Source organism: Suncus etruscus, chromosome 13, assembly GCF_024139225.1.
Source record: "Suncus etruscus isolate mSunEtr1 chromosome 13, mSunEtr1.pri.cur, whole genome shotgun sequence".
Taxonomy (NCBI): Eukaryota; Metazoa; Chordata; class Mammalia; order Eulipotyphla; family Soricidae; genus Suncus; species Suncus etruscus.
In genome coordinates, this window is record NC_064860.1 from 97,274,159 (window position 1) to 97,345,669 (window position 71,511).

At 49.5% G+C, this 71,511-nt stretch overlaps 1 protein-coding gene across 1 annotated transcript; it reads right to left on the reverse strand.

Moving 5' to 3' along the window:
- Positions 1 to 2,368: 2,368 nt before the first annotated feature.
- On the reverse strand, positions 2,369 to 39,275 carry TMPRSS2 (transmembrane serine protease 2; the record flags this gene model as incomplete). The annotated part of the gene is made up of 12 exons (XM_049785622.1): positions 39,225 to 39,275; positions 29,688 to 29,758; positions 26,300 to 26,525; positions 22,073 to 22,175; positions 21,672 to 21,784; positions 20,386 to 20,512; positions 19,300 to 19,410; positions 6,473 to 6,516; positions 4,611 to 4,782; positions 3,886 to 4,061; positions 2,657 to 2,752; positions 2,369 to 2,553 (listed from the first exon to the last, which is right to left on the reverse strand). Coding segments are annotated over exons 2-12 (1,368 nt in total), but the record flags the coding sequence as incomplete, so codon positions are not given.
- Between the last annotated feature and the right edge of the window lie 32,236 nt (positions 39,276 to 71,511).

Here is a 71,511-nt window from a genome sequence, read left to right on the forward strand (position 1 = left end):
CAGATCCCTTGGTCCTCCGTGTCTTCACTCTGATCTCCTTGGATATGCATATGATGGTATGTCCTGTCGAACAGTTCATTGGTTCCCAGCTTTGCCCAGAAGAGAGTCAGGGCTGAGGCTCAGGGGCACAGCCAGCGCGGCAGACCACGGGTCGACCCTCCGCTTCCTTCCATGTGCATTATTCCTTGGCTGGACACCCCAGTTGAACTCTGGAGGAGTACTGTGGGAAGAGAAGCTGCAGCAGCCAGAGCATGGCCTGGATCCAGGGCTGTTAACATGCCTCTGCTGGCAGCTGTGGCCAACTGGCACATTTTGGAGATCTGACTGTTAAGTAGGTGCACACTTGGGGTGGGGGACAGCAGAGCGGTAACACAATGGCGAGGGCATTTACCTCTCATGCAGCCAGCCTGGGTTCGATCCCCAGCATCCCATAGGGTCCCCTGAGCCTGCCAGGATTGATTTCCGAGTGCAGAGCCAGGAGTGAGCCCTGAGCATTGTGGGGTGTATCCCAAAAAATCAAACCAAGTAGATTCCCCCACACTCGCTGCAATGTGCCTTTCTCTCTCTTGAGCATTACCAGCATGAACAGAGCCAAGTCCTCCCTCCCTGGCCTCTGCAGTCCCTGGGGGTGGGGGACTCTGCTCTGTGTGTAGATAGTACCTCCGCCCCCACCTTTCAGGGGATGGGGTGCACATTCCAGGGGATGCCCCTGACAATGAGGGGGCTCAGGAGGGCAGTGTCGGGGAGGTGGAGTGGCAGGAAGGCCTAGCAGGAGGCTGTGTCTCAGGGCAAGAGAATGGGGAGTCCAGAGGGGCACCAGGCACCCACCCCACTCTAAACCCCAAACCTGTCACCCGTTTTGGGCTGTGTGCCTGGAAGTCAAGTTCACCTGGAGTACAAAGAGAATTCATAATTTATTTGTACAATTTTCACAATGACATTTATAAAGAGACAACATGAGGGAGTGTCGGGCAATGATGTGGACACAGCGAAGGGATGTCCAGGGATGTGTCTTTTCTTGGCCTTCTGTGTTAACTGTGGTGCCACTCGTTTCTAGAACATTCCGCCAGGAGCCAGTCTGTGCACGAGGCTGGCTCCGAGACCAAGCAGGCTGAGGTAGGAAGGTGTGGACACAGTGCGAGAACCCCAATTCGAATCCCTGATTTCCTCTGATTAGCAGGCCTGGCCAGGGTGTGGACAGCTCCTGATTTGGGGGGGGAAACCCACTCGGTAGGGCCAGCACTGGGGGTGAGGGGTGCAGCCTCTGCACAAAGAAGGGGTCAACCCCCTTTTCCAGAGGCACCAATATTTGGCCTCCCCCAAGGGCTAGCCCATCTGTTCCAGCCTCAAGCCAGCCCTGAACCCCAGCTCCGCTGTCCAGCAGCTGAGAAATCACTGGGGAGGGGCTGGGGGCAAGTCCCCTGAGTGGTGCTTGTCTGTACTGGGCCAGGCACAGCTTGGCAAGGAGGAACGAGGGGCTGCTGTGCCTGGCCAGGGTCCGAGACTCTCACACTGAGCCACCAGGCAGGACCAGACTGTTTTCGGAAGGCACAGCTGAGTATCCCAGTGTTGGAGTGCCTGAGTGTCCAGAGTGGCCAGGCCGGGCTCAGCCACAGCCCCAGATGCTCCTGAGCAGTCTTAGCCATTGGCCTGTAGAGATGGGACAAGGAAGATCATGTTTGCTCATGGCCTCACTCACCTCTGGCATGGAGGGCACAGGTAAACCCATTCATCAGTGAGTAAAGCCCAAATCCCGTCCAGGGGCGTTGTACAACCTCGAGGGACAGCCCAGGGTGGACACCCCCAGATCCATCTCTGTTCCATCCACTCTGGACACAGGGCTTGGGCAATACAGCCATCAAGGGTCCGGGCACCCCATGCTCCAAATTCCCACCACCTCTTAGCACCTCATCCTGCCTCTTCCCTCGGGTAGTTTCCTTGGCTTCGCCCCACATGTGGCCCAGAGACTGAAGCCCAAAACCCTCCAGGACCATGCTCTGTGAAGTCACTAAGTGGGCAACCTTGAAGGTCTTGGGGGGCTCTATGTCCCTCCCCAGATTCCCCAGAGCTGTGACAAGCAAGGATCCAAGGATTTAGAGGTCAGGGAAACACCCATGTCCTTGCTTGACCCCCAGGGCTGTGACACAGAGCTGAGGATTCAGGGGGGCCGTACCCGCATCTGCCGGTAGATCCAGTCGGTGAACATGGTGACGTTTCCATACACTCCCGGGCGGTTCACGTTGGCGCAACCTGAACCCCAGCTGGTGTCACCGATCAGCCACCATACGCTGCCCTTGAACGTGACCAGAGGCCCCCCCGCTGTCCCCCTGTGGTCAGAGCAAAAGGGGTCAGGGCAGGGAAAGACGGTGGGGTCCAAGCCCGCCACCCCATGGGACCCCGCTCCACTCACCTGGCAGGAATCCACCTGGCCCTGCAGGAAGCCAGCACAGATCATGGCTGGTGTGAGCAAACCATTATAGACCAGACGGCTGTTGCAAATCCTTGGCTCAATGAGACGCACCTGGGCAGCGTGGAGCAGGTCTGACGTCTTCCCTGTGGACGCAGTGCTCAGGACCCCGAAACACCCACACCGGGAGATACCGAGGCACCCCCCAGCCTCTGAGGCTGGTGGAGAGGAGTGGGGGTGAGGGCTCACCTTTCTCCGATGTGGCACCCCAGCCCGAGATCCAGCAGGGCTGTGTGGGGTCCAGCTGCAGGCCCGGGTTGGGTAGGCACACGGGTCTCACTTGGTCTGTTCCCAGAGACACCAGTGATGTGACATAAAATCGCCACGTTATGAGATCACCCCATGCACCATATTTCTACCCCCAGGTGGAGGACGGGTCTGAAGAAGCAGGGTATCCATGAAGGATTAATAAACCAGGCCAGTCAGGAGAGAGTTAAGGAGTCAGTGACTTCTGGTTTCTCTCTCGTGGAGTCTGCAACTCTTTCCTTATTAACTCAAAGTCCCTTCAGCCAAGAGGGGCAGGGTAAAATAAGATCCAGGTGGGCTTTGACATATCAAAGGAGAGATTTAAAGAAAAGAGGAAGATGGGGGAACACCTCTGTTTTGGGTTAATAGCTGGGTATCATCTTACGTCGTGAGACATCCCAGCCACTCAGAAGTTCCTGGCCAGCCCTCCCCAACCCTGTTCCCAGCCCTGCAGCCAGCCTGGGTCCCAGTACCAGCCTGATTTCGTGCCAGCACAGCACCCCCAGAAGCTGGCTCGGGGACCCAAGATGCTACAGGGATGAGAGTGGGGTCTGCTTGCAGGAGACCCAGGTTCGGTTCCTGCACCCCATGGGGTAAATCCAGAAGGGATAATAATTCATCACTGTGTGTGTGGCCCCAAACGAAATAGTGGAAGGATTTGCTGAGCCTGCTCTGGTAAGGCACCTTGACTTTTCTCTCTGATTTCAGTCCCCCCAGGTGAGCTCTGGAAATCCTCAGTGACTATTCACATTCAGCCCAGCAGTCGGCCCTCCATCAGCCATCCTGCTGGCAGGATGAGTGCTCCGTGAACACAAGCATGAGTGTTGTCGTGCTGTGCCCAGGAGCAGAAGGACGAGCCCAGCGGGGAGGGGGGGAGGGGTGTCCCTCCCCCAAAGCTCCTGCCTTTTCCTCCCATATCTAATCCACTGACTGGATCAAGGGTCTGAGCCATACCCAGGAGAGTTCTGGAAAAGGGTGGGGAAGGAGCTGTGTGCTTCCCCCCACAGACCAAGCTAGAAATTACAACTGGAGTACAGAATGGGGGGATTCTGGGGGACCCCACAATTCCCTCCTGTAGCTGTAGGTAAGTGACTGCAACCCCAGAAGTGACTCCCTGTCAAACACTGGGACCCCAGGCAAGCCCCCCCCCCCCTGTGGGAACAGGACAGTACCGCTGAGAGGCAGGGGCGTCTGTAGCTTCATGAGCGCAATGTCATTGTTCTTGGTGTTGGAGTCGTAGTCAGGATGCGGAATGGCCTTGGCCACCCGGTATCCGCTTCCGTACAGCATGAAGGACTGGCTCTGGGTCCCCACAAAGGCCCTCCAGTAGCGGGGATTGTTCAGAGGCCTGGAGGATCGAGGGAGAACTACATATACCAGCTCCTCCCAATGACAGAGGGGAGCAGTATGCATATCTGGCTCCTCTCTTGGGATCAACAGACGTTCTTGGGGGTGGTGACTCTGAGGAGTTTTTCAAGAACGGGTATCCTGCTGATGACAAACTTCCCTTCCCTCACCCAGGGGAGGTCCAGACATGTGCCTGGCAGTCACCTACTGCCAACTCAAGGTTGGATCTGGAGTCACTCACTGCCCAGAGAGGCAGCAGCCTTTCTCCGTACCTGGAGGAGCTGAATCTCCCCAAAATGGACATATAAGCCCCAAACGCTGCTCAGACAAAGGCAGAATGTGTAGGCCAGGTGGCCCAAGGTGGCCCCAGCCCCTGCTGTGCCCAACACCCCACATCAGCTGAGGGCCCTGAGGGGCACCCACTGTCCAAGAGGGACACTTAGCCTGGCTCCTCAGGCTCACCTGCCCATCTGCTCTTCCAGACAGTGTGTCTGTGGGAGGCCAGGCCAGGCCACAGAGTCCCCGCTTCCCCAGGAGCCCCTGAACGTACTTCTCCAAGCAATGGGCAGCCGTGACGATCCACTCAGGGGTGATGATGGAGCCGCCGCACACATGCGTGTCCTGCACCTTCAGGCTCACTTGCCACGGCCAGTCCTCCAGGCGGGCCACGTTGCCACCCACGATGCGGGCCTGGCGGCCTGAAGACTCGGTGACACCACATTCTAGGGGATACAGACAGGCCTGAGCCCTGACACCATCTGCAGAGGCCCCCACACCCATTCAAAATGCTCCCCACACTTTCATGGTGCCCCCAACACACCCACCCCTGGGACTCCCAACACCTTGGTACCCTTGACACCCATTCCTAGTGCTCCCGATGAGCACTCATAGCCCTCTGATATGCACCCACAGTACCCCCAACACCCACTCATTGTGCACCCAACAATGACCCATGATGCCTCCAACGCCTGCCCACGGTGCTCCTGACACCCACTGATGGTACTCCCAATACCCACCATGGTGCTCCCAAACCCCATCCATGGTGCTCCCAACACACATAGCGCTCTGACACTAGCCCAGAGTCCCCTGACACCTACTCATGGTCTCTTGACATCCACCCATAGCACTGCCCACAGTGCTCCCAACACCAGTCTATGGTGCTCCCCAAACCCACCCATAGTGCTCCCAATTCCCATCCATGATGCTCCTGACACCCACTCATGATGCCTCCAACACCTGCCCATGGGACTCCAGATGTGGTATTCTCAGCTCCTCACACCCGCCATGGTGCCCCCATCCTGAGGGTCCTGGTGGGCAGTGGATAGTCACTGCCATCTCTTCTTCTACCTATTCCTCTGGGCTGACTTTGTGACTGTGTCCAGGTTCTTTGAGTCAGGGAGGGTCAGGTGTCCATCTAGTCCTGGTGCCCCAGATGCAAACCTCCTTCTAGTACTTAGGTCCATCTCCAGACTCCTGAATCTTTCTGAGAGCTCAGAAGTCCCTGTGTGTGGCTGAACTACAAACTTCAGCAAAATGGAGGGACCTTCCTTCGGGGAAACCTGTCCATCAGCAGGCATAGAGTCTGCCCATCGGCAGAGACTCAGGGTGAGTCAGTGAGGCGGGAAGATTTAGGAGAAGAGGCTCAAGGTCAAAACCAAGTGAGACCATGGACTAATGTCCAGGAACAGAGTGAAGAATTGCTGGCCTTCAAGCTCTCCTCTGTCACCTCAGCAGGTGTGTTTCCATGAACATTGTTCACCTGAGTCTGCAGAGCATCCTTCCTACTGTCCTTGTGTTCTGTCCCTTCCTCTACAGGGTGACAATGGGGACCAGAGGGCAGAAGAGCTCCAGGAACCCACGGCGGGGCCAGAATCCCAGGACCAGGTCACCTACCCTGACAGAGACCAGCTTACAAATCTGAGCTTCAGAATGAGATGAAGAAACCAGGGCTGAGCTATTCAGGTTGATGTTGGTTGACAGTTTATTGGGGGGCCGGGGGGACCATGTATACCTGGGTGAGCTCAAGGGTTACTCTTGGCTCTGAACTCAGAAATTACTACTGGCAGGCTCAGGAGTTACTGGGGATCAATCCTGGGTCAGCCATGTGCAAAGCAAACACCCTATCTGAAGTCCTATCACTCCAACCCCTGGTTTTATAGTTTTGGGAACCCATTACTCAGTTCTGCTTGGCTCCAGGGACCACAAACCCCTATCTCCCAGCACTGCCGCTTCTTGAACTTGATGCTGAAGGAGTTTAAAGTTTCATTCAAGTTCACACCATGAACTCACAGCAGAGCCAGGAATGAGACCAGGGACATCCTGCCTCCTTCTTACCCCAAATACAGGAATGCATTCCTTGAGGGACTGTATGTCCCCTGCTGAGAAGAAAATGGAAATGCAGGCATCACTCACCTATGCAGCGCAAGGAGACCACCTTCTTCATCTCGCAGGCATCACTATGGAAGGAGAGCATCCATCAGACACAGAAATGAGTCCCTCCTCCTACCTAAGTTCTCACTAGCACTCTCCAAACAGACTCCTCCCCACATAGAGGACTATCTCAGGATCCCAAGGACCGAAAAGAGGGGACAGAGCAGATCTGACTCGGAGTCCCAAGTGCATATTCCCCACTGTGCAATCTTGGGGAAAATAGCCCAGCCTCTCTGGGCCAGGGATTCTTTCCCTCTGGAGGCTCACAGTGGGCAGTGGGGTCAGAATCCAAGCACAAAGCTCATGTTTTCTTTCAGGGCACTTGAAATCACTCGTGGATCTCCCAGGTGGTAAGACGGTGGGTGTGTCTGGGACCTCAACAAGAGTTCCGGGCCGGAGAGATAGCATGGAGGTAAGACATTTGCCTTTCATGCAGAAGGTCATCGGTTCGAATCCCGGCGTCCCATATGGTCCCCCGTGCCTGCCAGGAGCAATTTCTGAGCATGGAGCCAGGAGTAACCCCTGAGCACTGCCGGGTGTGACCCAAAAACCACAAAAAAAAAAAAAAAGAGTTCCTTGCTTTTTCACTGCCAGTGGGAATGTCGTCTAGTACAACTTTTATGGAAAGTGATATGGAGATTCCTCTACAAACTGGAAATTGAGCTCCCATACGATCCAGCTATCTCACTCCTAGGAATATACCAGAGGAACACAAAAATACAATACAAAAACCCCTTCCTTACACCTATATTCATTGCAGCATTATTTACAATAGCCAGGCTCTGGAAACAACCAAGATGGCCTTCAACAGATGAGTGGCTAAAGAAACTGTGGTACATATACACAGTGGAATACTATGCAGCCGTCAGGAGAGATGAAGTCATGAAATTTTCCTATACATGGATGTACATGGAATCTATTATGTTGAGTGAAGTAAGTCAGAGGGAGAGAGAAAGACGCAGAATGGTTTCACTCATCTATGGGCTTTAAGAAAAATGAAGGACATTTTTAACAGTATCTCAGAGACAAGAGAGATGAGGGCTGGTAGGTGCAGCTCAGGACATGAAGCTCATCACATAGAGTGATGAGTGCAGTTGGAGAGATGACTACACTGAAAACTATCCTAACAATGTGAATGAATGAGGGAAGTAGAAAGCCTGTGTTGAGTACAGGCGTGGGGGGGGGGGTGGGGAGGAGGGAGATCTGGGAAATTGGTGGGAATGTTGCACCGGTGAAGGGGGGGTGTTCTTTACATGACTGTAATCATACAACTATAATCATATTTGTAATCATGGTGTTTAAATAAAGATAATTATAAAAAAAGAGTTCCTTGCTGAGAAGAGACACGATGGTGCTCTGGAGAAAGTGACAGGCACCCACAGCTGTGGCATGACTCATCCCCATCATGTGAACTCCTGCACCCAGACCCAAGTGTGCGCCCCAGAACCTTCTTAGCATGTGCAGAGAATGACGATTCCAGAACACACGTTTCAGACATCAGTCTGACTCCATTGATTGAGGCTGAATGTCAGAACCAGCCTTGACAGCTGCAAGCACACAGCATGGACCACACAACTGCCCCTGGCCTTCCAGCGGCCCCCTCTGCTGGCCAACACAGAGACTGCGCCTCCCAGCACTGCCACCTGCGGGTCAACAAAGGGACTGCACGTTCAACAGCGCCGCCTGCTGGCCAACACTGGTAATGCACCTCTCGGTACTGTCACCTGCTGGTCAACACAGGGACTGCGCCTCCCAGCACTGCCAACTGCGGGTCAACAAAGGGACTGCACGCTCAACAGCGCCGCCTGATGGCCAACACTGGAACCGCACCTTTGTGTACTGCCTCCTTCTGGCCAACACAGGGACTGCGCCTCCCAGCACTGCCACCTGCGGGTCAACAAAGGGACTGCACGCTTAACAGCGCCGCCTGATGGCCAACACTGGAACCGCACCTTTGTGTACTGCCTCCTTCTGGCCAACACAGGGACTGCGCCTCCCAGCACTGCCACCTGCGGGTCAACAAAGGGACTGCACGCTTAACAGTGCTGCCTGCTGGCCAACATTGGAACTGAACCATTTGGTACTTCCACCTGCTGGCCAACACAGGGACTGCGCCTCCAAACACTGCCACCTGCGGGTCAACAATGGGACTGCACGCTCAACACCACCACCTGCTGGCCTACACTGGAACTGGACCTTTCAGTACTGTCACCTGTTGGCCTATACTAGAACTGCACTCCCTGCCATCCCCTCACCCCACCTCTGCCCAAAACTGAGACTCTAAGAAAGAAAGGCTGCCACCATCAGCACCTCCACCATCCAGGCAATGGGGACTCTGACTTTGAGTGAGTCCCAGCTTAGTTGTTTTTATGGGGCACACCTGGCCATCAGCCCACTCCACCTCACTTGCTTCGCAACATTCCCAAGAACAGCCAGGAAGTCAGTTCTGGGCACTTTCACTATTTGCTACCAGTAATATCATCTGCTTCCTGCCTTCCCCTCACAGAATAGGTGGGCAACGCCTGGCTCCTGGAGGCAGAGTGAGAGTTGGAAATAATCTAAGTGGGAAAGATGGGGAGCAGAGAGCCATGGAGACACCCAGATAAGGGACACTGCGTCTTCTGAACTGCTGTGTGCTCAGCTAGCAAGGACACCACAAACCTCCTGGATCTGTGAGTTGAACCTGGAATTTCAACTCAGCCATGAGGCACATGGGTTTGTTCCTGGATCCAGTGTCATTCCTCAGGTTCGCAGTGAAGTGTCCTATCTGCTGGCTGTCAGTGAGGGGATTGGAGCATATGGGATAAGCTTAGCTCACCACTCTTTCCGGACCCAGAATGCCAACCACCATTGTGGCATGCCTTATCTGTTCAAAGACTCAGGGCTGAGGACTGGCTGTCCCTCTGCTGGGAACAAAAGGTGCCCTGAGCACAGCCAAGAATGATCCCTCAACACAAATCCAGGAGTAAGCCTTGAGTACACCCAAGTGTGACCATCTCAGACAATGTTTCCTGGAGGGCAGGATATTGGATCCTGGAGATGGCCAAACCCAGAAACCTGCATGAGCTGGTCATCTGGAGACATCTCTGTTGGTCCCTGGTGGCCCTGTGGCTCAGAGAAGGCACAGCTCTCTCTGGGAAGTCAAGACCTCTACAGCTGAATTTAATGTTATCCCAGACCTTGATAGAAGAAATCTCACACAAAATAGCATTTATAAAGTATAGTGAGGAGAAGGAAAGAAACTGAGTAGGAGAGGAGAAACACAAATATGAAAGGATGGGGACCAGGGATCAAGTGGTCTCGGGTGCAACGGTGCACAGAATTAAGTATTCAAGCCAAGGCAACAACAAGGGAATCAAGAGACCCAGACTTTAACAATGTAAACTTAAAATGGGCCTGTTAAACTGGCAGGCTAGGAGGCAAAGGGGTGGCATGGGATACAGTTGGGGGACATTGGTGGAGGAAGGTCGACATTGGTGGTGGGATTAGCCCTGGTTCATTGTAAGTCTGAAACACAACTATGAAGGACTTTGTAAATCACAATGATTCCAATAAAATTAAAATAAATAAACAGTATTTCAGAAAGAGGCTGGAGGGCAGATCCATAGCCCAGTTGGGAGGGCTTTTTGCTTTACATGTGGCCAACCCAAGTTGGTGCTCAGATCCCTGAGCACTGTCAGGAAAGAACCCTAAGAATAGAGTCAGGATTAGCTCCTGAGCACTGCAGGGTGTGACCCAAACACAAAGCTTAATAATAAATAACTAAATAAATAAAGGCAGTTGCTTTGAAGATCCTCTAACATCAAGTTGCCAAGAAAGTTCTTTGTCCACCCAATGCCATGTCCCTTGGTGGAACCGCTGCAGCACTGCACCTTCATGGCTGTGCTTTGAAAAGCCAGCCAGAAAGCAATTCTGCTACAGGGAATGGGGTCAGGCTGGCGAATTCTAAGTAAGCTCCTTAGGTCTCTTCACTCTGGGGACTGTCCCTTCTCTTTCCCATCCTGGAGCAGCCACCTCTCACCTCACTTCTGTGAAGGGGAGGGAACATTGCTTTGGGGTACAGACCCAAGAACTCTCCTTTCCAGACCAGTCTATACATGGAAGTTTACCACAAAGAACAGGAAGTGCAGTTAGGATAGAGGGATTATTACAACAATGAGAGATGGGAATGATCGCTCTGGATAGGAACTGGGTGCTGAAAGGAGGGAAAGTGATAGGCATGGTACCCCTTCAGGAACAATAGTGCAAACCACAGTGTCTACAGGGGAGAAGGAGAGAGAGAGAGAGAGAGAGAGAGAGAGAGAGAGAGAGAGAGAGAGAGAGAGAGAGAGAGAGAGATGACTGTTCCAGAAGCAGGCAGGTGAGAGAGTAGTGGTAGCGCAGGAGGGAAAGTAGGGACATTGGTGTGGGGAAATGTGCACTGGTGAAGGGTGTGACTGAAACTCAATCATGAACAGCTTTGTAGCTGTCAAAAATAAACTGTATTATGAACAACCTTGTAAATTGCAGTATTTAAATAAAGTAATTTTTAAACATCTAAAAGGGAAAAAAAAAAGGAATCCCCCTTCCTTTCCATCTCTGTCTGGGCTCCGTTATCATGTGGACTTGGGGTGATTCTATGAACACTCAGAATGAGGAATAATGGGGAATAAATGGGACCGGAGAGATAGCATGGAGGTAGGGCATTTGCTTTGCATGCAGAAGTTTGGTGGTTCGATTCCCGGCATCCCATAGGGTCCCCCGTGCCTGCCAGGGGCGATTTCTGAGCACAGAGCCAGGAGTAACCCCTGAGCGCTGCCGGGTGTGACCCAAAAACCAAAAAAAAAAAAAAAAGAATGGGGAATAATGTGGGTCTTGAGCCAACTCTATGAGTCCACTCGAGTGCCACATGGCGATACATGTTAGTTCTTTTCCCAAGATGAGAAAGGGACATTCTGACCTAGAAGTTCCCTGCCACCCCTGAGGACTCTGCAGGTCAGAGTCCATCTAACATGGACATCACCGTGTTCTGCTGTTTTCAGCTAGTTAAAAAACAGCTCGGGCTGGATCCTGGCTGGAGAGACAGGCAATGTGGAGACCTGCTCGAAGTGCCCAGGGCCTCAGAGACACCTCTCTGAGCTGGCTGGGAGTTCTGCTGATGGCCCCGCAACCCTCACACTCCCAAAGAAGCTACATTAGGACTGTATTTCCCATACATTTTCACACACTCTTTGTTCCTTCATGTGTTCTGTGTACATGTGACTCTGGGTTCCAAGGAGGTTTTGTGTTTTGCCTCCCAGCCTTCATTATTTTAAACAAGTCTTTTGTTTTGGTTTGGTTTGGTTTGGTTATTTGTTTGTTTTTGTTTTGGGCCACACCCAGCTGCCTTCAGGGGTTACTCCTGGCTTTAGGCTCAGATATCGCTCCTGGCAGGCTTGAGGGATCATATGGGATGCTGGGATTCGAACCACCGTTCATCCTTGTTCAGCTGCATGCAAGGCAAATGCCCTACTGCTGTGCTATCACTCTGGCCCCTATTAAAGCAAGTCTCGAAAGGCCAAAACTTGGGCAGTCAGTGGCCACTAAGGCATGAAATTTCACCCCGGATACAATGACAACCACAGGCTTAAGGGATAGAGCAAAGGCTTTGTTTACACACAGGAGGTCAAGGTTGGAGCCCAGTGCTTCATGGTGTTTGGACAGTGCCAGGAGAGAGCCAGAGCACAGAGTTGGAGTGTGGCCCAGTTTCAACTTCGGCCACCCAAACCAAACCCTCAAAACATACAGATTGAAAGAAGGAATGGAATTGGGCTGCTTAGGGAATAGGAACTCCAAACTCCAGTAAGAAAACTCATTCAGCCTAGAAGTTTTTGGTCTCTATCTTTTGGGACCTTCAGAAAGGGAAAATTATGAGATGGGATTTAAGTTTGTATTTGTTTTCTCTCTTGCTGACTAGAGGTGGACTTGGGAGCTTGGTCTCAATAACAACTGAACAGCAACAGATCTCTCAGGCAGGATACAACTAACTTTGCCTAGCAAACAAGGCTTTGATTTCAAAAATAAAAATGAGAAACTTCTCAAACCCAAAGTAGAGAACTAGTTTGCAATGAACTCCAAGTGTTTGTGTTTTTATAAACATGGACAATATGAGTGTTTGCTTGTTTTGTTTTGTTCTGTTTTGTTTGGAGGGCACACCCTGCAGGTCTCAAGGGTTTTTCTTAGTTCTGCACCGAGAAATTACTCCTGGCAGACTTAGGGGCTATATGAGATGCTGGGGATCGAACCTAGATTGGCTGTGTGCAAGGCAAATGCCCTATTGCTGTGCTATTACTCCAGCCCACCTGAACAATTTCTAAGATAGAATACAAAAGCACTGCTGACTAGACATAATGTTAAGTTTCTCTACTTGCATTTCTGTGCTTGAAAGCAGTATTCCAAATTAAATTAATAAACACTGGGGGCGGAGAGATAGCATGGAGGTAAGGCATTTGCCTTTCATGCAGAAGGTCATTGGTTCGAATCCCAGCACCCCATATGGTCTCCCGAGCCTGCCAGGAGTGATTTCTGAGTTCAGAGCCAGGAGTAACCCCTGAGCAAAGCTGGGTGTGACACAAAACCAAAAAAAAAAAAATTAATAAACATTATTTAAAGATATAAAAGTGGTAGGTGTGACAATAAAAATGCTGCATCATTAGTTTTGCTCATCCAATACAACAGACAGACATGTCTTACAATGGACAGGCATGTCCTATAATAGACATGCCTCAACTAGCTGCTCCCCCAGTCCCCAACATTATCTGGGAAAGAGAAGTAATATTCTTATCCTTCCTTAAAAAAAAATAAAGCTAGTTTGGTTCAGAATAAAAACTCAAGGAGTAGTTAAGGTGACCCTAGGAACAACAGGAACAGAGACACAGAGCAGCATGTATCCAGGTCTTTTCTTTCCACCTCTTAGACTCAAGAGCCTTACAGGGGGCCCACATAGATTTCATCTATGCAAATTTAGACCATCAATATTTACCATATTGAAATTTGAAACTGGAAAAATGTTCAAGACTAACTCATTAATTCATTGGAAGACAGAATGATGGCCTTGTGGGAACCGGAGCGATAGTATAGCTGGCATTTGCCTTGCATGCAGTCAACCAGGATCGATCCTGGCATCTGATATGGTCCCCTGAACCTCACTAGAAGTATGCCCTGAGCAGAGCCAGAAATAAGCCCTGAGAACCACTGAGAGACCCAAAAATCACAGAGAAAAAAACTGTCTTATCGTATGTTCGCTCCGGGTCCCCCAATTCTACCAGGATGTACTAAGGTCTTTGGAATCTACCTGACTCTATGTGACTCTCAAAATCTGCCAGGATATTCTTCCTTCCTTCCTTCCTTCCTTCCTTCCTTCCTTTCCTTCCTTCCTTTCCTTCCTTCCTTTCCTTCCTTCCTTTCCTTCCTTCCTTTCCTTCCTTCCTTCCTTCTTCCTACCTTCCTTCCTTCCTTTTCTTCCTTCCTTCCTTCCTTCCTTCCTTCTTCCTTCCTTCCTTCCTTTCCTTCCTTCCTTCCTTCTTTCCTTTCCTTCCTTCCTTCCTTCCTTCCTTCCTTTCCTTCCTTTCCTTCCTTCCTTCCTTCCTTCCCTTCCTTCCTTCCTTCCTTCCTTCTTTCATTCTTTCTTTCTTTCCTTCCTTCTTTTTTTTTTTTTGGTTTTTGGGTCACACCCGGCAGCGCTCAGGGGTTCCTCCTGCTCTTCGCTCAGAAATCGCCCTTGGCACGCACTGGGGACCATATGGGGTGCTGGGGTTTGAACCACTGTCCTTCTGCATGAAAGGCAAACGCCTTATCTCCATGCTATCTTGCTGGCTATTTTTTCTTTCTTGTTGTTATTGTTTTGTTGTTAGTTTTTGTTACTATTGTGTTTTTTCGTCATTTTCCCCCTTTCTTTTTTTAAGTTGATATTGGTAGCTTCTAAATGGACTCCTCCCAACTTGCTTTTTTTCCCAACAGAACCACAGAACTTGAATTCTCTTGTTCTGACTCATAAATTGAGGGTGGGCGTGGGGTGAAGTGGGTGGTACCAGGAGCAAAGAGTCGCATGAACATTGAGTGAAAATAAAAAATGAACAGAACTAAACACCAAACCCAAAGTCAGTGACAACAGAATCAAGATACCCAATCACAACAAGCTATACACAAAGGGGACCTGTTACACTAGCAGTCCAGGGGGTAAATGGGGGGGAAGTTTGGGATGCATGCTGGGAACAGGGGTGGAGGGAGGACAACACTGGTGGTGGGAATGGCCCTAATTCGCTGTCACTACATGTACCTTAAATATAATTGTGAAAGACTTGTAATTCACATTGGTCATAATAAAAATTATTTTTAAAAGATCTACCAGGATCTACCTACTCATTCATAAATCTACTGATTCACCCAGGATTCACTTATTTGAGGAACCCAGGGTCCTGGCGGGACAGTATTGGCCAGAGAAGATGGATTTGGAGAAATAAACAAGTATCAGGACACCGACTCCCTAAAAACAATTAAAAATCTCATTCTAAAATTCCTTCATGAAAAATTTCCAGGAAAGCAAGTCAAAAGAGCCTCTGTGGCTGCATCTGTCTTGGCTACGCTGGTGCAAACTAACTGGCCACCTTGATTAAGACACTGAATCTGTGACTGTTATTATCTGGTGGCATAGCGGTAAGGCCTAGGGTGGAGAGAAAAGTGGTCCAGTACCAAGTCCTTTCGTGGAGATCAGATTCTAGTCCCCTTAATCCTTTTCAGAGTTTTTTTTTTAACTTTGGGGTAATTAGGTCTGACCCTCAGACATAACTGGAAGAAGCTCCCGAGGACAATTAGGCAAGCTTCTCTCAAACTCCCAAACAGCGCTAATCCTAACCCTAACCTAACCCTAACCCAAACAAGCAAGCACAAGTAAATCTTCACTTTTTCCTTGCCCACTGGAATGGCCCAGTTGACATTCTCTGTGCTGCTGCCTTTCCCAACTCGCCTTTCCGGCTTTTCTCGTTGACTCCACTAAGGAACAACTCAGGGCTCCTCTCGGTGACTCTGGAAACAGAGAGCTGACAACTGGATCTAAATCCTGCTGTTCTCAGAACTTTGAACTGGATGTTCAGTTTCAACTGAAAGAATGAAGACCTTTTAGTTGCCCCTATTTTCATCTCTAACTCTGCATCAACAAGTTAGGGTGTGTGCATGTGGGGTGTGTGTATGTGGTGTGTGTGTGTGTGTGTGTGTGTGTGTGTGTGTGTGTGTGTGTGAATGGGGGTTCACCTAGCTCCTAGCTGTTCTTCGGACTTACTCCTGGCTTTGCACTCAGGAATCACTCCTGGTGATGCTTGAGCGACCATATGGGATACTGGGGATCAAATCTGAGTCGGCCACGTGCAAGGCAAACATCCTCCCCTCTGTACTATCACTCTGGACCTTAACCTGTATCTCTTTTTTGTTTGTATTTTTTTCTTTTGAGTCACACCTACAGGTACTCAGGTTCCTCCAGGCTCTGTGCTCAGGAATCACTCCTGGCAGGTGTGAAACCTGGAGCAAGAGACTACCGTATTTTCCGGCATATAAGACGACTTTTGAAACAAAAAAATAGTCAACCGAAAATCGGGGGTGGTCTTATACACCGAGTATATCCCGAAAAATGTTTCAATATGCCGCTAAACGAAAATTGTCTGAATATTGCCACAAAACGAATTTTCCAACTCCATCCTGCACCAATCACTGCCAGGTTGCCCGGACCACCTCTCTGACTCAGTCAATCCAAGCAGGCTTTTGATGCATGCGAATTAGACAATGTTCTGAACCCGAACCTACACTGTCAAAAGCCTGCCCAGATTGGCCAGAGTCAGAGAGGAAGTCTATGACAGTAGAACTTCTGGACCTTTGCTTGTTGTGATTGGCTCACTGTGGTACATACAGTTGCAGCACAGGAACGTTCTGTCTGATACAGTGAATATAGGCCTAAACCTATGGGGTTTTTTTTGTTTGTTTTGTTTTTGTTTTTTTGTTTTTTGGGCCACACCTGGCGATGCTCAGGGGCTACTCCTGGCTGTCTGCTCAGAAATAGCTCCTGGCAGGCACAGGGGACCATATGGGACACCGGGATTCGAACCAACCACCTTTGGTCCTGGATCCGCTGCTTGCAAGGCGAACACCGCTGTGCTATCTCTCCGGGCCCTAAACCTATGTTTTTAACTGTAAAATTAGAGGTCGTCTTATATGCCCGGTCGTCTTATACGCTGGCAAATATGATACATTTTGTCAACCCAAAGTTAAGTTTCCACTTAAGGCTAACAAGGCTGTTTCCATTTAAGGGTAAGTTTCTACCCCAACAACAGTGACGCAGACTCCAAGGTCCTAAAAACCATAATATACCACCCTAGACATCTAGCCATCAAAGGACATGATGAAACACCCTAGAAATACCTAGACAACAGCCAATTTTTTTTTTTTTTTTTTTTTTTTTTTTTTTTTTTTTTGGTTTTTGGGCCACACCTGGTGGTGCTCAGGGGTTATTCCTGGCTCTGTGCTCAGAAATCGCTCCTGGCAGGCACAGGGGACCATATGGGATGCCGAGAATTGAACCACCATTGGTTCTAGGTCAGCTACTTGCAAGGCAAATGTTCTACCACTGTGTTATCGCTCTGGCCACAACAGCCAATCTTTTTTTGTTTGTTTGTTTTTGTTTTGTTTTTGGGTCACACCCGGCAGCACTCAGGGGTTCCTCCTGGCTCCACGCTCAGAAATCGCTCCTGGCAGGCTCGGGGACCATATGGGATTCGAACCACCGTCCTTCTGCATACAAGGCAAACGCCCTACCTCCATGCTATCTCTCTGGCCCCAACAACAGTCAATCTTAAAGTAAAGGTCAAGACTTCTTCCTTTTAGTCCTATATAACCAGGCTTGTGACCCTCAAGGGGTCGTCCCCTGATGGAGGTGGCCCTGATAGGTCAGTCATTTTATACTTGTTGATAGATGGAATAAAGCTTGCTTTGCTTTATTTCAATAGAGAGATCTCATACTTCAACTCTGAACCCTAACACTTTACCTGTTGTATTATCTTTCCAGCCTCTGCATCAGGAATTCAGAGGCAACTCTATAAGTGAACTGAAATAGACTTTGAAGAAATGAGATGAAACCTTTTCTGAGGTACAGAGCTTCTCAAGAAATGCCAACGGTGGGACTGTAAAGAAGCCAAACTCTGGGGCTACTCCTAGCTCTGCACTCAGAATCACTCCTGACAGGCTCCCAACCTTATGGGATGCTGGGGATCATACCCGGGTCAGCCACATGCAAGGCAAACTCCCTTACCACTGTGCTACTGTTGCAGTCCCCACCCCCAAAAATGGATCTTGAGAGAAAAGTGACTCTAAAGGGAGGGCCACGATGGGAGAGTGACAGGAAGTTACAAAAATATTTATTTCCTTTACTGGGTACGCTTGTTCTAGGCCACTTGCCCTACCCGACCCTGGACTCTACATAATAAACTGATTCAGCAAGAAGCAGCCAGATTTAGTTGGCGACTAGATATTTCTCACTTAAGAAAAATATCTTCCCATTATACTAGAATCTCCATGAAAAGGGAGAAAGGGCTGATATCTCTTGCCACATTAAACCGATTTCTCCCATCCAGATCCCCACACCACCTCTAGGAAAACCTCCCGATTAGATGCAACTTCCATGGAAAAGAAAGAAAAACTGATGATGGGGGTGGAAACTGGTCCCAAAGAATTACCCCCAAAGTATTTTGGGGGCTGAATTAACAGTAGCTCTGCTGTGAAGAGACAATTGTTCTTATCTTGTCTTTTCTAAGGCTCTAAGATAAGGACAATTGAACCTTCACTTATTAACCTATGGTTTACAGATTGGGGGGGGGGGCATCCCAGGGAAGAATTTATTGATCAATCCCACTGCTAATCAGTCTATCACCTGCCCTTCCTAAAAACTAAAAATATATATATATATATATATATATATATATATATATATATATGTCTTCTGGTTCTCTTTTGAAGTAAGGAAGGGGTGAAGGATGGAGCGAGGATGGAGGGAGACCCAGAGAAAATGGCGCGGGGAAGAGAAACCAGGGTGGAGGAAGGCTGTATGTCTGTAGGTAACCTAGTCATTCACAGTATTACTGACAGTCCTGGTGCTTTCAATAGAAAAAGGAGTAGAAAGAATGAATCACACAAGTCCAGGGAGGGTGGCGGTTCAGCATAGCAGTTGATGAAGCAATCTAAAAGCCCAGCAGGAAGGAATTGCTTAAATGAAAGTTTACCTCTATGACTCAGAGCCCTATAAAAATTTATGGTGTAGGTTAAGTGTGGGCATTCAGAAACATTTCTGAGGGACTTTGCCAAACGCGAGTGAGTGATTGGCCGACGTGTGTGGCATCATATGTACAAATAGGACAAGCCCGGAGGAGGAACATGTAGCCACAGGCAACGCAAGGTAACATGATGCTTAGAGGGGAAAAAAATAACATATCTACAGACCAAACAGACCAGATGGATCCTTGGAGTACAGGAGTTGGAGCTCTTAGCTCGCTGATTTATTTCCAGTAAAACTTTTTCTCAACCACACTTTTTTTTTTTTTAATTATTGTTTATACCTAGTGGCCTCATTAGGTCACATTCTAAGGAAGAATAAGTCAGAGCTTCTCAGTAGGAGTCTCCGGTTAGTTTATTGTCCTCCTGATGCGACAGGAAAAATTCAGCCTGGCCCAGAACACGCTGCTCAGGGGAGCAGCCCCCACCCCTCAAATGAGCTCTACAGGTTGATTTTAGTGAAGAGAAAAGCGCCCACAGACCTGTGGTAGAGCTTCTTGTATAGGTCCACATTGCCAGCGCTCCGGTTCAATTTCAAGAAGCTCGTGGCTCCGCTGTCATCCTTGACGCCTTGGCTGGAATAGAAGCTGTTCCTGGGAACACAGAGGGTTGCATCTTGTAAGAGAATGGTTGGGGGGAGGGGGTGTGCCCTGAAAAAATCAGCATCCCACCTGCACACCCATCGATTTCCCTCCTAGACGTCTTGGGGGGAATGCTATATCCATTCAAGTGCTCTTGGCAGAACCAAACCAAACCAAACCAAACCTGTCTATCCAGGGCCAAGTCTGCCCTCAAGCAGGTGCCACACTGAGCTGGGTCGGAACAAGGACTGTGGAAATCCCAACAGGTCCTGCCAAGTCTGACTGTATCCAGCTCACAGTTCAGGGCGACCTGGGGAAATGTCTGCTGGTGCCAAGGCTGACTTCTGGCTCAGGTGGGAAATGGGCATAGGAGAGCAGCCAGTAGGCACGTGAAGAAATACACCCCCAGGAAGAGGTGGTGTGCACTCTTGGGGTCACTGGAAGCCTTAGAAAGGAACACCCTCATTCCTCCCCACTTGAATTCTTTTTGTTGTCGTTGGGCCACATAGGAAGTGCTCAGGGGTTACTCCTGGCTCTGTGCTCGGGATCACACCTGGCAGGCTCAGGGGACCCCGAGATGCTAGGGATCAAACCTGATTCAGCCACATGCAAGGCAGATGCCTCCCCACCGTGCCATAGCACCACCACACCTTTAATTTTCTAAATACACACCAGTGAGGTGGGGGCACCTATGTCCCTGCTAAATGAATGCCCCAGCCCTCCCTACTCACCCCAAGGCCCCTGGCAATGAGCACTGAGCACTGGGAGTTTGGGAACATGGGGAGGAAGTAAGAGCCTTTGGCTGTAAGCTGAAAGCACTGAGCCAGACAGAGCCAAGCAGGGGTGCAACGTCTCAGGCCCACAGGGTCCTGGGCCAGCACTAGAAGGGGTCAGTTGCCCTGGGTGTCCTATGCACGCATTGCTGGGGGAAGCAGAGGGACCCGCCTGGCCCTGCCCCTGCGCCCTAAGACCACTGGGCTCACTCACCAGTAGCCCATGTCCTGGCACGCAGCCTGCCCATAGCTCTCCTTCCAGTCCTCCTGGCACACGGGAGACCAAGACTTCCTCTGGGCCGAGTACACTTGCAAGATGAAGTTGGGTCCATACAGTCGGACTGCAGCAAGGGAGAGTCACTGGGGTCACTGGGAGTTCACTCTCAGGTCCGAGGTGCTCCAGGCCACAGGGGACAGGGCTTGAGGTGCCCCTACCTGCCCATGAACACCAATGCCAGAGCAACCCCCATGCAAATGGGCTTGAGGCATGATAAATGCCCAAATGCTGGAGAAGGCCTGAAGAAGGTGTAGGCCTCACCCACCCGACAGGCTCTACCGATCTCTGCCCAAGTCCTACCCAGGATGATCCCAGGGACCCCACTTCTGACCTGGCCACACCCAACCCTGTCCGATCCCACCCATCCATGTTCAATCCCGCCCACCTTTCCTGGTCCCACCCATCCCTGCTCAGTTCCATTACTTCATACCCAGACCCTGCCCACGACTGCCCTGGTCCCACCCATCCATGCCCATGTCCCACCCACATTGCTCTGGCCACATCCATTCCTATTCAGACCCCGCCCATCCATGCCAGACCTTCACCAGGTCCCACCTACTACAGCCATGGCCACACCCATTCCTGCCCAGGTCCTGCCTATCTTGCCCTGGCCTCACACACATTCACAGCCCTACCCTCCTCTGCTTGACCCCACCCACTATAACCTGGGCCCAACTAACCCTGCCCAGGCTCCGCCCATCCATGCCAGGGACACACCCACATTCCTCTGACCACACCCACTCCTGTTCAAACCCCGCCCATCCAGGCCCAGACCTCCACCAGGTCCCACCTACCCGAGCCATGGCCACACCCATTCCTGCCCAGGCCCCGCCTATCCTGTCCTGGCCACACACACATTACCCAGCCCATCCCACCATCCAGTGGGCCACATATTGTATTTGTATCTGTTTTGTTTCTTCATTGCAAAATAAGATCTATGCAGTGTGCATAAGAATTCGTTCCTAAGCTTTGTTTTTACTAGAGTCAGACCCTCCAATGGTCTGAGGGACAGTGAACTGGCCCCTGTTTAGAAAGTTTGAGGACCCTGCTGGACCCACCTAGCCCTGCCCAGGCTCCACCCATCTATGCCATGGCCACACCCATTCCTGTCCAGACCCACCTATCCCGTCCTGGGCTTGCCCACATTACTCTGGCTCCGCCCATCCCAGTACAGGCCCCACCCGTCCCTGGCTTGGCCCAGCCCACCAGGCCACCCTACTCACCACAACGGTTCTCATCCTCGCCCTCGGGACAGTGCAGGACGCCATCGCACCAATGGGAGGGGCTGACGCAGATGTTGGAGGAGCCACACTCCATCCCTCGCATAGAGCAGCTGCTCTCCACTGCCCACAGGAGAGATCACTGAGAGGCTGCGGAGGCCCCCGCACACCCCCAGCAAGGGCAGCAAGACCTTCAGGCCTTCCTACCAGGGGCCTTTTTACAGCCAGCAGTGCTCAGAGGACAGGACAGGACTGAACAGGACAGGACAGGCGAGGCAGAGGCAGGACCAGATTCTCGTCCTCAGGCCCACCCCACCCCCAGAGCCGGTGGGCACCTCTGGCCAGGCAATGGTCCCAGGGACCTGGGACTCACGCCATGGGCCTTCTCACCACCACCCCCCAACCTGTCCCAACACTCACAGAAGTTCCACAGCAGCACTGCGGCCAGCGCCACAGCCACCAGCACCGCACCCAGGCCCAGCAGCACACACAGCACCTTCTTGGTCTCTGTGGGACAGGTGAGCACATCAGAGGGAGTCTTCTCCAGGGCCCCCACCCGCGTGCACATAACACGGGGTGCACATGCCAGCCACAGCAGACATGCCTGGAGTCTCCTCAAGGCTTTGGAGGACCCAGGAGAAGGGAAGCAAAGAGGGCTGAGTTCAGTTCTTTATTAAAAAGCAACTTTGGGCCCCAGGGATAGTGCAGCAGGGAGGGTGTTTGCATTGCATGTGGGGACCAAAGTTGGACCCCTGGCATCCCATAGGGTCTCTGAAGCCTATGGAGCAAGCCCTGAGCATTGCTGAATATGGTTCAAAAATGAAGAACGAAGTGGAGAAGAAGGAGGAGGAGGAGGAGGAAGAGGAGAAGAGGAGGAGGTGGAGGGAAAGAAAGGATGAGGAAGGGGGCCAGAGCAATAGCACGGTAGTGTGGTTTGCCTTGCACTCAGCCAATCCAGGACAGAAGGTGGCTCGAATCCCAGCATCCCATATGGTCGCCCAAGCCTGCCAGGAGCGATTTCTGAGCACAGACCTAGGAGTAACCCCTGAGTGCTTCTGGGTGTAACCCAAAAACCAAAAAAAAAAAGAAGGAGGAGGAGGAGGAGGTGGTGGAGGAAGAAGAGGAGAAGGAAGAAGAGGAGGAAAAGGAAGGAAGAAGAGGAAGAGGGTTAAAGAGGAAGAGGTGGTGAAGGAGGAAGAAATTGAGGAGAAGGAAAAGGAGGAAGAGGGGGAGGAAGAGGTGGGGGAGGAGAGGGGGAGGAGAGGGGGTCAGAAGCTGGACAGAGGCAAGGGCCTCCCCACGCACACTTGGGACAGGGTTAACCAGGGCACACCACATGCCCCCCTTTGAATTCCACGGCACAAGCTCCGGGCCATCGGGGGAGTCAGGGCTAGCTTCCAGGCCCTCCCAACAGAGTTCTTGCTCTCCAGGGTGTGGGGGACCATGAATTTCCTCAACATCTCGGAGGGACACATGCTGCAAGTGGTCATGAGACTCCGTAAGGTGCACCTCCCACCAACTTCCTGTTTTCCTAACCTCTTCTGTTAGTATGTAGAACCACACCTGGATCACAGGGCCTTCCCCCACCCTGCTGGGTGGGGTTCTGGATAATAATGAAGAATGCTGGCTTTGGAGGAGAAAGTAAACACATGGCTTAGAAGCCAGGTCCGGGAGAGCTCAGCAAAGAAAGCAGATGGCAGAAAGACTCACGGCAGAGAAGAGGCCGTGAGGAATAAAGCGAGCTGACTCCAATGAAAATCTTTTCTGAGTGTTTGTGAATTGTTTCTTTGCTGTTACCTTGCTTCATCAGACCCGCCAGCCTGAGGGGTTGGAAACACGGTGCCTGGGGCAGCCTTCCTCAAGACGTGGACTTTAGATTTTAGATTTTATTTTATTTATTTATTTTTTATTATTTATTTATTTTTGGTATTGGGGTCACACCCAGCAGCGCTTAGGGGTTACTCCTGGCTCTACACTCAGAGATCGCTCCTGGCAGGCTGAGGGGGGGAGGGGGGAACCATACGGGATGTCGAGATTCGAACCACCATCCTTCTGCATACAAGGCAAACGCCTTACCTCCATGCTATCTCTCCGGCCCCCTATATTTTATATTTTAATTCTACAGTGCTCAGCCTGAAGCAGAGGGGCTAGGACAGTTTTCATTGGACCCACCATCAGGGCTAAGATCTAGACAGGCAACCTCAAACTTTTTAAACAGATCCTCAGACTGTAGAAATGCTGGATTATAGTTTAAACAGAAGCTATGAACAAAATTCTATACACAGTGACATATCTCATTTTAAAGTAAAAAAAAAAATGGGAGCAAATATAAAATTTAAATGAAGAACAAGTACAGTTTAATCAAGAAACCTACCAGTATTTCTTTTTTTTTGGTTTTTGGGTCACACCCGGCGGTGCTCAGGGGTTACTCCTGGCTGTCTGCTCAGAAATAGCTCCTGGCAGGCACGGGGGACCCTATAGGGCATTGGGATTCAAATCAACCACCTTTGGTCCTGGATAGGCTGCTTGCAAGGCAAACGCCACTGTGCTACCTCTCTGGGCTCAACCTACCAGTATTTCAATGGGAGCTACAGGCCTGCTTTTGCCCGAGACTGAGAGGAGTTGAGAGACAGAGAGAAGGAGGGACTCAGAGACTACCGCACACATCCCACACATGCACACTGTGGGAGAGATAAGTCAGCGGCTAAGCGGGCCAGGCAGCAGCGGCAAAAACATTCAGTGGATTGTATGAGGCCTATTGGGGACCCCTGGTCTAGGATGATTCTCATTGGAGCCACCATCAGGGCCTAGTGCTAGAAGGATTCTCATTGAACCCACAACAGGAACTGAGGGCTGGAAGGTTCTCACTGGAGACACCAAGGGGAAGTAAATCCTCCTTTGGGTACTGCCCCTGACTAACTCTGGGGAAAAATGGGGGAGCTAACCTTCATGTGTGAACCACGAGCCATGTGTGGGCAGGTCTAGCTCTTCACAGGAGCATGTGGCCGCAGACCTGACCCCCATTTTCTCTCTACTGAGCTGGTGTGTCTGGTCAGCCCAGAGAGGATGTGATATGTCCAGCTATCTCCTGTTGGACTGCTATGGGCTGGCTTCATCATATTAGGGCATTCTACCTGTAGTTACTGGATCAGCATTGGCAGCGTGACCCTGCTGGCCTGTAGCTTCGTGAACCACCACCTCCAATATGCTTTCCTAGGCTCAGTGTTGTCTGTCTACTGCTAATGCCCCAATTCTACAGTGGGTGGAGGAGATGCAGGGGCTGGTGCAGAATGAGGGAGGGTAGAGAGGCCTGGGCTGAAAGAGATGAAGAAAAAAATCTCTGTATAAGTGTGAAGTGAGTCTGGGGACAGAAATACCAAGTGACAGGGGCCAGAGAGATAGTACAGTGGTCAGGACACACTTGTCTTGTACACAGCCAACCTAAGTTCTATCCATAGTACTGCATATGGTCCCATGTGTCTTACCAGGAGTAGTCCCTGAGCACAGAACCAAGAGCAAGCCCTGAGCACTGTGTGACCCAAAAACCAAAGCTGTATGTGTGTGTGTGTGAGCATACACACACACACACACACACACACACACACACACACATCCATCATTTCATAATAAAGGGGCCAGAGAGATAGTGGGTAGGGCATTTTCATTCAACTGACTTAGGGGATGTGATCCCCAGGACCACATATGGTTCCCCAAGGCTCATCAGAAGAGAACCCTAAGAAGAAAGAAGAAAGCCAGGAGTGAGCCTGAGCACAGCCAGGTGTGGCCCAAAACCTACAAAAACAAACACCAAAACCAAAGTAACAACAACAAAAAACATCAATGATGTCAGTAAGCCTTGGGGACAAATATTATTTGCTGGAAACTTGACCAGGCAGCAGTGCTGGGAAACTTGCTGTATTATTTATGTATTATTTATTCATTTTAATTGTGTAAAGGCACATTTCTGTGTGCACACATCCCCCACAGAAAATTAAATGCCAGCAAATGTCATCACACATGCCTGCTCTCCCAGAGAGCCAGCACTGTAATGGGTGGGACAGAAGGTGGTGGCTTTTGTGTAAGAGGAAGGAGACAAGATCCAACAGCAAAGAAAGGCAATGGTGAAGGAAGGTAAGGAAGAAACAGGAGGGCTGGAGCAACAGCACAGCTGGCAGGGTGTTAGACTTGCACCCATAGCTGACCCATCGGGTCAGGCCAATCCCCAGCATCCCATAGGGTCCCCCAAGCACCACTGGGTATGACCCCTTAATGCAGGGCCAGGAGGAAGACTTGAGAATTGCTGGGTCTGGTCCCAAAACCAAAAAATAAAATAAAAAAGAAAGAGATGGGAGTGTAGCCCCAACCACAGACACACCCCTATGCAGGGGACCCACCAAGGCCTCCTTATAGGGAAAAGGCCTTGTGCGTGGCACCTTACTTGATTTTTTTTATTGTTGCTGGTTTTGCTTTTTTGGGCCACTCCTGGAGGTGTTCAGGGCTTACTCCTGTGCTCAGGGATCACTCCTGGCAGTCTTGGGACAGGCTATGAGATGCCGGGGATCGAACCTGGGTAAGCCACATGCAAGACAAACAGTCTCCCCGCTGTGTTCTCATGCCAGCCCCAAGCTTACTTGAGAAATGCGGCGCTTCCAGGGACGATTTGGGCTGCGCGTGGATCACGGGTGCTGGGGGTTGCGTTGGAACCTGTGGCATGTAATGGGACACTGCAGTCGGGTAGTACGGAGTCGGATACACGGTGTAGACGTGTGGAGCTGAGGCGACGGGTGGTGGCGGGTATGGGCCCTCTGGTTGGTAGCCATGGTTCTCATAGAAAGGCCCAGTGCCCGGGGGTGGGTCCTGAGCAAGAAAAGAGAAAGTAAGGGGGGTATTCTGTGGGGGTTCAATAGCCCCCGCCCAGCTTCCTGAATGCCAGCCGATCCCCCCAACTCTGACTTGCTCTGCTGAAGCAAGCTTGTTTTGTCCCAGGCACTGTTACCTTTGGTGATAGATTCTGAAACTTAGTAAAGAAATGGCTTGTTGTGGGTTTCTTTTTTCAATGTGTGTGTGTCTGTGTGTATTTTAGGCCATGCCCAGAGGTGTTCAAGGGTTACTCCTGGCTCTGCACTCAGGGATCACTTCTCTCGATGTTCAGGGGACCATGTGGCATGCTGGAGATTGATCCTTGGTCGGCCACATGCAAGGCAAGTGCCTTACCCGCTGTGCTATCATTTTGGCCTCATTAAAAAATATATTTTTTAACCCAACTTGCCTTCATGATTCATTGTAAAAACTTTTAATATACTTTTATCTTTAAAATTTTACTAATAATTTGGATTGCATATTGTCATTTTGTGCTTTTTAAACCAAAATTTGGTTATTATGTGTGTGTGTGTGTGTGTGTGTGTGTGTGTGTGTGTTTGGGTGCAATACATGTAAAATCATCTACTGTTTCTCTTATATGAATAAAAGAGAATTGTAGGGGCCGGAGAGATAGCATGGAGGTAAGGCGTTTGTTTGCCTTGCGTTCGGAAGAACGGTGGCTCGAATCCCGGCATTCCATATGGTCCCCTAGCTTTCCGGGGGTGATTTCTGAGCGTAGAGCCAGGAGTGGCCCCTGAGCGCTGCTGGGCGTGACCCAAAAAAAAAACCAAACAAACAAAAAAAGAGAATTGTAAATAAAAACAAAAACGCTCCTTTTAGCAACAACAACAAAAATGGCTTCATGATGGGGTCCAGAAAAAGTTGTGCTTCTCACCGGAAATCGGGCTGCAGACGTGAGCCCAGGGTGCCAGAATCATAATGGGGACTGCCTGGGCCAAGTCTCCTTTGTGACTTCCTGGGACCCCTCAACATTCACCCACAAAGCCTAACCCCCGTGTCCTGGAGAGACCAGGAGTCAAGAAGGAACAGAGGTCACCCAGATGCAGTGGCCCTCAACAGCTCTGCATCCTTTACTCTCTCGAGATGAACCCAGCAACTCGTCCCTACTGCCAAGTTGGCATTTAAAGGCTTGGGAAAGTGGGAAGGGGCATGTGTCCCAGTGCCCTATTTCAAAAAAAATTTTTTTTTCTTTGGTTTTTGGGTCACGCCGGGCGGCACTCAGGGGTTCCTCTTGACTCTGCTCTCAGAAATCACTCCTGGCAAGCTCGGGGGACCATATGGGATGGTGGGATTTGAACCACTGTCCTCCCTGGGTCGGCTGCATGCAAGGCAGATGCCCTACTGCTGTGCTATCTGACCCCCCAGTGCCCCATTTCAGCGTGGGCATTTGGGGAGAACGCATGTATTCTGAGCCCTGTCCTCAGGAAAGGAATTCCTGGTACAAAACGGGCAATTTAATTTACTCTGCTTGCTTTGGGGGGGACACAGACCTGGCGGCACATGGGGGAACCAGGAATGCTGGAGAATGAATTGATGCTCCAGCCCTCAGCCCCTTCCTGCCTCACAGTGTGTTCTCTGACCCCCTGGAGATGCTCCAAGCACCAGCCCCAGCCCAGGACAGAGCGTCCTTGTGTGCCAGAGCAGGAGGTCCCTCTGGGAAGCAATTTCTAAATTATCCAGTTTGCACCAACCAAGAGCTCAAAGCAGGGGCAGCTTAAAGCTTCAACAGAAATGTCTGTTCCAGAGGCAGGCAGAGGGGTGGGTGGGAGGGAAACTGGGGCATTGGTGGCAGAAAACGTGCCCTGGTGAAAGGTGTGGGACACTGTAGAACTAAAATTCAATCGTGAACAACTTTGTAACTGTAAAAAAAAATACTGTATCATAAACAACCTTGTAACCATGGGTGTTTAAATAAAACAACTCATTTGAAAATTAAATAAAAAGCTTCTAATTTCGTTATCATTGAGTTAATTTCTCCTGCAGGACTAGAGATGGAGTCCAGGCACTTACAAGTGCTCTGTTGCTTGGGCTTTGAGAGTAGAATGCGGGCTGCTGGCAATTTGGAGGAGGGTTGGAAGACCCTCCAAGCCACGTTCCAAGGGTGGCAGGTCACTGGGGCAGCACCAGCTGAGCAGGTTGGCGGTTCACTGTCCTGGGCTGAGAGTGCAGTGCTGGGATTTCCCTGCCATCAGAGAACCCTCATCCCCACCCAGAGCTGCACCGACCAGGCTCAGGGTTCATGTGGGGCCAGCGATGAAGTCGCTGCATGCTCTCCTTGGCCCCCCATATTGAGGATTAGGAATGCAGTGTCCAGGGAAATAGGGTGTCTTTATCTGGCCAGTCTCAAAGTCCACCACTAGACCGAGGCACTAGACAGAAAGGCAGATGAGGGTAGGAGTGATGATACATGAGGTAAAGAGGTGTTTGCCTTGCGTATGTCTGAAGTACCACTTATGGTTCCCTGAAAATTCCAGTAAGGATCCCTGAGCATTGCCAGGTGTGGCCCAAAATAACAACAACCAAAAATTATTTTTTAAGGAGCTGGAGAAGTAGTACGGTGGTGAGGGCACTTGCCTTGCACACACCAGACAGAGTCTGATCCCTAGCATAGTCCCCACAGTCCCCCATAGATCCCACATAGACCCCTTCTGACATAGAAGTGATCTGAACACAAAGCCAGAAGTGCTGTGCATGTCCCCAAAACAAGCACAAAATGGGCCAGAGTGATAGCACAGCAGGGAAGCACATACACCTTGCACACAGCAGAGCTGAGTTGTATCCCCAGCATCCCATGGGGTCTCCTGAGCCTGCCCTTGAGCCCTGCCAGATATAACCAAACACACACACACACACACACACACACACACAGAGAGAGAGAGAGAGAGAGAGAGAGAGAAAAGCTAGGAAGGAAGGAAGGAAGGAAGGAAGGAAGGAAGGAAGGAAGGAAGGAAGGAAGGAAGGAGGGAGGGAGGGAGGGAGGGAGGGAGGGAGGGAGGGAGGGAGGGAGGAGGGAGGGAGGGAGGAAGGAAGGAAGGAAGGAAGGAAGGAAGGAAGGAAGGAAGGAAGGAAGGAAGGAAGGAAGGAAGGAAGGAAGGAAGGAAGGAAGGAAGGACAGGATGGTATGACCCCTCCGCTCACCGAGTTCAGTGCCATCCTTTGGTCTGAGCAGTTCCAGGGAACGGGCAGCGGAGGCGGGGGCACCGCAGAACCTGCAGAGGGACAGAAGAGCAGCTGTAAGGCCCGCTCAGGAGCTGGAGCACAGCTGTTCCCTCACCACAGTACCACCCCAGTCCCAGGCTTGCTGCCCTGAACCTACCCTTATTTCCTTCCAGGAACCTGGGTGCTCAATTTTAGGGCACATTTGATTAACTAGACGCCCTCCAGGGACAACTTCTGCCTTTGAACTGTCACCAGGAGCATTCTGGGGAAAAAGTTACCCCAATCAGGGCCAGAGAGATAGTTCAGCAGGGAGGGCATTTGCCATGCACGCGGCCAACACGGGTTCAATCTCTGGCAACCTATAGGGTCCTCTGAGTACTACCAGGAGTGATTCTTGACTGCAGAGCCAGGAGAAATCTATGACCACTGCGGGGTGTAAACCCCCCCCCAAAAAAAACCCACCAAAAGTTACCCAAAATTCAGCAGAGGTAAAAGACTGGCCTGAGATTGAGAGGGCCTGGAGCTCCAACTCAGAGAGCAGCTACTGCATCTCTGAGGGTCCTGGGGGACAAGGCATCTCAGTACAGAGGGAACGAGGCAGAGGGGTCCCAAATGAGTAACAGGGTGATTGTCTGTGCATTCTCCTTCCCAGGAGGGTGACCAAATCCTCTGCTGGCCACTGAGCTGGTCACTCTATAGAGGTCACATCTGACAGTCATGATCTTCTTCATGGCTGCTTGTTGGTTTGGGCCACACCTAGCAGTGAATGGCGTGTTAAATGTGCTCAAATCCCCCATGAAAGCTTTTCGGTGACACAGCATTTTCCAAGCTTCTGTGGGGGGGCTGGAGCCCCCTGAAGCGGTGTCAAGGGCCACTCATGACTCTCTACCAGTTCTCATCAACCCTTCATCTTTAAAAAAGATGAAAGAAAACCACAATTCTTTTGTGGTAGTTGCCTTTAAAGTTTGTTTTGCTTTTATTTGGGGGCCACACCTGGCAGCGCTCAGGAATTACTCTTGGCTCTGCACTCAGGAATCCCTCCTGTTTGGGTTCTTTTTGTTTTTTGTTTTTGAGCACCTGGCAGTACTTGGGGGTGACACCTGATTTTGCGCTCAGAAATCCCTCCTGGCATGCTCGGGGGACACTGTGGGTTGCCAGGAATTGAACCCAGGTCAGTCCAAAGTTGGCTGCATGCAAGACAATGCCCTACTGCTGTGCTATCACTCTGGCCGAGGAATTATTCCTGGCAGACTCAGGGGACCCTATGGAATGCCGGGGAGTGAACCCATATCATCTTCATGCAAGACCAACGCCCTCCTGGCTGTGCTATGGCTCCGTCTCCACATTTTGTTTTGGGGCCATACCCAGCAGTTCTGGGGAATCATACAGGGTATTGGCGATTGAATCTAAGGTGACTGTGTGCAAAGAAGCACCTTTTCTTTTCTCCCCTCTCCAGCCCAGTCCCCAGTTTTTAATCAGCATAAGAGTAAAACCTCCATCAACAGCGACACACGCTGCTACAAGCATTCTACCCAATGCACACAGGAGAGACTTCAGAATACAGACAAAGTCGGGAAGATGGCAAAGGGGGGAGGGCACTCACACTGCAAAAACAGACCTGGTTTGATCTCCAGCATCCCATATGGTCTCCTGAGCACCACCAGGAGCAGCACCAGAGGAAGGAGGAAACCCAGAGCACTGCTGGGAGTGACCCGAAAACAACAACAAAGACCAAGAAAGAGGAAAGCACGTGTTTGCCAGTGCAAAGGGGGACTGTAGGTCCGAAAGCCCTCCTAGAGCGATCGGCAGACCACAGCAGTATCAGACGATCAGTGGGTCAGAGCATCCATGTGGAGAAAATGATTAGAAAGTGCTGATGACAAGCTCCCTGCATGCCCGTCACTCCTCCCTGAAGTCAGGAAAGGATCAGGAACCTCAACCCCCATTCACCAGTCTATGGGCTGGGACAGCTGTAACCCATTCTCTGGGGGGAAGAGGGCTGTGGGTAGCTCAGCTCAGGGATGTCCCATTTCTACTGGGTTGAGTCTGGACCCCGACCCTAACTCTAGGGCCTCGACCCCGAAGGTCATACGTTTGAGCCTCAGTTTCCCCACCTGCAGAAACCATATGGCACGATGTGTGGGTGGAAGGGAAAAACTGGTCCCTCATGGGCCCTGGGAAGTACAACAGGAAGTTTACCTCACACATGGTCAACCCGGGTTCAAGACCCGGCATTTCATATAATCAGTCCCAAGCACACTGAGAGTGACTCCTGACCACAGAGGCTGTTTTTAACCCTGAGTTGATCACTGGATGTGGCCCCAAAACAAAGCAAAAGAAAATAAAGGAATCCGGCAGCTCACTGAGGGGCTGGTTCTCCTGATGTTCCTTCACATCACGTGCTCAGGACTGCAGACATGGCCCAGGGGGAGGCGCTATCCTTGCCTGAGGTTGCAGCAACTCCAGCCTGGTGTTATTCCCGAGCACTTCATAAACTCCCCAGGGCACCAGCAGGGGTGTTCCGCAACACAGGGCCAGGACCAGCCCCAGCACTGCAGGGTGTGGCCCCAAACCATGAAAAAATAAAGCAGTGGGGCTGGAGCTGGTAGAGAGCTTGCCTTGTAGGCAGCCCTCCTGGGTTCAATTCTCCGCTCCTATAGTGTCTACAGAGCACCACCAGGAGTGATTCTTGAATGCAAAGCCTGGCTGAAGCCCAGAGCACCCCAGGGGTGGCCCCAGAACAAAATAACAGCAACATAAAAATAAAGGGAGTGATTGATGGGGCCCAGAGCGATAGCACAGCAGGTAGGGCATTTGCCTTGCATGCAGCTGACCAGGGTTTGATCCCCAGAATTCCATATGGTAATTTAAAAAAAAAACTTGATTGATTGATTGATTGATTGGTTTCTGGGCCACATCAGTGGAGCTGAGGAGTCACTCCTTCCTCTGCACTCAGAAATAGCCTCTGGCAAGGTGGGGACCATATGGGATACCAGGAATCCAACCGGGGGTGGGTCACATGCAAGCAAATGCCCTATTGCTGTGGCTATCTCTCCGGTCCCATGTGGTAATTTCTGAGTAATTTCTGAGCACAGAGCCAGGAATAAAATCTGATCACAGCAGAGCGTGACCCCCCCCCAAAAAAAATACTTCAACCTTATATGATTTACTGTATGTCTGAAACCCAACTATGAAGAACTGCATAAATCACATTGATTTCAATAAAATAAAAAAATTAAAGTGATGGAAGGTTAATGGCCACTAACAGCTTGCAGGCAGGTGGGGAACGTACAGAGGGCTGGTGGGAGGCAATGAATTTGCAGATTTGCTTCTGTGAAGTGCTCCCAGGCCCACACAGGGCAGTCCGCACTGTGCCACCATGCCAGTCTCTGCAGCATACATCATGATTATTTGCTGCCCTAATAGCAAAGAGGCCAAACAGATATGAACTTCCATAATGTATGCTTTCAGATTCCGGGTCTTCTTTGAACAGCCTCCATAGTAAGGTAGTATCCCTACTGATTCTTTCTGCTTGTCTGTTTGTTTCTGTACCACACCTGTGGGTGCTCAGAAGTTGCTCCTGGCAGGCTCAGGGCACCAGGGTGCTAGGGATTAAACCCAAATTGGTCGCATGCAAGGCTGTACTGTCACTCAGGCCGCTCAATTTATTCTTTGTTGGAGGGTTGAGTTTTGGGGTAACACTCAGGGGTCACTCCTGGTTCTGAGCTCAGAAATCACTTCTGGCACGTGGGATGCCAGGAATCCAACCAGGATCCATTTGGTGTTGCCTATGTGCAAGGCAAATGCCCTACCACTGTGTTATTGCTCCGGCCTCGATTTATTTATTCATTTTATTTTTGGGCCACACCCGTGACGCTCAGGGGTTACTCCTGGCTCTGCGCTCAGAAATCACTCCTGGCTTGGGGGACCATATGAGACACCAGGATCAAGGGATCTAACTGAGGTTGGTCCTGGGTCGAGAACTTGCAAAGCAAGTGCTCTATCACTGTTCCATTGCTCTGTCCCCTCAATTTAATCTTAATGTAAAGAAAAATCCAAAACCAGTTCTCTCTCGGGTATGTGGCTGACCCAGGGTTGATCCCTGCTTGGTAAGACACTTAAGCCAGAGCCAGAGTTGCTACTGAGCACTGCTGGGTATGGGCCAGACCCCAAAAACAGATGGAAGAACCAGCTCCTGTCTATCTTCACAGTTTAACTTTTTGTGGTGTTGCCAGGAAAAATTAAAGACAGATCCCTAACATTTGGGGGCAAGCAGTTGACTATGCCTGGATGTGCTCAGGTGCTACTCCTGTCTCTACACTTAGGAATCTCTCCTGGTGGTACTCAGGGGAACTTATGGGATGCCAGGGATCAAACCTGGGTCAGCTGCAAGCAAAGCAAACGCCCTCCCCACTGAACTCTTGGGGACTCTAGCCCCCAAGACCCTAACATTGGCACTACCTCTCCAGCCTCCTAGAAAAAAAACTTGAGGTTTATGGGATCCTTGGGACACCTTCAGGCACTATTCCAGCTCTGTGTGCAGGAGTGACCTCTGGTCATGCTTAGGGGACTGTATGTGGCACCAGGAGTTGCCCTGGGTTGCTGCTTGGTGCAATGTCAGCACTTACCCTCTCTACTATCTCTCAGAGCCCCTAAAATATTTCCAGATGAGAGAAGCCAGGCCAGGGTTCAGTGCTTGGGCCACAGTTCTCTGCCCTACCCCCAAGCCCTGAATCTGCTCCTCTCAGTGATTCAGGAAAGGGCAGGGACTCTGTGGGCGGGTGGCCAGTTAGAATCTATCCGGATAATCTTGATGCTTTGGAAGGAGACAACAATCTCAGATTAGGCTACTTTTGGACAACGGCACCAAACCCTCCCTTCTCTGCAGTGGGAGCAGGAAAGTGCCCCTGGTCTTCAGATCACGTTCCAAAGTGCCCTGCACCCATCTTCTCAGACTCAGAGTTGGGGAGGGATGGGGGTGACCTGGCCCAGCTCCCTGCTATAGTTTGGTTGAAGTTGCAGGAAATGAGCATTTGATCCCACTGGCAGCCTGCCTGGTCCGGAGGCATCTGAAAGAAGGTAGCAGGACCGGGAGTGGGCTCTTCCCAGTCATCTGAGAACCCTCCCCGGCAAGCCAGGTAGCAAGACAGGGAAGGAGGCCAGAGCCCCATGGGAAACCATGAGAGCCAGTGCACTGCCACAGGAAGGCCATACATTCATGCCACGGCCACCTTGTCGGCTGCTTCAGAAAGGCATTCCATGCTATGCTCCCCACTTTCTCTCCAATGGCCAGATGGGAGGCTCAGATGCTTAGCAACATTTCTTCCTGGTGTCATATGAACCACCCAGGATCATTCTTGGTTTTGCAAAGCTTCTAGCAACAAAGAAAAATCCCTTGAAGTGACTAAAGAGTTGGATTGAGTTGAATTGAGTTGAGTTGAGCTGAGTTGAATTGAATTGAGTTGAGAGTTGTTGAGTTAAGTTGAGTTGAGTTGAGTTGAGTTGAGTTGAGTTGAGTTGAGTTGAAGCTGAATTGAGAATTGAGTTGATTTGATCTGAGCTGAGAGTTGATTTGATTTAAGTTGAGAGTTGAGTTGAGTCGAGTTGAGAGTTGAGTTGAGGTGTCACCATGCTCCCCCTCTTTATGGTGATAGCACCATCCGCAGGGACATGAGCATGACTATCTTATCCAGCTGGAGGTCCAATCATAGGGTTGTTCTGGCTTTGGTATCTCTTTCTAGCCCATCATCATGGTTGGCTCTCAGACCTTCCCAAGTAAGAAAGTTGGGCTTAGGACATGGGGGCTGGAGTTTGGAAAGTGCCAAAGCTCTGCTCCTCCGTGGCTCTTTTCTGGGGTGCAGGTAGGGGATCCCCTTAAACCTCTGCCATACCTTTGCTTTTACACAAACACCAAAGATGAGAGGGATTGGGTTGATGAAGACCACCCAACTTGGCCTCTGTGCCATTAGTACACAGTGCAGAGAGAACAGCAGAATACGTGTTCGTGTAATCGCTTAGCAGGTTACACCTTGAAGGTGTCAGTCAGATGTGGGTGCAAGTGACTGTTGAAGACACAGGGGTGGATAACAATGAATGTTATGCTTACACCGTGACTGGCACCAGGAAACACAGGCAGTGTTGAAAATCAATAATGTCCCTTAGAAACATCACCACATCCTCTAAGTTTGCAAGGACTGCTGCCTGGTCTCACGAGATCAGAAATTTGTGAGGATGGGCATTTGAGAATTGAGTCTGCTCCTGTTTTGGGTTCTAGCTTTGCTCCAGTTGGAGACAATGGGCCACTATGTCATGGCTTCTCAGGGGACCTGGGAGTGAGTTTGAGCTGGAAAGCAGGCTCCATTGGGGGTCTCAGAGACACCCACATCAGCTGACCTGTCCCTCCTGGGCCAGGAGGGCAGGCAAAAATCCTTGTTGGAAGGAAGCATTTGTCCTTCTGTCTGTCCATCCTTGTGGCCAGGCCACAGGGGAGCCAGCAGATCTTGCCACACAGCCTGTGAAAGAGGAAAGGTGCGAACTGGGTGACCGCACGGATACTCCATGGAGAGCCCGTGACTGATGCTGATGGCAGCCTTCTTGGGAGGTTGTTCGACAGGAGTTTCACTCTGTATGTACTCCAAGAATCCAAGTGTGAGAAACAAAGGGGTGTCCAAGATGTGAAGAGCAGCTCCACTCTGTCCCTGAACACAGGGTTTTTTCCCTGCAGTCACCAGGGGTCCCTAAAAAAGGGCTGGTCCCCAGCGAGGGTCCCTCACCCTTGCTCTGAGCACGTCAGCTGGAGTCTGGGGGTGGAGATGCAGCTTTTGTCTCCTTGGGTGTCAGATTCGAGGCAGGTCCCAGAGGACAAGATTCAGGAGCCTGAGTTAGACCAAGGATTGCAGGAGGCCAGGGAGAACCAGGAGGGTCCCAGCCTGGGAACAGCCACATGCATGACACACCTGGGCTCCTCCTGCAAACCAGGTTTCCCTTCCAGGTTGTCAAGGGGAGGCTGCAAGACCCCACTGCACACCTGTATGTGGGTGTCTTGCCACTGCCAGGGAGCAATGCCAACACAAACTTCTGATGCCACACATTCCCATGATGCCACATAACCTAGTGCCACACATCCCATAATGCCACACCCAGTGCCACATATAACACGATGCCGCACATTCTCCCCAGTGCCACACATCCTATGATACCACACATTTCCTACCACCCAATGCCACAATCCCTGATGCCACACATCCCCTATTGTCACACTTCCCCCAGTGTCACATACCCCCAATGCCATACATCCCCTGATGCCCACATATCCTGATATCACATACCCTCAGTATCAAACATCCACTAGTGCCCAAATCACCTGACGCCATCACACCCCAAAATCACCACAACCCTCTGGTGCCACCACAATCCCCAATGCCACTCCCCATGCCGCTACATACTCAGTGTATCCTCGTTGTCTTTCAGTACTCTCCTTTTCACCCACAAACACACATATACACACTATGCATGTGCATATAAACATATGCCTGGTGACTGGTCTCAGACATGCAGCCCAATACCTGAAGCGCTTTCCTTGTTCTCCCCTGACATAATACTTTGACTAAGACACGAACACATAATCCCCTTCCTGACACATTTGCCACACTCCTCCTGAGCCAGGACATACTCCCAAGTACATACCCTTCTGACCTTTTCTGTGCTCAGGACGGAGTTGGGAAGCAGCCTCCTCTTCTTCCCTGAACCCCCAGATCAAGATACCACCCTCAGCACAGTCCTGGCTCCTCCTGCACTTAAGTCCCCTCCCTGTTCCCCAGCCATGGCCTCCCATGCATGGCCTGTCGGGCCTCAGCTCTGTACCAGGAAGTCCAACCCAATGCAGCTATTGGGGTTCAGATCTAGGAGAGGGAGAGAGAGGGGGAAAGGGAAGGAGAGAGGGAGAGAGGTAGGGAAAGAGGGAAAGAGAAAGGGAGAGATAGATATAGAGATATCTCACTAGAGATAGTGAGAGAGGGAAAGGGAGAGAAAGAGCCTGAGGGGAGAATGGGAGAGAGAGAGAGAGAGAGAGAGAGAGAGAGAGAGAGAGAGAGAGAGAGAGAGAGAGAGAGAGAGAGAACTCTAGCAGTGGTGTGCTGGGGCATCACTCCAGCCAGAATTCTGGGGGCGGGGGGATTATTCTGGGGATCATCCCAGGACAGACCTCCTGCCCCCTCTCTTCTGGTCCCAACTGATATTTTCAAACACACCCAAGGCTGGGGGGAGGCTGGAGAGCACCCCCCACCTTACCCCCAGCTTGTACTGAGTGTTGCTGGCTGGCTGGGGTGACTCTGGCCTTTTATCCCCACCCAGAGTCCAGGTAAGGACAACTGTGGGGGGGGCACCCCTGCACCTGCTAAAGCCCTCAGTGAACCCTCAACTACCTGGTGGTCCCATCCCCTCACTCTGCAGCATGGGGGTGTCTTCTAGTCCCCACCCCCGTAAGTGTCCTGACTGCATTCGTTTTCCTGGGACCCTCCCCCACCTTCCCAGGTGCTGGCTTTTTCCAAACCCCCAGGAATGGCAGGTCTTGTCTTTGGAATTTTCCGGGAAGAGCTGGTTTCGGGGAGTGGGGGTGCCTGGGTCCTGGGAGTCCCTTATCAGATCCCTTGTTTGGAATCAAGGTGTGACCCAGGGAGGCTGCGGGGAGGGGACCCTCCACTTCCTCCTAGAAGCACCTGGAGAAGCACTCAGGGCCTGGTGCCTGCCCCCCTTTTCCCTTTCTGAACCCCAACTGCCCAATTCTGCTGCCCTGCGCCTCACCCCCTCAACCCCAGAGTTCAAATGCTCCCATGGTGGGAGTCCCAGTTCTGGGGACTCTGAGGCTGTCCACCTTCAGAATCTGCGTTTTCAAAGAGCTCCTCCACCCAGCTTAGGGGTCCCCTAAGAAGACCCCTGCACTCCAATCTGGGGTGACAGCATGCGTGCAACGGAATGCAGGGTGCCCGGCCTCATTCCACCCCAGAGAACGGGAATCCAGAGCCCCATTCTGGCTCTTCCCCCAACTTGGGGTGCCAGTAGTAGCCAGCTGTGCCCCCCTGTACCTGCTGGGGGGGGGGCTTTTCCTCTGGGAGCCCAAACCGGCTGTACCAGCCTATCACCCCCAATCTGAGAGTTTCTAGTTTCCCTCCACTCCCCACCCCCACACTTCAGAAGGGAACCAAGAGTTCAGGTGACTCTAGGGCTGCCCAGACTGGCCACAAGGAAGGGCCTCCCAGCCTGCCCGACCAGTCCCCAAAGGGTAAAAGCGCACCTCGATGCCCCAGGGGCAGAGACCCCACAGCACCCTGGACCCTTCCTTCTTCTGTGCCACCTAGCTGGGAGCTGACAGGCAGGGAGGACCCACGCGGGACAGGGACAGCCGAGTCCCTACTCCAAGGTTTCTGCGGGGCGTCCCGCACCCGGTCTGGTCGCTGCCCACCTGTTGCACCCACCTGGCCCTTCTTTCCTCCCCTGCACGCCCAGCACCCCGCATACCTGTGTGCCACCCGGCCCCCTCTCCTCTGCCACCTGCCCGGCCAGGCTCTGCCTCTGCTTTGCCGGGGACTCCCGGCCTGGCCCAGCCCAGCCAGTGCTTTCATCCGGGGGGCGGGGACGCTGCCCAGGGCGACACCTCTAAGAGTTGCTAGCGGCCACCTCCAGCTGGGACTGGCCCGGCTGGTGTGCAAGGGCGGAAGAGGAGTTTCTCCCAGGTAAAGCCCCGAGTTTGCACCCTGGAGGACTGCAAGGGGCAAGTCCAGCCGTTTCCACACACACACACACACACACACACACACACCAAGAGTTGCAAAGGAAACGACTGCGCCCCTAGACCTCTCTCTGTCCCCTGCTCAAAGTGTCCCCACCCCAACCTCAGTCCCCACCGAAGTCCAGCAGGGAACGTGAATAAATAAGCCCTACTCCAATAGGACAGAGTTTACCTGTTCTCTTTATTCTTTATTCCATGGGTGTTTTTTTGGGGGGGAGGAGGGGGACAGGGTTCATGAACTGCATCAAGTACTACCCACCTCCTCACCCCTGCTCTCCCCAAACCTCACCTGGGAACTGGATTTTGCCAGTAAGTTCCGGTTACCTGGAATCTGCCTTGCTTCCCTCTCCTTCTGGGGGGGCAGGGGTGTTTCTTAGGTAAGAGTCTTGAACTCTGCCCCACACTCCAAAGCCCAAGAGGCTCCTTCCTGCAGTTCTGACAGCCCTTCAGGACACCATCATGGCCCCCGGCCTCTGGGGGTCACCTGTCCCCTCCCTGCAGGTGTAGGCTGTGCTTAGCTCCCTTTGGAGGGGTCACTCCCTCCCCTCACATCCATGAATCCTACACTCAACAACCTTCTGGAATTTTGTTTGTTTATTTGTTTTGTTTTATTTAGGGGCCACACTTGGAGGTACTCAGGGGTTACTCATAGCTCTGTGCTCAGGAATCACTCCTGGCAGGCTGGGTAGGGGGGACCTATGGGATGCTGGGATCAAACCCAGATCAGCCGCATGCAAGGCAAATGCCCTGTCGCTGTGCTATTGCTCTGGCCCCTCCTGAAATTCTTTATGAGGGGCCTATACCTGGCAATGCTCAGGGCTTACTCCTGGTTCTGTGCTCTGGGACCCTATGGGATTCCAGGGATTGAATCTGAGTTGGCCACATGCAAGGCAATCCCGCTCCCGTCTGTCCTGTCACTCTGGCCACCTTTCTGGGAACGTTTGAGTGTGTGCATATTTAGACCACACCCAGCAATACTCAGGGATTACTCTTTGCTCCGCTCTTAGATATCCTGACAGACTCAGGAGACCTTACAGGATGGCGGGGATAGAACCCAGGTTCAATTGAACCCTCCCCACTGCGATTTCTGGAATTTTTACTGAGGTCCACTCAGCCACCATCAATGGGAGAGGTGGGGTGTCAGGGTTGTGGCCCATCTCTGTTTCAGTCCCTGCTGCCAAAGAAACACCTTTCTGGTCAGTGGGACTTGGGGCTGAGGGTAGAATGTACTGGGGCTGGTCCTTGGTTTCATTTTTTTTTTGGTTTTTGGGTCACAGAAGTTACTCCTGGCTCTGCACTCAGAAATTGTTCCTGGCTTGGTGGACCATATGGGACGCTGGGGAATCAATATTGTGAACCACAGTCTCTAAGGGGAGAGGGGAGAGAGAGAGAGAGAGAGACAGAGAGAGACAGAGACAGAAAGAGACAGAGACAGAGAGAGACAGAGAGCGACAGAGAGAGACAGAGAGACAGAGAGAAGATAAAGAAGAGGAGGAAGAAGGAGAAGAGGAGGAGGAGAAGGAGGAAGAAGGAGAAGGAGGAAGAAGGAGGAGAAGGAGAAAGAAGGAGGAGGAGAAGGAGAAGGAGGAGGAGGAGAAGAAGAAGAGGAAGAAGAAGAAGGAGGAGAAGGAGGAAGAAGAAGGAAGAAGAAGGAGGAAGAAGAAGGAAGAAGGAAGAAGGAGGAGGAGGAGGAAGAAGAAGGAAAAAGGAAGAAGAAGAAGAGGAAGAAGAAGAAGAAGAAGAAGAAGAAGAAGAAGAAGAAGAAGAAGAAGAAGGAAAAGAAGAAGAAGAAGAAGAAGAAGAGGAAGAGGAAGAAGAAGAAGAAGAAAGAAGAGGAAGAGGAAGAAGAAGAAGAAGAAGAAGAAGAAGAAGAAGAAGAAGAAGAAGAAGAAGAAGAAGAAGAAGAAGAAGAAGAAGAAGAAGAAGAAGAAGAAGAAGAAGAAGAAGAAGAAGAAGAAGAAGGTGGTGGTCAGCCCCCATAGGCAGGCAGGGGGAGGGCAGAAGGGAAACTGCGGACACTGGTGGCAGGAAATGTGCCCTGGTGAAGGATGTTGGACATGGTAGGACTGAAACTCAATCATGAACAACTTTGTCATTGTGAAAAAATAACAATTATATTATGAACAACCTTGTAACCATGGTGTTTGAGTAAATTAATCAATCATGTTTTAAAAAGAGGGCTGGGGGCCCCAAGACATTCCAAAGAGACCACAGGTAATAATCTCAGAAATGGGGATCACAATACAAGATTAGGGGGCAGCTGGTAAAATGGGGGCACAGGAAGTGCCCCAAACTTGGAAGACTGGCCTAAATAAAGCTCACCCCACAAATTAACCCTCAGCTCTGGGTAGCAACTATCTTTTCAAATGACAGCAGTATTCACGGGGAAGTTTGGGACATCCTCGGGCTTGCAGTGGGAAGTCCCCGGGGTCCCACTATGGCATCCTTAGTGCTCCCGCTGTCTCCAGTGGAGCAAAAGTGGGTGTAGAGTAGCTCAGAGCCCTTCCTCAGGAAGCCGGCAAAGATCCACCCCATCAAGTCATGCCCCCGGATTCTACCCTGGAAAAAAGGGTGAATTTTTTGTTTGTTTTTGGGCCACACCTGGTGGTACTCATCAGGGGTTACTCCTGGCTCAATGCTCAGAAATTACTCCTGGCAGGCTCAGGGGACCCTATGAGATGCTGGAGATCAAACCCAAATTCAGAGACAGCATCTGAATTAAGATTTTTTCCTTCTTTCCTTCTTCCCTCCCTTCCTTCTTTTCTTCCTTCCTTCCTTCCTTCTTTTCTTCCTTCGTTCCTTCCTTCCTTCGTTCCTTTCCTCTCCTTTCTTTTTTCTCTCTTCCTTCCTTTCTTTCTTTCTTGTTTTTGTTTATTGGGTCACACCGGAGGCACTCTACTTCTGGCTCTGCACTCAGAAGTTGCTCCTGGCAGGCTTAGGGGACCATATGGGACCCTGGGTTTCGAAAACGAGTTCATCCTGTGTTGGCTACATGCAAGGCAAGCACCTCACCACTGTACTATTGCTCCAGCCCCTTTGTCTGTTTTTCTTCCTTTCTCTCTGTCCCTTCCTTCCTTCCTTCCTTCCTTCCTTCCTTCCTTCCTTCCTTCCTTCCTTCCTCCTTCCTTCCTCTCTCTCTCTCTTTCTTTTTGTTTTTTGGGTCACACCTGATGACACTCAGGGGTTACTTCTGGCTATGTACTCAGAATCACTCCTGGCTTGGGGGACCATATAGGATGCAAGGCAAATGCCCTACCACTGCGCTCGCTATCACTCTAACTCCCCTTTTTGTTTTGGGTGTTTTGTTGTTGGTGGTGGTTTTTTGTTGTTTTTTGTTTGTTTGTTTTGTTTGTTTGTTTGTTTTGTTTCTTTTGGGCCACATCTGGCGGTGCTCAGGAGTTACTCCTAGCTATCTGCTCAGAAATAGCTCCTGGCAGGCACGGGGGACCCTATGGGACTCCGGGATTCGAACCAACCACCTTAGGTCCTGGGTCGGCTGCTTGCAAGGTAAACACCGCTGTGCTATCTTTCCCGGCCCCCCCCTTTTGTTTTTTGTGTTTTTGAGCTACACTGGCAATGCTCAGGGGTTACTCTTGGCTCTGTGTTCAGAAATTGCCCTCAGCAGGCTGTGGGGAGTGATTTATCCCAGGTCAACTGCATGCAAGGTAAAAGCCCTACCACTGTGCTATCACTCAGGCCCCTCTTTCTCTCTTTCTTTCTCTTTTCTTTCTTTTCTCTCTCTCTTTATCTTTTTTCTTTCTTCCTTCCTTGTTTTGGGATCACAGCTGGCCATAATCAGAGCTTACTCCTCACTCTCCACTTAGGGATCATTCCTGGTGGTCTCAGAAGACCAATATACGGTGGTGGGCTTTGTCAAGGCCATCTGTCCCTCTAGCAGCAAGTAGCATCGGGCTCTATGAACAGGCTTGGGTAGACCTGGCCAGAAAGGTGAACTGAGATAGTTCTACCTTCCCTGACCCAGCACACATGGCTGATGTCAGAGGTCTATTTCTCAGACTCAGGCCTGTGACACCAGGATTTTCATCTGCCTCCTGCCTGTCGGTGACTGATACTGGCCTCTCGGCCTTCACCTTGTTTTAAGCAACTTTTCTATCATAAATACACACTCAGGAGCTACATCTGTATTTGCATCGAAAAATCCATCTCTGCGTAGACCCATTGTCTACAATTGGCCTGTATCTAGCACCTTCCATCATCTACAGACCATCTGTCACCTCTCTATAAGTGGCCCCATTGCCTTCGGAGAATTCTGGCTAATCCAGACCTTCACCCAGGGAAATGTCCCACACAGCAGCAAGAAAAAGAAGTTGGAATTTGATGAAAACAATTTAGATAAGAGAACTTGCAGGCAGGAAAATCAGACTCTACAGCCTCAGAGGACAAACTAAGTCTGTTTGCTATGAAATAATACAAGAAAATGGCAATAACTTAGTAGCAATGGGACTGCTTTCTCCCTGACAGGATTGAGGAAAATATGAGAGAAGATTCTAGAGACAAGCAAACACATTTGCACACGCACATTTTCAGAAGCCAAACGTGGTGGTCAGTGACATGAAATATAGCGCAGCAGAAATGATCCCAAATCTACGAAGAGGCAAAGGTAGTAAACAGGAGAAAAAAAAAAGTGAGTGATAAGGAAATGAGTAAAAAGATCTCCGAGCTGGAATCTTGGAGAACAAGCTCGCTTTAAAAAAATATAGGCAAACAGGCAGAGAGAGCCCTGAGCACGGCCGCTGGGTGAGGCCATAAAGTAACCAAAACCAAAATGCTTAACCAGATTCCTGTTGGTTTGGATTGTTGGTTTATTTGGGAAATAAATATATTTTTTGTAGGAAGCACCTGGTGGTACTAAGGGGTTACTCCTAGCTCTGAGTTCAGGGGTCACTCCTGGCAGGCTTGGGGGACCCCATGGGATGCTGGGATAGAACCTGGGTTGGCTTCGTGCAAGGCAAATGCCCTCCCCACTGGGCTATGGCTCCATTCTCGTTAACTAAGATGATTTGTCTGAGGCCCAGATGGTCTGACTCGTTTTCTGGAACTGCCCTAAGTAACATCCTGAATGCCATCCTGCAAAATACAGCCAGTTTAGCTATTGTTCACACTGGACAAAAGAGATCTCGGAATAAAAGGCTTTGCTGGGAATCAAGCAGTCAAGAGCCCCTTATCACGGTGAACAGATCGTTGGGGAACGGGACAGCTATGATCTTGCACAGACCAAGCAGCACAGCCCCAAAGGGTTGGCAAGGAAGTGTCTGGCAGTTCAGATTCTCACCATGAAGGATAGAGCAAAGAAAAGCAAGAGAAAAAAAAAAAAAATATATATATATATATATATAGCCAAAGTGATAGCACAGCACAGGGAGGAGGTCATTTGCCTTGCACACAACCATCCCTGGTTCAATCCCCGGCATTCCACAGAGTCCCCCAAGCCTGCCAGGAGTAATTTCTGAGCACAGAGCCAAGAGTAACCCCCGAGCACTACCGGGTGTGCCCCCCAAAAAACGAAAAGCAGCAAAATACAGGAGATTGAGCAAGGCAAATTTGTTAGTGTGCCCAGAGCTAGAAACAGCAAGGACTGTTTACCTGGATGCCAGGTGAATTCGGAACTGTAAGGAATCACATTATTGCCTTGGACCAGTGGCCATGAGAGGCCCCAAGTTGGCTCCCCAACCCAGCATGCCCACCAGTACCCCTGGGCAGGACCCTTCATAGCCATCTGAGCTTCCACAGCAGCCCCCAGCCAGCCTCCTAGAAACCTGACTTCAGTCTTTCAAAAATCTCTGAGAGGAGCTGGAGAGATAGCACAACTGTAGGGTGTTTGCCTTGCTCACAGCCGATCCAGGATGGATTGAATCCCGTCATTCCATATGGTACCCCAAGCCTGCCAGAAGTGATTTCTGAGCGCAGAGCCAGGAGTAACCCTGGGTTGCTCTGGGTATGACCCAAAAACAAAACAAACACACAAAATCTCTGAGAGGCACAGAAAAGTCACCCAGATTCTGAGTTGAAGGGAACATCCGGGCCAGTCTTATCCATGAATCTCATTGTTAGTAATGAATCAGAAACAATATTAGCATCAAGGGGCTGGAGCAAAAGCACTGTGGGGAGGGTGTTTACCTTGCACGCAGTTGACCCAGCTTCGATCCCCAGCATTCCATAGGGTCCTTGAGCCTACCAAGAGTGATTCCTGAGCACAGAGCCAGGAGTAACCCCTGAGCACCACTGGGTGTGGAAAAAAAAAACAAAACAGTGGGGTCAGAGCAATAGTGCAGCAGTAGGACATTTGCCTTGCATGCAGCTGACCCAAGACAAACCTCAATTCTATCCCCGGCATCCCATATTGTCCCCCAAGCCAGGAGTGATTTCTGAGCGCATAGCCAGGAATAATTCCTGAGTGTCGCCAGGTGTGGCCCAAAAACCTATAAATAAATAAATAAATAAATAAATAAATAAATAAATAAATAAATAATGAAAATAATTAAAAAATAAAAAAATAGAAAATATCAGCGAGTTTTCCTCAAGAGTCCCTTGACTCTCTGCACCATGCATGCCAGGAGAGAGCCTCGCCACAGACCAACGGGACCAGCACTGGCCTCTAGATGCCCAGCTCAGCCCCACAGATGAGTCAAAGCCTCTGAGCAGTTCCTCGGTGGAGCCTGGATGCCACCTTGCAGCCTGGGTGGCATGGAGCTGAGCTGTCCATGCCCACATGCCCAACTCAGGAAATGGGGCTCAGGGATATCACTCCAACACTCAAGGTCCCATCATATGTGGGCCCCAAGCCCTAGGCCTAGGGGAAGCAGAAGCTGGCTCTTGGGACAGACTTTCTGAGGGACAGACGTGCATCCCGGTCCCTCCCAACCCATGTGCTTAGGTGTGTCTTCAGGATACACAGGGGCGCCTCAGAGTCGCCATAGCCAGGAGAAGCGGGGGGTGGGGGGGAGGGCTGTGGATGGGTGGGAAACCCTGATGGAGTCAGAGGTGTCTGCAGTCAGAACAGGGAGGGGGCAGAGACAGAAAGTCAGAGACAGGGACAGAGAGACAGAGCAATAGAGATAGAGACAGAAGTCAGAAGCAGGGAGACAGAGAGCGATAAAGACAGAGACAGTGAGACAGAGATAGGGACAGAGAAACAGAGAGACAAATATAGACTGAGAGAGAGAGAGAGAGAGAGAGAGAGAGAGAGAGGAGAGAGAGAGAGAGAGAGAGAGAGAGGAGAGAGAGAGAGAGAGAGAGAGAGAGAGAGAGAGAGGACACAGATAGACAAAACAGGGACAGAGCTAAAGACAGAAAGAGGCAGGGAGACAGAGACAGGGACAGAGAAGCAGAGACAAAGACAGGGAGACAGAGAGACAGAGAGAGAAATAGAAAGGAACAGGGAAACAGACATAGAAAGAGACAGAGACGAATAGACAGACAGAAGGAAGGGGAGGGAGAAGGAGGCAAAGGAGAAGGAGGAAGGAGAGAGAGGGAGGAAGAAAAAGGAGACAAGGGGAGGGGGCAGGCCTGAAAGATGGACATGGCATCTCCTCCTAGAGGGGAACTTTAGGGTCTCAGGACAGTGAGCTGAGGGTCCCTTGTGTCCCCGCAGAGCCGCTGGGTGAGAGACTTCCTCCAGGGTGACTTAGGCCTCGCCCGATGTTCAAACATTGAAACTGCCTTTGTTGTTTGTCACCCATGAGCCATTGGGACAGGAACCTCAGGCTGACAGGGCTGTTTGGGACCCCAACTCTCCTCACAGCAGCTCCAACGAAGACTGGGCTGAATGAACCACCCAAGCCGGGATCCTTCAGGGGTGGCTTGCATCCCACCTCTCAACCAGGACCCCTCAAATAGGGCCTGTCCCCCTCACAGAAAGGACTCCCATCTCACAGGCCCACAGCTGGGGGACCCAGTGGACAATCATTTTGGGTGCAGAGGGAGGTTCTGGGGAAATGGGAACACCCCCCTCCTGCCTCTCTGAGTCCCTCCCAACCCAAATGTGTCCCCCTAAACTGGGAAGTGACCCCCTGGGGGACCAGGGAAGGGTCAGACGCATCACCCCAAGCCTGGCTCTAGGAACAATACAGAGTTCTTTCACACAAGGACCACAACAGGCACAATTGGGGAACACCAAGCACCCCCCTCCCCCGGTGTGAGACCAGCAGGCAGGTGACAGTCACTGGCATTGTCTGGCCCTGCACCACATTCAACAGGAGGTGATGAGAGGTGACCTGAGAAGGGACCCTAACATGGCACTTGAGGCTTCTCCCTCCAGGCCAACCCGGGTCCCCAGACAGGCCACTCGGGGCCCAGGTTTCCTGAGGTCCCCGGAAAGGCCAGTCCTTCCAGTCCAGGGACTAGGAGGTGCTCATCTGCTCCCCATCCCCCAGCTCTCTCTGACTGGCCCCAGGCGACTGTCCCTAGAGAGCTTTGGCTTCAGCTGAGCCAGCAGGGACTTCAGGGTGTCTCTGAGCTGATCTGATTTGGAAGAGGAGACACATGAACTGATTCTGGGGTGCGAGGGGTCAGTGCCTGGAAGTGCAGGACTGAGTCTGAAGCCCCCCCCCCCCACCCAGCCCTGCTGCTCTAGCCTTAATTCACTTGTTTACTCATTTTTACTTTTTTTGTTGTTGTTGTCTTTAGGCCACACTCAGTATTTTTTTTCTTTTTTTTTTTTATCTTTATTTAAACACCGTGATTACAAACATGATTATAGTTGTATGATTACAGTCATGTAAAGAGCAACCCCCTTCACCGGTGCAACATTCCCACCACCAATTTCCCAGATCTCCCTCCTCCCTACCCCCCTACACCTGTACTCGAGACAGGCTTTCTACTTCCCTCATTCATTCACATTTTATGATAGTTTTCAGTGTAGTCATCTCTGCAACTGCACTCATCACTCTATGTGATGAGCTGCATGTCCTGAGCTGCACCTACCAGCCCTCATCTCTCTTGTCTCTGAGATACTGTTAAAAATGTCCTTCATTTTTCTTAAAGCCCATAGATGAGTGAAACCATTCTGCGTCTTTCTCTCTCCCTCTGACTTACTTCACTCAGCATAATAGATTCCATGTACATCCATGTATTGGAAAATTTCATGAGTTCATCTCTCCTGATGGCTGCATAGTATTCCATTGTGTATATGTACCACAGTTTCTTCAGCCACTCATCTGTTGAAGGGCATCTTGGTTGTTTCCAGAGTCTGGCTATTGTAAATAGCGCTGCAATGAATATAGGAGTAAGGAAGGGATTTTTGTATTGTATTTTTGTGTTTCTTGGGTATATTCCTAGGAGTGGTATAGCTGGATCGTATGGAAGCTCAATTTCCAGTTTGTGAAGGAATCTCCATATCGCTTTCCATAAAGGTTGTACTAGACGGCATTCCCACCAGCAGTGAAAAAGAGTTCCTTTCTCTCCACATCCCTGCCAGCACTGCTTGTTTTCCTTTTTTGTGATGTGTGCCAATCTCAGTGGCGTGAGGTGGTACCTCATAGTAGTTTTGATTTGCATCTCCCTGACGATTAGTGATGTTGAACATCTTTTCATGTGCCTTTTGGCCATTTGCCTTTCTTCTTTTTCAAAGTGTCTGTTCATTTCTTCTCCCCATTTTTTGATGGGGTTAGTTGTTTTTTTCTTGTATAGTTCTGTCAGTACCTTGTAAATTTTGGATATTAGCCCTTTATCTGATGTGTATTGGGTGAATAATTTCTCCCACTCAGTGGGTGGCCTTTGTATTCTGGGCACTATTTCCTTTGAGATGCAGAAGCTTTTCAGCTTAATATAGTCCCATCTGTTTATCTCTGCTTCCACTTGCTTGGAAAGTGCCGTATCCTCCTCCTTAAAGATGCCTTTAGTCTCAATGTCCTTGAGTGTTTCACCTACATGTTGTTCTATATACCTTATAGTTTCAGTTCTGATATCAAGGTCTTTAATCCATTTGGATTTTACCTTTGTACATGGTGTTAGCTGTGGGTCTGAGTTCGCTTTTTTGCAAGTGGCTAACCAGTTGTGCCAACACCACTTGTTGAATAGGCTTTCCCTGCTCCATTTAGGATTTCTTGCTCCTTTATCAAAAACAAGGTGGTTATATGTCTGAGGAACCTTCTCTGAGTACTCAAGCCTATTCCACTGATCTGAGGGTCTGTTTTTATTCCAATACCATGCTGTTTTTATAACTGTTGCTTTGTAATACAACTTAAAATTGGGGAAAGTAATGCCTCCCATATTCCTTTTCCCAAGGAGTGCTTTAGCTATTCGAGGTTGTTTGTTGTTCCAGATGAATTTCAGAAGTATTTGATCCACTTCTTTGAAAAATGTCATGGGTATCTTTAGAGGAATCGCGTTAAATCTGTACAATGCTTTTGGAAGTATTGCCATTTTAATGATGTTGATCCTGCCAATCCATGAGCATGGTATGTGTTTCCATTTCCGCGTGTCCTCTCTTATTTCTTGGAGCAGTGTTTTGTAGTTTTCTTTGTATAGATCCTTCACATCTTTAGTCAGGTTGACTCCAAGATATTTGAGTTTGTGTGGAACTAATGTGAATGGGATTGTTCTCTTAATGTCCATTTCTTCCCTATCATTATTAGTGTATAAAAAGGCCATTGATTTTTGTGTGTTAATTTTGTATCCTGCCACTTTGCTATACAAATCTATTATTTCTAGAAGCTTTTTGGTAGAGTCTTTAGGGTTTTCTAAGTAGAGTATCATGTCATCTGCAAACAGTGAGAGCTTGACTTCTTCCTTTCCTATCTGGATTCCCTTGATATCTTTTTCTTGCCTAATCGCTATAGCAAGTACTTCCAGTGCTATGTTGAATAGGAGTGGTGAGAGAGGACAGCCTTGTCTTGTACCAGAATTTAGAGGAAAGGATTTTAGTTTTTCTCCATTGAGGATAATATTTGCCACTGGCTTCTGGTAGATGGCTTTGACTATATTGAGAAAGGTTCCTTTCTCAGTATTATGCAGAAGTTACTCCTGGCTCTGCACTCAGAAATCGCTACTGAAGGGTCCGGCGAGGTGGCGCTAGAGGTAAGGTGTCTGCCTTGCCAGCGCTAGCCTAGGATGGACCTCGGTTCGATTCCCTGGCGTCCCATATGGTCCCCCAAGCAAGGAGCGACTTCTGAGCGCATAGCCAGGAGTAACTCCTGAGCGTTACTGGGTGTGGCCCAAAAACCAAACAAACAAACAAAAAAGAAATCTCGACTGCATAATTTGTGGTAGTGGGGGACTGCGTTCGCACTCTCCCCTGAAAAAAAAAAAAAGGAAGGAAGGAAGGAAGGAAGGAAGGAAGGAAGGAAGGAAGGAAGGAAGGAAGGAAGGAAGGAAGGAAGGAAGGAAGGAAGGAAGGAAGGAAGGAAGGAAGGAAGGAAGGAAGGAAGGAAGGAAGGAAGAGAATGCACTACTACCACTGTGCTGTCACTCTGGCCCTTAATTCACTTGTTTTCTACGCCAGTAAACCTGTTTCACATCTGGACCAGAAATGAACCCCAAATGCAAGGCCAGCCCAGAGCTCCCAGGAACCAGAATCCCTTTGCTTCTTCCCTAAAATGTCCGTCGGGGGTTCTGAGGAGCTTTCGGGGTTCCCCATGTCTTTCCCAAGCACACCTGAAGACTGACCACCTCCCACTGAATTTGGCCCCTTCTGCCCAGAAACTCAGCCACCCGGGAGGACCTGAATCTATTTCTGAATTTGCAGATAAATTCCTGGCCAGTCCCAAATTCCACTGAGAAACACAAGAGAAACCCAAGAAGCTTCGGGAAGCTGAGCCAGACAGCATGTCTGTGGGCTGGGCAGGGCTGTGCGACCCCCACCTTCCCCCACTGCTGCAGTGCCTCTTCTCAGTTTCATGGTTCAGGGGCTGCATGGGGTGTTGCAAAAAAATGGACCCCACTCACCCATCCGCAGGAAGAGAGAAAGGCACAGACACACAGGCACACAGACAGACACGCATACACACACAACACGCGTACACACCAACTCGAGAGTAATTTTCTTCCCACTGCCCCCTCACAGGTGCCCAGGCCAAGGGCTGCTCCTTCAGGACAGAAACTCTGGAGGGCCCCATTTCTGGGGGAGGCTCCCAACATTTTAGGCTCTTCTGTCCTAAGGTTCCTCTTTGAAGTAGCCAGTCCTGTCCCAGACCAGCCCTCTGCACTGGAAGCCAGCCTGACCCAATGTGTGAGATACCCCAACACCCCATCGGCCAAAGAGCCTCCTTTCTGCAGTTTGGAGACTCTTATCAGGGTGACTCACAAGGCAGCTTTGTCCCCTGTCCGGCAGGTTCGGGGCCATTGCTTAATACTAATAAAGACGTTTCCCACCTGGCTCGCTCGTGCAGGTCAGGCCACCCAGCTCTGCCCTGTCCTGGGCTCCTCCCCAGGCTTCCAGGGCTGCAACCTGGCCACAGGGGAGAGAGGCGGAGGGCAGAGGCCACAGAGAGCCCAGGGGCCCCACTGCCTCCCATCGCTGAACCAGGGAATCCTTGGGGCCAGTGACTGTGAGGGACATCAGCCTACGTCAGGGACTTCTCTGGGGACAAGACCCCTCAGGTCCCAAAGACATCCAGGTGAGGGGCGCTGGAATACGCATGGTACCAGGCGAGTACGCATGTGTTTGAGTGTGCGTGTGTGACTGTAGTCCGGTGCGGACATGTGTCCAAGCATGTGCATATTTGTGTGTGACTCACCAGAGGCTGAGCGTGACACGTGACTGTATGTCAACGTGAGCACGTGTGTGGCTGACGTGTGTGTATATGTCAGCGTCAGTGTGAGACAACTTAAACAATGTGTCTGTGTGTGACGGTGTGTCCAAGAGTGAGTGTGCCGATATATGAGCGTACGGCTGCGTGTCTGCGTGCCAACACACATGTGAGCATTTGCATCATGGGTCTCAGTTCATGAGTGTGTCTGTGAGTGTGTGATTTGAGCGATGATGGCTGGGTCAGCAAATGGAGGACTATGAGTCTGTGTGTCTGACACCTTCAGTGTGAGTGAGTCCCTGTGTGCATTATGTGTCACTGGGGGGTATGCATATGGGTGAATGTTTGTGTGTGAGCATACATGTGTGATCATGTGTGTGAATGGGAGTCTAACTATGTGTGTCTGTGTGAATGAGTGTGCTTGTGTCTACAAATGCTAGTGTGCATGTTTTGGGGCCACATTTGGTGGTGCTGGAGGGTTACTCCTGGCTCTGTGCTCAGGAATCACTCCTGGCAGGCTCAGGGCACCATATGGGACGCTGGGGATGGAACTCAGGTTGGCCACATGCAAAGCAAACGCTCTCCCCCTCTGTGCTATCGCTCTGGTCCCGATGCTTGTAAGTTAATTGGTGTCTGTGAGAGTCTGAGCGTGTGCATGTGTGACCGTGTGTGTGCCGGGGTATGTGCCGGTCTATGTGAGCGCATGTGTGTCCGTGTGAGTTCATGTGTGAGCATGTGCATCTGTGAGTGTGTCGGTTTGTGCATGCACGAGTGTGTTTGGCTTCCCCCACATCCAGGAGCCTGGCAGATGCCTGGGTGGGAGTGGATTGGATCATTCCAGAAGGGCAGAGCCACAGGCCCCTCTGTCCCTGCCCATAGTGAGGGGCCTCCCTGGCCCACACCTGGTGTCCGGGAAGCAGAGACGGGGTGTGTCCCTGGTTCAGCCCCCTCTAAGGCTCCCGGCCAGTCTCCCTGGACTCCTGCTCTGTTTGCATTTAGTCACCCTGTTGTTGCTTCCTTTTGTAAACTAGCATCCAAGGCAGGGGCCAGGTGGTGCACTGAGCAAGCAGTGGAAAGTATGAGTGAGCGTCAGTGGCCTGGGAACAACCCACCAGTGGCCCTGCCTGCGTTCTCCTTCCTGTAGAGCTTTGGGTCAAAGTGCATGAGGCAGCTTCAGACCATCATCTCAAGTTTTCACCCAGCAAACCTCCTTTCCTCTCCACCCCAAGTTCATACAGGAACACCACCGTGGTTTCTTGTGTTTAGTTGGGGGGCCCGTCCTGGGGACTGCTCCTGGCTCAGTGTCCAGGGCCACTCCTGGAGGTGCTCGAGGGCCCGAGTGCTGCTGGGGATGGTCCCTGCACTTGGCACCAGGACCAGCTCCCCTGTCCCAGGCACCACCTTGAACCAGGAAGGCTCAGAGAAAGCTACTGGTTCCCATCCATCCACAAGGAGCAGCTGCTTTGAGTTTGGGAAGTAGGCTGCTGCAGGGAGAGACCCCAGGACTCCATCCACACTACTGCTAGCCAAAGGCTCTGGCTCATTCCCAACATGCCAGAGGACAGTTGCGATTGTGCTAACTAACATTCATGGTTCTGATTCAAGTTCACCTTCTCACACACCAGAGAGTTGTCCTATGGCTGCTTCCAGTTCCCCTTCCTTCCTCCACTGTTGCTGACCTCAGATTTGTAACCCAATACCAAGGGTTTTGCAGTCATTTCATCCTAATTCCTTCTTTGTTTTTAATTTTGTTTAAGGTCACACCTAGCAGTGCTTAGGGTTTCCTCCTGGCTCTGTACTCAGGAATCACTCCTGGCAGACTCAGGGATCATATGAGATGACATGGATTGAACCCTGGACAGCATTGTGCCAGGGCAAGTGCCCTCCTCTTTGTGCTCTGGCTCTGGCCTCTCTCTTTCCCTCTTGTGTCTTTCTATGATCCACCAATGAGTACGATCATCCAGTACTGGGCTTTCTCTCACCTCCCATGATGCCTCCAGTTCTAGCCACGTCGCAAAAAAGTGCAATATTTCATCTCTTCTTATAGTTTGCATTGCTTTCCACTGTCTGAGCACCACAGACTCTTGTTCCATTTATTTGTCATTATATGTCAAATATTATATGTCATTATTTGTCAATAACTGTGTTATTACATATTCAAGCTGCTGTACTCAGCAATGCAATGAACGTAGGTATGCATAGGTCTTTTTTGTTTTGATTCTTTCAAAACTTTAGTTAAACACTATGGTTTACAAAGTTGTTCACTACGTTGTAGAATTAAACTATATATTAAAATATATAAAGTCTGGGGTTGTGGTGGTAGTGCAAGTAGTAGGCGTTTGCTTTGCATGTGCATGTGAACTAAGACAGACCACAGTTTGATACCCTGGAATCCCATATGGTCCCCCAAGCCAGGAGCGATTTCTGAGCACATAGTCAGGAGGAACCCCTGAGCGTCACCAGGTGTGATCTCCCCAAAAAAACTTGATTTGATAGTGCTTATAACAACAAAATGGTCAGTAGAATTATAAAGCAATATTTAATTTAGAGAATATTTACTATTTAATTAGAGAAAAATCTTGAAGATGGTTCTATTGCACTGTGGAGTTTTAGAGATGTTGTCAGGTTTGCTGACAATGAGCTGTTGGTCACTCGTTGGACCTTCCTCTGTGTCATTGTTTTTCCTTATTGGGCTTTACTTGGCTTCTTTGCTACTTCCCCATCCAATTTTCTGTGTCCCTACTGGGTTGGCCATATTATGCATAGATCTTTCTGAATTAATATGTTTGTATGGGCCGGAGAGATAGCATGAAGGTACGGTGTTTGCCTTGCGTGCAGAAGGATGGTGATTCGAATCCTGGCATCCCATATGGTCCCCCGAGCCTGCCAGGAGCGATTTCTGAGCATAAAGCCAGGAGTAACCCCTGAGCGCTGCCGGGTGTGACCCAAAAACCAATATTTGGGGGCAGAGCCAAAATGTGGACTTGCTGGATTCTATGCGAGTTGCGAGTGTGATCTTCTTTGAGCAATCTCCACACTATTTTCCACAAAGGCTGGACCAACAGTGAACGGAGGATCCTTTGTTTCCCTCATGACCTTGACAACACAGTTTCCAGACCAGCCCAAGGCAAATGGGCTTGAAGCAGGTTTGCCATGAGGATTAAGAAAACAAGACAGAAAAAAAAAAAAAAAGAAAAGAAAAGAAAACAAGACAGGGGCCCGGAGAGATAGCACAGTGGTGTTTGCCTTGCAAGCAACCGATCCAGGACCTAAGGTGGTTGGTTCGAATCCCGGTGTCCCATAGGGTCCCCCGTGCCTGCCAGGAGCTATTTCTGAGCAGATAGCCAGGAGTAACCCCTGAGCACCGCCGGGTGTGGCTCAAAAACAAACAAACAAAAAAACAAAAAACAAAAAAAAAAACAAAATAAAGAAAACAAGACAGGGGCCAGAGTGATAGCAAAGTAGAGGGTAACACTTGGCTGACCCAGGATGGCCAGGATCCCTGGCATCCCATATAGTACCCCAAGCCAAGAGCGATTTCTGAGTGCATAGCCAGAAATAACCCTTGAGCATCACTAGGTGTGGCCCAAACACAAAAAAAAAAAGTCTCTGACTGACAAAAGAGTGAATATAGGACCCCACTGATAAGGTCGGGAATTCCACAAGCATCCCTCTAATGACTCCAAAAGGCAGAGACCATTCAAAAGCAAGGGGTTTTATTATACGAGCATGCAGGGGCCCTCCCAGAGGATGAGAGAGCCTTGAACCAGATTTAACAAGCCTTTATATAGCTTACAGTAGGGTGGTCCATTTCAGGGAGTACCTGACACTTGACATTTGCTCGTTTACATTTTTGCAAGATTTTTTTTCCTTTCCTTTTATTTTATATTTTTCTTTTTTCTTCCTGGGCACTGCCAGCCCTCCATTTTTGCAAGATTTAGATAACCACAAGTCAGAAGGTTTGCAACAGTTAAAATGTCAAGGGCAAGTCCTTGGGATTTAGGAAGGGGTGGGGTCCTCGTGAAGCTCAACAGTTAAAATGCATCTTTTGGTCAGGGCATTCCTCAGGAAGCTGAAAGAAAAATTATTTTCTTTCTTTTACCTTTCACCACAATATGATGTTACCTAAGGGTACTGGCTTTCAGTCCCTTTCCTCAAACTATCCCCTCTCTGACTAAACATCTTCATTTCCTGGATGTCTGTAGATCCACCATTGCCACTGCGGCCAGTGGGAGCTGATATTTAAGCTGGTCTTCTTCACTTAGGATCATCTTCCACACACTGAAGCGTCTGAGGAGCTCATGGCAGTGTGCTGAGTTCCAGAGGTTCCTTGAAGCCCCTGGAAAGACTGAAAAAGCTGAGGTATCCAGGGGCCACAAGTGGACCATGTAGACCCCCACTCCTGGAAGCAAGACCCAGGCTCAGAAGGTTAATAAACTCCTGGCAATGTAGCAAACAGAAAGCCCTTGGGTGCAGGAGCAGAGAGCCGATCCTCTGGTCCCCATGTGGGTGAGCCACTGAGGGAAAGATGGGACCAGAAAGCATTTTTGATGGAGTGGCCTGCCATGGGGGCTGCTGCTAGGCACAGAGCCTCCTCTCCCTCAATTTATTGGGTGCTACTTTCCCTAGAGAAGGATCCTTTCCCCCAAAGCCCTTATCTAAGCTTTTTTATTTTTTGAGATGTTAATCCCACCTGGATGGTCAGAGCTGCCCTCACCTGGGTTGGAGTGGACTATTTTGAATAAAGAATAAAAGGTGTTGGCTTGGGGGGAGGAAAAAAGGAAAGACTCATGAAGGAGAGAAGCAGTGATAAACTGCTCAGTCTAGGAAGCTTAGCAGAGGAAGCAGCAGAGGAGAAGCAGGAGCAGAGAGCAAGAGGGAGCAGAAAGCTTAGTAGAAAAGCCATGTGAGGAAAGGCATATGGCGGACAGGGCCTTGGAATAAAAGCAAGCTGACTGCAATGAAACTTTAACTGACTGCCTGTGGATTATTTCTCCACCATTATCCTGCTTCTTTAGACTCTTTGGCCGAAGGGGCTAGAGGCACTGTGCTGTGCTGAGGGAGGCCTCACCAACATATGAACTTCATACCTTATATTTTATTTTAATCAACATTCCCTCTATGTTTCCCACAGTCTGGCCTCTTGTACCCCACATGCTCAGTCTGTGCCTCCTTTAGAGGCTAAGAGGGTTTTTTGTTTCTGTTTTTGGGTTACTCCCGGTGGGACTCAGGGGTTATTCCTGACTCTGCACTCAGAAATCGTTCCTGGCAGGCTTGGGGGACCATATGGGATGTTGGGATTTGAACCACCATCCGTTCTGGGTCAGTTGAGTACAAGGCAAACACCCTACTGCTGTGCTATCTCTCTGGCCCCTCTTGAGGCTAAGATGGACCCAAATAAATCATCTTTTGAGGTCCTGGACTGGAAAAATAGAGATTTAATTATGCTGCCTTTGATTTCCCTAGAATGCATCTTGCTGTCTGTTTCTTAGGCAAGAGATGAGATTTTTTTTTTCTACTGACTTTCTAGGTTTCTATCAAATGAGTACATTACTAAACTAGAGACTTCTTTTGTGGGGGACAGCTTCAGGTTCACCCACCGTCTAGGACCCCACTCAGAATGGTCTTTTCAGGATGAAAAAATCCAGACACCATTGAACACAGATTCAAGGCTGAGACTCTGGTTTTAGGCCACACTCAAGGCTTACTCCTGGCTCTGTACTCAGGACTCACTCCTGATGAGGAAGGCAGGGCCCTGCCCAGAGCTTGCACGGGTCCACCATGGAGTGGCCCTGAAGTTGGTCTCAGTCTTGTGTTGTTGCCTGGGTTACAAGGGAATGTCCTTTCATGTGCTCATGTCCCTTCAAGGGCTCTCACCCTGGCCTTGCAGGTGACTTGCCTGAGAATTTCTGCTCTTTGCTTCCTGTTAACTCTTTGACCTCACCAGCTATTCTACCAAATTGAGTTTCAACTTTGTGGGGGCCCCATCTTTGGAGCAAGAGCACTCCTGGGTCTGTGAATAATTAAACTGAGCCCCTTCCACTTCTCAGGGCTGCTGCTTGGTTTTTTGCTGGTTCACACTGAGAATTTCTGCAGGAGGGCAGATGTGGGACCAGGAATGGAACCCAGTCAGTTGTGCACAAGGCAAGAACCCTACTCAGTGTACAATCTCTCTGGCCCCCTCAATACTGAGTCTTGGCTGAAAACTCCACACGTGTTCATTCACCACACATATCATCTCTGCACTCACCCCCTACTAACTTCCACACCCCCAAACCACTCGTCCCACCCCCACTTTGGAGCCTTCCCCTTCCCAGAGTGCTAGTACGGAGTTTGAGTTTCTTTTGGAGCTGTTCTTTAACATCTCCCATAGGTGCTCAGAAGTCCTGGAACCATCCAGCTTACTCACAAAGAGGGAGTGAGGAGTGGATACTCCGATATGCTCTGGGACCTCCAATGCTGTGGGTGCCAAACTGGGAGTGGCTGCATACAAGGTGGGTGCCTCACCCTTGCCCCTCTCGGGGGTCTCTCCTGCTGGTCTTGAGATTTTCTTGATTTCTGAAGCCAGAGCAAACTGACTATAGCAGGAGCTGCCTTCTAATTATGGAGGGTCCTTCTCCCCAGCAGATACAAGAGTCACCCCTTCCTATTCCCACGGGCAGGGAACATTCCCACAAGCAATTCTATTGCATAGGCAGACCCTTAGCGAGCTCATGTGGATCAGGGAAGGTCCCGAATGGGAAGCCTGATGGGCAGAGGTAACCCAATCCACCTTCACTAACTTCTCTTCTTTATCTCCCAGAGTGATTCAGCTGGGCAGCTCCTCCGGGTCTGGAGCAAGCTTGTTCAGAGTCATTTCAGGACATGGTCCTTCTGAAAACAAAACACTTGCCTTGGGTTAAAAAAAAAAAAAAAAAAAAAAGTAGATAAAATGAAGGGGCCAGAGCAGTTCTACAGCAAGGAGGGTACTTCACTTACAAGTGGCTGATCCAGAGCTTGATCCCCAATATCTCATAGGATCCCTGCACTCTGAGAGGGTTGATTTGAGCTCATAGTCAAGAGGAACCCCCCCCCCCGAGCACCTCCAGGTGTGGGCCCCCCAAAAAAAAAAACAAAATTAAATTAAAATTAAATTAAAGCACTTGGTGTATATTTTACCATGAAAACACTCATTTAAAATGCAAATGTGGGGCCCAGAGAAAGAGGAAGGAACTTGCTTTGCACGTGGCTGACCCCAGTTTGACCCCCAGCATCCCATAGGATCCCCTGAGCCCCACCAGGACTGTTCCCCAAGTGCAGAGCCAGGAGTCAGCCCTTAGTCTGAGTGGCCATATAGGAGAGAATTTAAAACAAGTAGACGGCACCTAAACTCTTTTACTTTATGAGGGAACATGATTAAGGGACATATTCAATGGAGGGGTTCCTGAACTTTAGATGCCATTGTTTTGTTAGCAATTTTTTTATTTTATTATTTTTCTTTACTAGTATTTATGGGGTGTGAAATCGTGGGTTGAGTGTACCACAATCCCCAAAGAGGAAGAGGGATTCCCATGCCCCCAGGAAAAGAGAAGTCGGTCAGGTAACAATTTCAATGGAGGAAATAATTCACAAAAGGTTAGGAAGGAATAGCAGGCCAGGAACTCACATTGCAAACTCTTCACCCACAAGCCAGTTGCTCTACCGCGTGGAACCACGAGCCAAGATGGCAGCTTCCCTTCCAGGCCTCCAAAGCAGCCATTATTGGGAAAACAAAGCCCACCACCTGCATCATCAGTCTTGTCCACCTGAGGGGTTAGAAACACAGTGCCTGGGGTGGCCTTACCCAACTCATGGACTTTATACATTATATTTTATATTTTAATTCTCAATGGGGAACATTCAGGCTCAGAAATCACTCCTAGCAGGTTCTTAGGACCCTGTCAAATGCCAGGGATCCAACCCAGGTTGGCCACATGCAAGGCAAATAAATGTCCTCCCCACTGTGCTATCACTCGGGCCCCTCGTCTTGCATTTTGAACCTCAGAAAACAAGGTTGTTCATTTGGCCAGGTAAGGACTAGATCATCTGAACTTTGCTGAGCTCTGTTGGTGCAAATGGATTTTTCTCTTATTCATCATGGACAACTGGGGAGAAAGATGGTGGGATTCTTGTGATGGTGAAAACCTCTTGTGGACCATTATACTGCCACCCTTGAGGCTGAGGAGTCTCTCCTCCTGGTTCTGACTTAACAGACATGGGCAAAGACCTTTCTGAATCTTTCTACCTCTCTAGCACCACAGGATTCAAGCCCCCCTCCACCTCCTCCCGCCCCAGAGACTAAGGAAGCCGGATCTGAAGCACTGAATCTGATATTTCGAAGTTTCTGAGATATTCTGGTAGCTTCTGAGATGTTGCATCCTTTGAGTTGACATCAATATACCCATGTAGCTCATTTTGACAGTGCTCTTGGGCACAGAATTCCTCCCTTAACTCTATCCTGGTAGCCAAGTACCACGGTCTTATGCCGAGATGGGGGAAAAGAAAAGGTGGGGATTCCACCCTCTCCCCTCTCCTGCTTAGCTACAGGCAGGGGAGGCTGTAGATCCTCTGGGTGTTTATCTCAGCCACGTAGTCACATGGGGGAGAAATCAGTTCCTTGTTTGGTGGGTCACTTCCTCACCCGTGAGAGAAGGGAATGTCCCCAAAGAGGCGGGAATTGGGGGAGCCTCAGACTTGTTTCCTGGGCTGTGTACGAGAACCCAGAAGCCTTCACCCAAGTGCCTTTTCATTCCTCGGTGATGTTACAGTTCCTTTGACTGATTTCATGAGCATTTAGCCCTGCCCAGTTGAGCCATAAATGGGACAACTGGACCCTATCCCAGACCTGACATCATCCATCCCCAAGAGACAGGCTACAAGTGAGGAGAGAGGGTGGGATCCCAGGGATGGGTGGGTTTGGGCTCAGGGCGCCCCCGCAGAGCTGCCATCTAACTAGGGCATTTCTGGTGAAGATTGGTCAGTGCTCATCAGATTGCTGGAGTGAGAATAGGTGAGGTTTTAGAAAGATCTGGTTTCTGGTCTAAATGCATCCTTCTGGACCACTATGACTGTGAGAGCTGGGAATGAGCGTTCTGGACGGGAGTCGTTTCTGAGCGCAGAGCCAGGGTAAGTCCTGAACATTGTCAGGTGTGGCCCAAAAACCAAAACCAAAATGGTAACAAAAACTTTATTTTTCCAAAGCCAAGATGTGCCTACGCTGGTGGCTGGTGGCAAAGTCGACGCAAAGTCAAGTCCTTTCAATATTTTCTCGAACTAGGGCTGGCAAGCATGATTGCATGAAAATGTTGGCAACAGACGTTTTTCACCTTTTTGACCCAATGCCCCAGTTTCAGAAGCCACGAAAGTCCAAGAGGTGTTTTCTAGCTGCTTGGTTTGAAAGTGACCCATTTCCCTCTGAATTTCTTTCAACCTGTTATCAGCAGCCGATTCATTAGTGAGGAGACAGACAATAAGGTTTCTGGGCTGGAGAAATGGAGCAAAAGTGAAGCTGACAAGAATATCAGGGCTTCGAGTTTTCAGTGTCTCCCCGAACACCCACTAGGGGATGGGTTTAGAAACAGGTTGAATTTTCCAAAAAATTAGGAAAAGCTAAAGTAGTTACTCCCTGGAATTCTTTCTTTTGCTTTGCTTTTCTTTGGGAGGGGGGGTGGGGGGGGCTGGGTAACACCTGGTGGTTACTGGGCTGGGGGTCACATCTCAGGGGTTACTCTTGACTCTGAACTCAGAAATCACCCCTGGCTTGGGGGACCATATGGGACGCCAGGGATCAAACCGTGGTCTGTTCAAGTTCAGCTGCATGCAAGGCAAATGCCCTACTGCTGTGCTATCTCTCCAGCCCATCTTTTTATTTTATTTTAAATTTCATTTTAGTTCTTGGGGCCACACCCAGCAGTACTCAGCTGGGTTACTCCTTTCTCTGCACTAAGGAATCCTGCCTGGTGATGCTTGAGGGGACCATATGGGGTGCCAAATCAAACCCAGCTTTGCTGTGTGCAAGGCAAGCACCCTATCCTCTGTCCTATCGCTCCTATTTTTTATTTTTTTTAATTATTTAAATACCTCGGTTTCAAGGTTGCTCATAATACAGTTGAGTGTTTTTTTGTTTGTTTGTTTGTTGTTTTTGTTTTTTGGGTCACACCCGGCAGCACTCAGGGGTTACTCCTGGGTCTAGGCTCAGAAATCCACCCTGGCAGGCAAAGGGAACCATATGGGATGCCGGGATTCGAACCACTGACCTTCTGCATGAAAGGCAAACACCTTACCTCTTTGGCCCCTAAAAGATGTCTTTTAGTCACAATGTCCTGGAGTGTTATTTTTGTTTGTTTGTTTTGAGTCACATCTGGCATCGCTCAGGGGTTACTCCTGGCTCTATGCTCAAAAATTGCTCCTGGCAGGCTCGGGGGACCATATGGGATGCCGGGATTCGAACCATCGTCCTTCTGCACGCAAGGCAAACCCTTCATGCTATCTCTCCGGCCCCGAGTGTTTTATTTTTCTACAATTACAAAGACGTTCTGATGGGGTTTCAGTCACACCATGTCCAACACCCATCACCACCCCTAATTTCTGGGGGGACATTTCCTCCTACAAAGCAGCTCAGGAATCATTGAGTGATTACGTATCCTGCCCCTTGAGGAACCTGGGTGTCTCAGGGAGGACACGCACTGACCTGTCCTGGGGCATGTTGGGGCAGGGGTGGGGGGTCCTTCTGGAGCCCCAGGAAGGCACAGGGGAAACAGGCCAGGCTGTGTCCCTGTCTCTGTGGGGTCACCCGCTTGAACCTTCCACTTCTCCAGGGAGTTCCCAGCATAACTCTTGTCCCTCCTCCAGGACTTGCTCACCTTTTGTTCTTTTTGGCTGAGAGTGAAGCTGATTGTACCCCTTGCCAGCACCCCAGGAAGACTCTGAGATAGATCATGATCTTTGATAGTTGCAACAGAGAAGCGAGGGACTAAGAGGGTTCAGAAGCAGGTGAGTCTCAGACAGGGGCACACCTGGGCAAGCAGGTCAGGAGGCAGGAGGGGAAAAACTTGGGGGAGGGACAAAAGGACCGACTTGGGCTCCCTGCACTTCCTGGGTGCCAGGAGAGAGTCTTGTACACATTATTTTACCTTGGTACTTTAGACTTCGAACCAGGAGTCTAAATCTCATTTCTTGACATTCCTGACCAAGTCCACCGAGCAAGCTGTGTTTTGGGCACTGTGCCAGCAAGCGGTGGCACTGTGCCCTGACGGTCAGCAGCCACACAGACCTAAGACTTAGCACTGCTGCCTCCAATGGTCCCAGTGCCCCAGATTCAGCTGCCCTGCCTCACACAGATCTCAAAACATTGGAGTTCGTCTCTAATGAGAGAGAACACCTGAGGAACATCATGAGGAGGAGGGAGCCAGCTAAAGAAACAGTCAGAGCTGATGGGTGCAGAACTGAGAGGCGGAGAGCATGGGGCATCTCGTGGCTGCATGGAAACTTCCCTCCAAGCAATCCTCTGCCTCTTGGGGTTACCCACATTGCCTCCTTGTTCAGAACCCTGATGGAGTTAAAACACATCTCTGAAGTCCAGCTTAATGGTGACCCAAGCTAGGGAGGGTGGCAGGTCCTATGGCCCTTGAGTCTCATCGCCTGGGGAGACATCCCAGTCACTGGTCACCAGCTCAGTGGGAGACAGTGCCTATCCCTGGGGTGGTGGGTAGGGGTGGTTTTCCTCTCCGAGGAAAGCTTCTACCAATAAAATTCTCAATTTCCCTGCCAAATATTTTTGTGTCTTGATTTTGCAGCCTGCTCACTTTGTGGTACTATTCTATTGTTTCTCAAAGTTTGTTTTGTTTTGTTTTTTGTTTGTCTGTTTTGGTTTTGGGGAGCCACACCCAGTGGTGCTCAGGGGTTACTCTTGGCTATGGGCTCAGAAATCACTCCTGGCTCAGGAAACCATATGAGACATCAGGGATCAAACAGAAGTCTGTCCAGGATCAGCTGCGTGCAAGGCAAAAATGTCTTACTGCTGTGCTAGCACTCTGGCCCCTGTTTATCAAAGTTTGGGTTTTCTCTGTTTTTGTTTTGTTTGAGGGGAACACACCCAGTGATGCTCTGGGGTTGCTCCTGGCTCTGCACTCAGGGATCATTCCTGGCAGTGTTTGGGGAACTCTACGGGATGTCAGAGATTGAACCCAGGTCAGCCGCAAGCAAAGCAAGTGCCCTCCCCACTGTGCTACCAGTCTAGCCCCAGGTTTGGTGGGTTTTGTTAATGGAATCCTTAGAGCCGTCTACATGGTATTCCTCCCTCACCCTTTTCTTTATTTTTGTTTGTTTGGGCCACAGCCTGCAGTGACCAGGACTTTCTCTTGGTTCTGTGCTCAGGGACTACTCCTGTTGGTGTCAGAAAACCAGATATGGTCCTGGGGATCGAACCCAGATCAACTGCATGCAAAGCAAACATCACCCCCCCCCCAATCCTATCTCTCCGGTTTTGTATTTCTAAGAACTCTATTATAATTTTTCCCCTTTAATCTCTGATTTGATTTATTTGTTGTTATTTTTGGTGTTTTTCTTTTTCATTTTTCCTCGTATGAGTAGACAAAAATAGACAAATTCTTTCCCTAACTGAGGGTTTAACTACCTTTCAAAGAACCAGTTCCTGGTTTCACTGACCCATGGTCTTGTTTCTTGGTGTTCCTATCATTGATTTATGTTCTAATTTTTTCTTTCCTTCCTTCTACTTGTTTGAGATTCATTTGTTATTTATATTCTAGATTCTTAAGTTGTGTGTTTAGGTTGTTGATTGGAACATTTTCTTCTTCCCTAGTGTATTTCTGTATTTCATGAATTTCTTCCTTTGCTGTGTCCCGTGGGTCTGGAAGTTTCCATTTTAATTTTCTTTTATTATAAGGAATTTCTTCACTTCTTTTATTTCCTCTATGGTCCCATTATGCTTTAGCAAGTATTTTGTTTCTATTTTTGTTTATTTGTTTGTTTTTTGGCCACACCAGGGGTTACTCCTGGCTCAAAGAAATCACTCAGAAATCACTCCTGGCTCAAAGGACCATATGAAATACCAGAGATCAAACTCAGGTCCGTCCTGGGTCAGCCACATGCAAGGCAAAAGCCCTACCATTTAGCAGCATTTTGTTCAGTTTCTGAGTATTGGATCTTTTTCTTCATTTTATGGTTTATTTGTAACATTCAAAGCATTATGGTCTGAGAAGAGACTAGATGATTTCTGTGCTGGTTCCTTTACCCATCACTGGATTATGTCCTAATCCATGGTCTGTCCTGTGAGTGTTTTGTGTGCACTAGAAAAGAACCTGTATTCTGGGAATTTTTTTAGAGCAAAAGGCCCCATATATGTCAAGCAGATCTTCTAGTTCCTTAATTTGGGTTCTTGCTTTGTTTTATGGATATTCATTCTCTCTGACTGATCTGTCCAGTGGCAAGTGTGAGGTGTTGAAGTCTTCACTACTATTGTATTTTCATCGATATCTTCTTTTATGTATATGGGCTGAATCTTTAAGAACTTTGCATATATGTAGAGAAGTACCAGGACCTCCTGCTCTTTGGATTCCCTGGCCAATCTGTCATGACCATCTCTTTCTCTGATTACTGTCTTTGGCTTACATGCTAGTTGATCTGTTAATAAATAAATACAGTTGTTTCTGTCTTTTCCCTCTACCATTAGCTTATAACATTGTTTTTTATATTTTCCTCTCTGGATCTGTTTTTATCTCAAAAATTCAAGCATACTTGGAGCCAGAGAGATAACATGGAGGTAAGGCGTTTGCCTTGCATGCAGAAGGACGGTGGTTCGAATCCCGGCATCCCATATGGTCCCCAGAGCCTGCCAGGAGCAATTTCTGAGTGTAGAGCCAGGAGTAACCCCTGAGCGCTGCCAGGTGTGACCCAAAAAAAACAAAAACAAAAGCAAAAACAAAAAAATTCAAGCACACTTACTGTAAGCAGCAAAAGTTGAGGACTACTCAGTTGTTTGTCCTGGTTTTCTTCCTTTCTTGATTCTCTTCTTCCTCCCTCCCTTCCTTCCTCCTTTCTTTCTTTTCTCCTTTCTTCCTTCCCTTCTTCCTCCTTATCATTTTCAGGCCACACCTGGCAGTTCTCAGGGCTTACTCCTGGCTTTTCATTTAAAGATCATTCCTGGTAGGGCCAGGGGACCATATGAGAAGCCAAGAATTTATTTTCTTTGCCCTTTTTGTTTGTTTGTTTTTGGGCCACATCCGGCGGCACTCAAAGGTTACTCCTGGCTCTGAGCTCAGAAATTGCTCCTGGCAGACTCAGGAGACCATGTGGGATGCTGGAAATCAAATTCAGGTCCATCCTGAGTTGGACACGTACAAGGTAAACACCTACTGCTGTAATTTCTCTACGGCCCCAATTTTCTTTCTTTTTTTTTTTTTCAGCCACACCTGTTTGATGCTCAGGGGTTAATCCTCCTGGCTAAGTGCTCAGAAATTGCCCCTAGCTTGGGGGGACCATATGAGATGTTGGGGGATTGAACTGTGGTCCTTCCTTGGCTAGTGCTTGCAAGGCAGACACCTTACCTCTAGCGCCACCTCACTGGCCCTTTTCTTTCTTTCTTTCTTTCTTTCTTTCTTTCTTTCTTTCTTTCTTTCTTTCTTTCTTTCTTTCTTTCTCTCTTTCTTTCTTTCTCTCTCCTTTCTCTCTTCTTTCTTAATCTTTATTTTCTTTCTTTTCGTTCTCTTTCTTCTTTCTTTTTCTTTCTTTTCTCTTTCTCTCTTCCTTTCTTTTTTCTTTCTCTCTATCTTATTTCTTTCATTCCTCTTCACTTCAAACTCTTTTTTTTTTTTTTGGTTTTTGGGCCACACCCTGTGACGCTCAGGGGTTACTCCTGGCTTCTTGGGGGGCCATATGGGACGCCGGGGGATCGAACCTCGGTCCGTCCTAGGCTAGCGCAGGCAAGGCAGGCACCTTACCTCCAGCGCCACCGCCCGGCCCCCACTTCAAACTCTTGACTCATTTTAGTTATTTAATTTGTGTGGCTATTTTTTATTGTAACTTTTCCACATATCCTGGGCATGACAGATATCTGACTTGCAAAGGTTTCACCCCTCCCAAAGGCTGTGTTCTGTTTGTTGAGTCAGCTTCTGCATGTTAGGTGCATGCCAGGTTATATTGCCACAGAGTTAAGGGATTCCCTGTGATTGGCTATGTGATATCACTGTATAGCTCAAGGGCAGTAGGTCAGATATACCATTTTTTTTCTCCCTTCCTATCTGAGGACTTTCAGTTCAAGACATTTACACAGAAAGCCATCATGGATCCGCTGTCCACATTTATGTTTCCCAAAGTCAGCAACCCCTCCCCAGGGGATCCTGTAACCATGGTGAGGTGGTGGTAGGACAAAGATAGAAGATTCCTATATAATCAAGGGGAAAATTCTGCTTGTTCATTTAAAGAAAGTAGATTTCCTGAAGGCACTAAGCACTTTTCTTTCTGGAAAGGGAAGCATAGTCCAGGTAAGTTTGGGAACATCTGAGTTACAGGACATTGTCTGGACTTGCGCCTACCTTTCTCTAGGCAAACACCTAGGAGTGGTTGCAGGATTGCTGGGAAGGAGCATACAGCTGATGTCAACCTCTCTGTTATCTTTATTTATGGCACAATCTAGACATGAGTCTTTGTTTTTGAATTATTCCGAAGAACCCTTGACTGGGAGGCATGCAAGTATAGAGTCCTATGATTCACTGACCCAGGCCAGGAAGCTGAAACTCTCACTCCACAGGTCTCCAAGTCCCGGGGTCCGGACCCCTCCCTGCAACAGTTTCCAGCAGGTACTGGAATGTTTTCCACTTCAGTGGTGTCCTTTTGAGGGCATCACTTAAAGATATTCAAACAACCTGTGACTTTGAAACTGGCTTCAGTCCCCGAGTCTGTGCGTTCACCCAGGTTGTCACCTGAGCCAGGAACTGGCTTTTTATTGCCAACGTTTGTTCCATGGCAGGAAGCCCAGTCTACTCATTTTCTCACTGAACAACTTCTGGGTTGTTTCCAGCTTTTAGCAATTATGAACAAAATTGCTATGATATTTTATGCTCCGACTTTTGGGGTGAACACGAATCTTTGGGATTTTATTCCAGGATAAAATCCAGGAATTAGATTTTTGGGTCTTACAACATGTTGGATTTTTCTACTCGTAGATTTTATATTTTTAGGGTCTTGATAGTTTTTCTATTCACCCTCTGTGTCCCCCCCACAAATAAGACTCCCCATCTTCAATATCCTCACCTGACTGGAACATTTTTCCAGTCATTTCCAGTCACGATTGAACCTCCACTTACACATCACAACCACTCCATTTTCATATGTAACACTGAAACTCACTTGGGTTGTATATGCTAAGAATCTGGGTAAATGTTCATGATAAGTAGGCACCATCACAGAACCACACAGAATCATGTCATGGCCCTAAAGGTCCTTTGTGCCCTGCCAACCTCCCTCCTCCATGGCCACCACTGATCCTATTTCATTCGCCACCCCCTATTCCAAAAGGTTATGGAGTTGGAACCAAGCATTATGCCATCTTTGAAGTTTGGCTTCTTTCAGTTAGTTACACGCACTCAAATGTCTTTTGTGTCTTTTCATGGTTTGATTCCTCTCTGTTAGTCATGGATCACATTTCTTTGTTTGGCTGCATCATTGTTTCTTTATCCATTCACCTACTGAAGGGCATATTGGGAGCCTCCAAGTGTCAATACTCATGAATGCCGGGAACATCTGGTTTAGTGTAGACATAAGCTGTTGCCAACGCACTTGGGTAAATACCCAGATAAGGAAGGGCCATTGTGATGGCTGGACTGTTTGGTATGGTAAGAGTCTGCTTACTCCTGGAAGAATCCTCCATGCTTTTCCAAAGTGCCACCCCATGTTACACCCCACCTGCAAGAAAAAGTGTTCCAGTGGCTCCATTTCTTCACCAACATTTTGTGGTATCTATTTCAGCCAATCGAATTCTGGGTGTCAGCCATTGGAGTAAATGAGCAGTTGATGCTTTAGTATTTAATGTTTTCAAGGATCTTGAAGCTTGAAAGGGATCGCCATTCTGCTCAGAATTTCCTCCCAAGTGCCATATGAAAGCTGCGCTTTCTGTCCTCACAGGTGTCACCAATTTTTTGTTTGTTTGTTGTGGGGCCACCCAGTGGCACACAGGGGTTGCACAGAAAGTAATTTTTGTGCGCAGAAATTACTCCTGGAAGGGTCCGGGGACCCTATGGGATGCCAAGGATCAAACTCAGGTTGGCCTACCTGCTGTGCTATTGCTCCAACCCCAACAAGTAACATCATGTATTCCTAATTTATAAACAGATTTCTATAAGCTTTTGGACCTAATTAGAGACCATGTGGAGCTGAGACAAAGCCCTGAGTAGAGTCTCATATAGGCTGTAGTCACGGTGTTGGGCTTGACAGGAGAAGCATCTCCTTGTCCCACTCCAGATGCACAGGATTCAGCTTGTTGAGTCCAGACATTGGACCAAAACTCTTATTTCTGTGTTAACTGTTGGCCAGAAGTTCCCTCAGCCTCTAGAGGCCCTTGGGTTCCTACATATGGGGATATCCAACATAAGTGTGTCCTCAAAGGCTGCAAAGATGGGGAAAAGATGGAGGGAGAGGGAAGAGAGGGATGAGAGGGGGAAGAGGACAGATGGGGAAGAGAGAAAAAAGGAGAAAGATAGGAAGAGAAGGGGAGGGAAGAGGTGAGAGAGAATGAAAGTTGGGGAGAGAGGGGGAGAGTGAGGAAAGAAAGAAGGGAGAAAGGGAGAGTGAGGGAGAGAGCAAGGGTGGAAAGAGAGAGGAAGGGAAAGATGGAAGGAGGGAGAAGGAGGAGAATGGGAAGAGTAGAGAGGATGAAGAGAGGAAGAGAAGAAATACTGAGAACCCACTGCTGATCCTCTTGGCATCAGGCCACCCTGTATGTTCAGTTGTTTAAAAGCAAACCACTCTACTCTCCAACTAGGGGAGACACTTCATGGGAATGAACTCCAGGATTGGGATGAGGGTCTTACAGCTATTCCCAGATCTAAACTACCACAAGGGTAAGTGAGACCCACTTTCTCGTGGATGTGCTAGTAGCTGGGGTCACAGGTGTTTAGCTGCCCTGAGCATGGAGGCTCAGCAAACCAGTACTGGGCCTTGGCAGTGACAGGGTCAAACTCAGGGCCCTGAGCCTTCCAAAGTTCTTGCTTAGCCCTGGAGAAAAGTGTAATAATTCAGTAGAGCTGAAACAGAAAACTGTAAAATAAATATAATAATAATAATAATAATAATAATAATAATAATAATAATAATAATAATAATAATAATAAAGGACACACCTGTAATCAATCCTCCCAACTTCCAGTTTCCATAACCTCTTCTTTTGGTATGTAAAAGCCCACTTGGATTACAGGACCTCCCCCAACCCTGGGTTCTGGAGAATAAAGAAAAAAATCTGGTTTTGTGCTTAGGAGAGGGGCATGGTTGAGGCAGTGCATGGGAAGGAAAGTACATGGCGAATGGCAGAGAGAGCTGACTCCAGTGAATATCTTTTCTTTTCTTTACTTCTTTCCTCTTTCTTTCTTCTTTCTTTCTTTCTTCTTTCTTCCTTTCTTCTTTCTTTCTTTTTCTTCCTTCCTTCCTTCCTTTCTTTCTTTCTTTCTTTCTTTTTCTTCCTTCCTTCCTTTCTTTCTTTTTCTTTTTCTTCCTTCCTTCCTTTCTTCCTTTCTTTCTTCTTTCTTTTCTTTCTTTCTTTCTTTCTCTCTTTCTTCTTTCTTTTTCTTTTCCTTTCTTCTTTCTTTCTTTCTTTCTTTTCTTTTTCTTTCTTTCTCTCTCTTTCTTTCTCTTCCTTCCTTCCTTTCTTTCTTTCTTCTTTCTTTTTCTTCCTTCCTTCCTTTCTTTTCTTTCTTCTTTCTTTTTCTTTCTTTCTCTCTCTTTCTTCTTTCTTTCTCTTTCTTTCTTTCTTTCTTTCCTTCTTTCTTTCTTTCTTTCCTTATTTATTGGTTTTTGGACCACACTTGGTGATGCTCAGGAGTTACTCCGGCTCTGTGCTCAAAAATTGCTCCTGGCTTGAGGGACAATGTGGGATGCCTGTGGATCGAACCGGATGGAACCAAGGTCTGTCCTAGGTTAGCAGCATGCAAAGCAAATGCTCTACTTTTGCCACTGCTCCAACCCCTGAATATCTTTTCTGACTGCTGTGTATTATTCCTCCGTCACTACCCTGCTTCATCAGGCTTAAGGGGTAACAAACATGCTGCTTGGGGCCGAAGAGATA